At 42.3% G+C, this 72,089-nt stretch overlaps 2 protein-coding genes across 2 annotated transcripts in view; both read right to left on the bottom strand.

Moving 5' to 3' along the window:
* The window catches only part of slc66a3 (solute carrier family 66 member 3), a 33,368-nt gene extending 8,645 nt beyond the window's left edge, over positions 1-24,723 (bottom strand). Inside the window, exons 1-4 of the mRNA XM_080192160.1 lie at positions 24,512-24,723; positions 8,069-8,151; positions 6,892-6,961; positions 6-63 (exon numbers count right to left, since the gene is read on the bottom strand). Of these exons, the coding sequence (XP_080048286.1) occupies positions 6-63; positions 6,892-6,961; positions 8,069-8,151; positions 24,512-24,657 (357 nt within the window). The 5' untranslated portion in view covers positions 24,658-24,723. The remainder of the gene's footprint in view (positions 1-5; positions 64-6,891; positions 6,962-8,068; positions 8,152-24,511) is intronic.
* Positions 24,724-38,977: 14,254 nt separating this feature from the next.
* cimip5 (ciliary microtubule inner protein 5) lies at positions 38,978-48,051 on the bottom strand. Its single transcript, XM_080193254.1, has 3 exons — positions 47,638-48,051; positions 44,065-44,104; positions 38,978-40,968 (listed from the first exon to the last, which is right to left on the bottom strand). The coding sequence occupies exons 1-3, from the start codon at positions 47,841-47,843 to the stop codon at positions 40,777-40,779; spliced, it is 438 nt and encodes a 145-aa protein (XP_080049380.1). The 5' UTR covers positions 47,844-48,051; the 3' UTR covers positions 38,978-40,776.
* Between the last annotated feature and the right edge of the window lie 24,038 nt (positions 48,052-72,089).

Below are 72,089 nucleotides of genomic sequence, written 5' to 3'. Positions count from 1 at the left end.
CTTACCATAGCTAAATCTATAATCAACCTATGGATTGTTATAAGGCGCCAACAAAGGATGAATCTGAATGCTGCTAAGGTAAAAACTGAAAATGGAATGCAAGTCAATTATGTGTTGCATGCAAGAAATATTTTACCAATTGTAAACAACAAAAGCAGTTTATATTGTGGAATGCTTAGGAAAATTTAAAGGCATTATTCATTTCTAATATGTTAAGTTAAATCTTTCAGTTAGGTACTTTTTGTATTTCTTTAATCCTAAATTCTACTGTCCTTATTTTCCATCAGCATTTCACACCAAGATTACATTGTGTTTGCTAAAGTTATTAACTCTTAAACTATCAGCTTAAAAATTGTGGTCTTATGCATTTTCACAGATTTTCTCTTTATTTTGAACTCTTGAATATTTTGATGAACCATCTGTTTTTGTTTGCCTTGGACATCTCTTTTAATGTACATACTTATAAACATGCTACCATTGCAAGCAATCTGATGGATAGATTTTTAAATTGGCTCTCAGGATGTGGGTTTCACTGAGATGGTCATTACCCATCCCCAGGGCCATTTCAGAGGGAATGTTAATGGTGAGTGATTGGATCAGTGGTTTTTCCATGTTTAAAGGGTATTAATGAACCTGTTGAGTTTTTAATGACAGAACAACTGCTTTGTGATGGCACCAGCCTTCGATTTTCAGATTTTTTTAAAACCAAACCCAAACTCTCAAATTGCCAAGGTGGGATATTTCATAATATACGTTAATGATTTGGAAGAAGGAACTGAAGGCACTGTTGCTAAGTTTGCAAATGATACAAAGGTTTGTCGAAGGACAGGTAATATTGAAGGACAGGTAGTATTGAGGGATAGGTAGTACTGAAGAAGCGGGGGTCTGCAGACGAACTTGGACAGATTAGGAGAGTGGGCAAAGAAATGGCTGATGGAATACAATGTGGAAAAGTGTGAGGTTATGGGCTTTGGAAGGAGGAATGGAGGCATAGGCTATTTAAATGGGAAAATGCTTAGGAAATCAGAAACACAAAGGGACTTGGGAGTCATTGTTCAAGATTCTCTTAAGGTTAGCATGCAGGTTCAGTCAGCATTTAGGAAGACAAATGCAATGTTAGCATTCATGTCAAGAGGGCTAGAATACAACAGCAGGGATGTATTTCTGAGGTTGTATAAGGCTCTGATCAAACCCCATTTGGAGTGCTGTGAGCAGTTTTGGGCCCCATATCTAAGAAAGGATGTGCTGGCCTTGGAAAGGGCCCAGAGAAGGTTCACAAAAATGATTCCTGGAATGAACAGCTTGTTGTATGAGAAACGGTCGAGGACTCTGGTTCTATATTTGTTCGAGTTTAGAAGGATGAAAGGGGATCTTATTGAAACTTACAGGATACTACGAGGCCTGGATAAAGTGGACGTGGAGAGGATGTTTCCACTAGTAGGAAAAACTAGAACCAGAGGGCACAACCTCAGGCTAAAGGGACGATCTTTTAAAACAGAGATGAGGAGGAATTTCTTCAGCCAGAGAGTGGTGAATCTGTGGAACTCTTTGCTGCAGAAGGCTGTGGAAGCCAGGTCATTGAGTGTCTTTAAGACAGAGATAGATAGGTTCTTGATTAATAAGGGGATCGGGGTTATGGGGAAAAGGCAGGAGAATGGGGATGAGAAAAATATCAGTCACGATTGAATGGCGGAGCAGGCTCGATGGGCTGAGTGGCCTAATTCTGCTCCTATGTTTTATGGTCTTATGGAGTTAACATTCTTTGAATTGTTCCTACAATTCCAGCAGCACAACCACAATACCACTTATCCCTCTGCCTCCCTACTTGCTAAAGCATAGGGATTCACAGAAACCATCATAGAAACCACAGAATCCATACAGTACATTGAGTCCACACCGACAGCAATCCCACCCAGGCCTTATTCGTGTAACTCCACATATTTACCCTGCTAATCCCTTTAACCTACGCATCTCTGGACACTAAGGGGCAATTTAACATGGCCAATCAACCTAACCTGCACATCTTTGGACTGGAGCACCCGGAAGAAATGCACGCAAGCACACAGATAGTGAATCCAAGCCGGGAATCGAACCTGGAGTTATGAGGCAGCATTGTTAACCACGGTGTCACCTTTATGAAAAACAAAATTTGCAATATTTTTGGTATCAATTACAAGAAAGCCAAACTTCAACCATGAACTGAATACCTCAGTCATGTCTGAGGAGTTGCATGTCTCTTGCATTATGGACAGAGCACAGGGAAAGGTTCAGATCAATGGAAAAGACCGAGGATGCTGGCAATCTGAAATATAAGGGAACTGATCTGAAACCGTTTCTCTCTCTATAGATGCTGAGTATTCCCAACACTTGCTGTTTTTATTGCAAAGTAAGAACTGGTGCCAAATTTTCAAATGTTGTTGGGATCAAACACTGATGTGGGCAGTCCCAGAGGACCCCTCTGGAACCTGATGTCTCCATCACAATCTACAATTTTCAAAGTGGTGGCAGGTGGGAGGGAGCACAGTGTTCACTCTCCTCCAATTAATGTTCCTTCAAGCTCTTCAGGAGCTTGTTAACTTGCCAGGGCCATTAAGAATTAAGGTGATTTTGGGGAACCCAAACAGTCTAAAACATGTTAATGTGCAACTGTTGAATTCCACAAGGTCTTGATCATAAGTAAGGTCTGCAAACAATAAATAAGGTAAATGACAAGTTAATATGTTTCAGTGGTTTGGCAGTACAGAACTTGGGTATTGCTGAAAGAGGTATTGCTGTCAAAGCTATTCATCTTGTACTCATCAAGACAATTCACAAGAAGCTCGTGAAAACAACACAAATTTATACCGTATCAGAGTACTGATTGGTTGGCAAGTGGACCCTGATTGGTAGAATTGGTTACTATGGAAAATGCAGCAGTTGATGGTGACTGACAGTTAACTACCAAGTTTGAAATTTAAAACAGGCAGCTTCACTGACTGGTTGAGTCTTTGCCCTGAGGAACAGTTCTCACATGCTTTGTTTTCCTGAAACAGGTGCGCTTTGTGTATATGTTTTTTCTGTCACCAAAGGGCACTTTGTATCAATATATGTAGCTTCTAGTACATGCAAATATACCACACTGTAAGCTCGAATGACAATTTTAAGTTAGTTATCAGCATAACTCTTAGCACACTGAGGATTATTTCGCAAATATTGTCTGATTATGAACTTGAATCTAATGTTTGACATTGTATTTTGAGTTTTGTGAGCATGGGCTGGTTGGGTAGGGTCTGTATCTTGTCTCCTGTGAACAGCAGGAGGGACATGCTGTTTGGTTTGACCTACCAGTCTTTGGCCTGTATGTCTACAAATATAGCAGTGCATTGGCGCTGAAATTCGTATTCCAGGTTACTTATTAGTGTGATTGGCAGAACGTCATTCTGACTTGATGGCAGCATCTTGTTACTGCTGAATTCCACTTGTATCACTAATGCACAGTTAGCAGAGTGAAACAGCTAGCTTCACCTATTGAAATACCCTTCCAGGATAATCTAAGGCAGACTGAACACCTTTCAGAGCAGAGAGTGGCGGCCTTAGACCCATTGATAGGTTTAAGTGATACACAGTGCAGCAAAATGATGTGATCAGAATAGCCATCATCCCAAAGGGTGTCACTGATGCGTCCTGTTTCAGCATCAATCCTCCTTGGTGAGCAAATGGCCTGAATCCTATTTACAAGGTTGCCAATAAGGCCAATCCTATAGTGTACAGGACTGTAAGAATCGTGTTGTGGGTTTTGACCAGTGAAGGCAGGCGTGTGGTAAACTGTACTGGAGAACTCCCTGGCCGATTTCTCAACTAGAACGTAAAGGGATAGGAGTTCATTTCAGAGGTGAGTTTGAGTGCAGAATGGAGATCATTAAAATGTGTAAGAATATTATTATGTGTTGCTACAGATTTAAATATTACAAATGCACCACCCACATATCATAAAAGGGCAAGGACAGGATATTAGGTGTCATTCCATCAAAGGCATGTTTCGCATGATGTTTGTGAGAGCTGGGCCTAGAGGGGGTCCCATAGCCACACCATCTACTTGGACATATAGGGTATTATTAAAAACTGAACTCAACTGTGCCAGAGCCGAGTTAATAATTTCAATGAATGCAGAATCACGTAATGGTGGCATGTCCGGGTCACCACATGGTGCTTCCTTAACTGGAACATTGGTGAATAGACTTGCAATATCAAATGAGCACATAAACACAGCATCGCTATCGATATGCAGCGTCAGAGTCCACTTGCCAACCAATCAGCTCTCTCTTCTCAAATCGGTATCAATGAATTGTTTTCTCCTGACATTGGTATTCTGACAAACCGGGTGAGTGCAGGAAGAAAAGCTTTGATAAAATGTCTATTTTCTTTCAGCTATAATTAATATGTTCTGGTAGTTTTGATCAAATACAAATTAATCTGGTTGGTCAGCACAGTGAGAGACTTCTTTGAATTGTGGGAACGTTAGTATCAGCCTGTATTAGCGAACTGATGACATCTTGATCAATATGGCACTCTCAGTGCTCCACTGAACAATCAGCCTGAATCATGGACTCAAATCCTGGCGTGGTGTTTAAATCCATGGCTCCGCACTCACCTTCAGGCAACACAGAGCACACAACCAGCGAGGGACGCGCTCCACCGGGACACCGAGGGGTGCGCTCCACCAGGATGTTGGATTGGGGGGGGGGGGGGTGGGCTGCGGTGGGGCACTGGCTGGTGAATGAAGAGGAAAGAAAGAGCAGTAGTGATAGGGGATTCTTTGTTCAGGGGCGGGTAGACAGACATTTCTATGACAGTAGCTGTGACTCCAGGATGGTGTGCTGCCTCCCGGGTGTCAGGGTCAGAGATGTCACTGAACGATTGCAGGGCATCCTGAAGACAGAGGTTGATGATTTAGAGGTTGTGGTACATGTTGATACAATATTAAGTGTGGACTGAAGAATGCAGTTTTGCATCAAAAATTCAAGGAGGTAGGCAGTTGATTAAAAAACAGGATCTCTAAGGTTGTAATCTCTGAATTACTCCTGGTGTTGTGCGAGAATAGAAATAAGTGAGCAAATGAAAGAATAGCTCAAGAATTGGTGCAAGAGTGGGCATTTTAGATTCCTGGATCACTGGGACTGTTTCTGGGTAAGGTGGGGCTTGAACAAGTCGGACAATCTGCATTTGCACCACACTGGCGCCAACATTTTCGTGGGCAGGTTTGCTCACGCTCTTGGGAGGAGTTTAAACCAGCTTGGCAACAGGAAGAGACACAGAGCATTAATTAAAACAGAGATATGTTATGCTATAGTAAAGCAAGCAAGGCAGAGTGAGTACAGCTATTTGAGTGTCAAGAGAGTAAGGCAAGGCTTTAATACTATGAGTGTAATAGGTAAGTCTAATGAGTTTAAGGGCCTGAATTGACACATAGAACTGTAATATTGCTGTACCAGTCTATGATTCTACATGTGCGGCACAAAAGATCTTTATTCTCCAAATCAACTTCCAAACAGCAATGACTTGTTATGACTGAACAGCTATTCGAGTCTGGAAGGTTCAAAACATCCCCTCCTCTTCACATTCTCCAAATATAATTTCCAGTCCCTTCAGCTAAGGCTTAATTCCCTGGTGTTGGGGGTGATGCTGTCACTTGATTTGTTGTAATAACTAACTGAATGCGAAGGGAAAGGATGTTGTCACAAACCACAGCTGCATCTCAGTCATCCCCAGTTGCTGATGTTATTCATCATAATATCTTAATCCTGGACATAGGACACATTATGAACATGGCAATGCAGTCTGCTGCAACGCCATTTCAGAGCCAGGGTTTAAATATCAAAGTGTACAATTAAACCGTCAAATGGTGAGTAAATACTCACTCAAAACCTAAGACATGCAACAATCTATTCCCGTTGATGTGATGCTAACGTTACTTTCTCTTTAACCCCAGCTCACTTCTCTTGCAATTAATACAATTATAGCCACAGGCATTCAGATTCATCTCATAGAGTCACAGAATCCCTACAATGCAGAAGGAAGCCATTCGGCCCATTGAGCCTGCACCGACAACAATCCCACCCCATAACCCCACATATTTACCTTGCTAATCCCCCTGACACTAAGGGGCAATTTAGCATGGCCAATCCACCTATCCTACACATCTTTGGACTGTGGGAAGAAACCAGAGCACCCAGAGGAAGCCTATGCAGACATGGCGAGAACATACAGAATCTACACAGTCACTTGAGGCTGCAATTGAACCTGTACGCTATAGGATTGGCCTTATTGGCAACCTTGTAAATAGGACTCAGGCCATTTGCTCACCAAGGAAGATTGATGCTGAAACAGGACGCATCAGTGACATCCTTTGGGATGATGGCTATTCTGATCACATCATTTTGCTGCACTGTGTATCACTTAAACCTATCAATGGGTCTAAGGCCACCAGTCTCTGCTTTGAAAGGTGTTCAGTCTGGAGCTGTGAAACAGCAGCGCTAACCACTGTGCTACCGTCACTTTACAATTAGCCATAGCTGAACTCACTATCTTGCTTGCTTCATGATAGTATGATGTGTCTCTATTTTAACTAATGCTATGTGTCCCCTCACCCTGCTAAACTTGTTTAAACTCCTCCCAACAGCACGAGCAAACCTACCTACAAGAAGAAGAGTAGTCAAGGGAGATATTTACTTTGATTTTTTATAGGCCTCTGCTCACTGCAGAATTGTTTGAGGTCAGAATTAGATATATGATCAATTACAGACAAGTCTCACCTTACCATAGCACCAAATTTCAGATGGAACAGAGCAATACTACACTGAAATAAAAGAACTGCAAATGGATTCCTTATTCAGAATTAAACTGCAAGGATACAGTACTGTGTATGGTAAAGCTGTCCCAATGTTTCCATTATAAAAGAGAACACACATCAAGAGAATAGCATCTGCAAAACAAAGAATAGTGCTGTAAGTGATATATGCTACAAACATAAGATACACAATTCATGTAGGTTAATCTTAATTCAACTTTTAATTTCCATGAAACAAACCAATTAAAGAAAATAATCTCATTTCTGATCAAAGCACCCCACCTGAAACATAGAAGGTAGGAGCTGGAGGAGGCCATTTGACTCTTCAAACCTGCTCTGCCATCCATTACGATCATGGCTGATCATTCAACTCAATAGCCTACTCCTGCTTTCTCCCCATAACCTTTGATCCCATTTACCCCAAGTGCTGTATCTAGCCACTTCTTGAGTAACATTAAACATGTGTTTTCTCTTGGAGATTGCTGACGGGCCTTGAGGCATTTTCTCTTATGTCAGATTTCAAGCGTGAACATTCTTTACTTCATGTACACCAGATAAAAGTCATCTGTTGCAGTTTTTGTCAGGTTGCAGGTTGATAAACCTTGGTAACTTGCTATCACAAAGGGTTAAAGTATGAACTCAGTTGTACCAGATTTCTCCGGTTGTGTACATTTTGGATCAAAACTTGAAAATTGTAAGAGTTTATGTACCACATTTGCCTATTTCTTCTCTACTCCCAAACTGCTAGCTCCTTTTACAGGCTGCCCAGGTGCCGGCAGGCATTGAGAGACCCACCGATTGAACGAGTCAGAACTATGCCAAAGCCTGCAGCGACTTACATGTATACTTTCCAGCAGAGATCACCAGTTAATGGTCAATTGAAGGAAGTTGGGGGATTTGCTTTTATTTCTCTAGCCCATTTGATTAAAGCTAATCAAACTGCCCAAATTCCGCGTTTTTAACTCTGATTAGGCCAGGAGCCAAATTTGTCAATTTATAGCTTGCAGTTTCACTATTTAGTACAATTTTTGTATGCTAATTATAGATATTAGAGTAGGCAAGGCTGCCATTTAGCCCACTGGATGACTGAGGGCATGAGCTTTTCAGCTGGAGTTATCCTTCCTTACATCTTAATGCACTGTGAATGTTCTGTTTAACTTTGACACAAAGACAACAGTAAGGTAGCTTTCCCTCTCCCCACGCCCAGCCATTGTTCTAGTAGCATGCTAAATAATGAGTTACCTTGTACAATTAGGACTGGATACTCCAGGTACGTTATCAGTGGGTATTCATAGTAAGTCTGGTATGTCAGGAAGACCAAAAACCTAAAATAGATGAAATCATTTGTCTGAAATTTGTACTGCTGAAACCAGTTTGAAAATCTGAAATTGTTTCCATATAGAGACTGGAACATTCAAGTTACGTGAATAGGTTAACCACAGCTAGCAGCACACACATCTGACCCAAAGGAGGATCCTTACTACAGTACCATCGCCAGAGTGACTTTGAATGAATTTGACGAACTCTTTGCTTCAGAAGCCAAAGCTGATGATTATGAGGGGTTGTAAAATGCTTTGATTGAGGTTCTTTGTACAATTAATTGATTCAGTAAAGCATGCAACATTAATTTCAAATGTACTACAAGTGTTAAGTTTATTTTTTCACAAATCAATTCACACCACATGATATCAAAAAATGGTTGCAGTCATTACAAAGGCTACAAGCCCGATCAACTGAGCTGAAGACAACTATATTCCAGAGCCACGTCCCAACGCAGGCTGTTCCTGTACAACTACAATACTGCATCCACCCTGTAGTGTAGAAAATTGCTCAGGTCTGACCTATTCAAAAAATACAAGGCAAATCCAACCCGACCAATTACTGCTCATCAGTCTACCCTCGACCATCAGCAAATTGATGGAAGGGGTCATTGAGCAGCATTTACTCAGTGATAACTTGCTCACTGATGTTCAGTTTGGGTTTTGCCAGGGCCAATAAGCTCCTGATCTCTTTAACCCTTAGTCCAAACATGGACAAAGGACTTGTGGTGAGGTGAGAGTGACTGCCCTTAAGGCAGCATTTGACGGAGTGTGGCATCAAGAAGCCCTAGCAAAACTGGAGCCAAATGGGAATCGGGGAAAGACTCTCCTCTGGTTGGAATCATAACTATCACAAATGAAGATGGTTGTGGTGGTTGCAAGTCAGTCCCAGACCTCACTGCAAAAATTCCTCAGGGTAGTGTGTCCTAGACCCAACTATTTTCAGTTGATTCATCAATGACCTTCCTTCCAATCATAAGGTCAGAAGTGGGAATGTTCACTAATGACTGCACAATGCTCAGCACCATTTGCTCCTCAAGATACTGAAGCAGTCAGTGTCCATGTGCAGCAAGGCCTGGACAACATTCAAGATTGGGCTGTCAAGTGGTAAGTAATACTCACACCACACAAGTGCCACACAAAGACCAACTCCAACAAAAGGGAATTTAATCATCTCCATGGACATTCAATGGCATTGTCTTCACTTAGGAGTGGCACGATGGCACAGTGGGTAGCAGTGCTGCTTCACAGCTCCAGGAACCTGGGTTCGATGCTCGGGTCATTGTCTGTGTGGAATCTGCACATTCTCCTCGTGTCTGCGTGGGTTCCCTCTGGGTGCTCCGGTTTCCTCCCAGAGTCCAAAGATGTGCGGGTTAGATTGATTGGCCATGCTAAAAATTGCCCCTTAGTGTCTTTGCGATGCACAGGTTAGAGGGATTAGTGGGTAAACATGTAGGGATATGGGAGTAGGGCTTGGGTGGGATTTTGGTCAGTGCAGACTCGATGGGCTGAATGGCTTCTTTCTATTCTGTAGGGTTTCTATGAATCCCCTACTGTCAACATCCTGGGGTTACCATTGACCAGAAACTAAACTGGACCAGCCATATAAATACTGTGCCTGCAAGGGCAGATCAGAGGCTAGGAATTCTGCAATGGTAACTCACCTCCTGACACCCTAAAGCCTGTCATCATCTAAAGAGCACCAAGCCCAGAATGTGATAGAGTACAACCACTTGCCTTATTGAGTGCAGCTCCAACGCTCAAGAGTTTAACACAATTCTGGAGAAAGCAACTAGTTGATTAGCCCCTCCTCCACCCACAAATATTCACTCCCTCCTCCACCAACGCACAAGGACAGATAGGGATTGGGAAACTCGCACATTATGCAGTTAGACAGTTCACGGTATGTCATGATGTATAAGTCAACCACTGTTTTTGGAAGCTTCAAAGGTTGACTTATACCCCATGTTCTACGGTAAGCCAATGCTCTATGTACCAATATCCCATTTTCCCCTGAGATCACAGCGTTCCTCCCATTCTGGACTTGTGTGCACAAGCAATCTTAATTGCTCAGTAATTGGTGAGTGTGCCTTCAGCTGCCAAGACCTTGAGTTCTAGAATCCCCTCTCAAAACTTTTCCATCTCTCAAAATGTCTTTCCTCCTTTAAGATGCTCCTTAAAACTCAACCTCTTTGCCCACTCCTGTGAAGCATCTTGGGAGGTTTTACTTCCTTAAAGTTGTTGTTGTTAATAAATACGAACCAGTTACAAAAAATTCTCACCTCTGATGCACAAAATTAATTGTTAAAATGCATCAGATTACTCAGTTTTGATCCTGGACCCTAACTATTTTGTTGGCTTTTTTTCAATTCTGATCTGAGTCTTCATGATGACTACCTCAGCAGTATTTGTCCCACAAATAGTATACATACAGCAATATTGATATACATCAATTCACACCAGTTTCAAAAGTTTCCTGTATCCGCTTTAATAAATGAATTCAGCAGTACATAATGGCATAATTTACTTTGTCACCATTATTCACTACAAAGGAATAATAACCAATTAGAGAATTTCAATGCCAAGCACCTAGTTAACCAGTTACAACTGCGTGCACAGTAGATGCATTGACACATGTCACTAAATCTTTCAGCAACAGTGCAGTTTATTCTGCACTAACATAAAACATTACCCCTCCAACTCTGTAATCTTTGTGTTGTTACCCTTGATCGAGACCAGGCTGTTCATTAGGGACTTGATCACCACTTTGGCAAAGGTTTCTGCATGATCTCCTTACACTGATAATTCCAGCCCTACTTAAACTAATGCCCTTAATTTAAATACCTTACCTCAAGGCCTTAACATTATTTAATGCTATACACATTAAGAAAAGAACTGGCTAAATTGCTTAAGGTTGACTAGTAAATAGCAGATATCAACCTTAATACGCAACTAGTGAACAAGTCTCAACAAGTAATAAGTAAAATCGTTGATAACCACTTGCTGAACTTACATAAAATATTGTTTGGGTCAAACTAATGGATTTAAATCTGATAACTAAATGAAATAACCAATTGTCTTTATCTGATAATTTACTGACTGCAGATAAGTGACTTCTGACCAACCAATAAGTAGACTCATCAGCCTATTAACTGTAGAGTCAGTGTTAAATTGACAAGACCATCTAAGAAATGAAGGATTAAGGTAAAGGAATGGGTAAAGTGTCAAAATGGGTGAAATGTCGAACCGTCTCAATTAATCGCTGTCACAATGCAAGTTACCCCAAAATAAATTACAGAGCAGATCACTAGAGAAAACAACTTCTGGTTGTCTGAATGGACTATATATTAAATCAGAGCTAGATTGGTATTTAAGCAAATTAATTTGTAAACTAAGCACCCTAGTAATAAATCAAAATTAAATAGACGGCTCCAAAAATTAATAACTAAATAAACTGGATCCTAACGGGGAGAGAGGAGACTGGCAAGCAGGTTTTACTGTATTGCTGCATTAAAGCTAAGTGTATTCCAGACTGAAATATCAGATGAAATCGTTGTGAAGCTGACATAGGTAAGCAAAACATTCTCAGGCAGAAAGAAAATCAAGTGTGACGTTCATCCTCTAAAAATATCTTAACTCGCCTGCAAAATAACTTTGAAGAATTTTAAACCCCAACATTAATGGTCACACTCTGTAAACAGTGCAATTCTGTCACAAAGAAAGGTTTCATGATGGCTCACTCCATATAACACAGTCTATGAAAAGTTTGTTCTCATGATCTTAAAAGGCTGGAGATTCACACACTACAAAAGTTAGACAGGTACAGGGCAAAACAGGTTTCCTAGTTCCCACCTGTTTTGCAGATATTTCCAAAATTTCATAAAATATACCGAATAATGTTATGCATTTTCGTCTTGGGGAATTCTAATCAGTATAAAATGTATGAAAAATTTTCTTCTCTGAGAAGAAGGCATAAATTAAAATACAGTACAATTAACATTTGTAGAATTTAAATATTCCCTGTCTTTATCGTGAGGGGTTAGAGTTCTGTGCAATAATATCTGCCCTTTTTAGTTCCTGATTATCAATGCTAGCATTTCAGCACCAGCAGAGGAATTGTTGTCCATTCACATAATGCATCTGACCTAAAACAGGTATGAAGCCAAAATTCCTCCTGGGTAGATGATGCCATTGTACACCTTCTAAATTACTAGTGAGCTTGTAGAAATAGAAGCCTGAAGCATCTCAATATTACATGCACAAGTGCAGCACTAAATGTGTATCTGGCTTTCATTTCCCACTTGTCCTGAAGTTGTATCCTTATACTTTATCTGAATCATTGCCAACACATTGGGAAACCTATGCAGGACCTAGCTAAAATTGGTTCCCTCAAAATGTCACGCCATTCACTTCAGTTCTTTGGCTGCCCAGACTGCAGTTTTATGTTAAGGCACATTATATTATTTCAATTTAATTTTATTAGCTGTTACATTTCCCATATTGGACAGGCACATGCTCATCAACGTGACAGCAATCAAACCCCAAGTTGCTCAGTTATTCTAGTAATGTTTTATGTCAAAGTTTTAACTTTAATAGCAAATTTCATTATTTATTTTGGGGTAACCCAATTATTATTTTGTCTGTTCTCAGCCCTACCTCACTCAATGAATGCTCATAAAGACAGGACAATTAAAACTCCCTCTCAGTACTTTCTCCGAATCAACCAGGAGAATGCTTTTTGTTACTAAGAGAAGGAAAATGATCCATTTATCTGCAGATGGATACACCTCTAACAGCAGAAAGTCCAATCTGACAAAGCTCATTATCCAAGTGGAAGCCAAGTTATTCACTCACTGGCTCCCCATTGGGTGGCACGGTGGCACAGTGGTTAGCACTGCTGCCAAAGTCCAGGGTTCAATTCCAGTCTCAGGTGACGGTGTAGAGTCTGCATGTTCTCCCTGTGTCTTCGTGGGTTTCCTCCAGGTACTCTGGTTTCCTCCCACAGTCCAAAAGACGTGCTGGTTAGGGGAGTTGGCCATGCTAAATTCTCCCTCATGGTGCCTGAGCAGGTGCTGAAGCTAGGGGATTTTCACAGTAACTTCACTGCGTGTTAATATAAGTCTATTTGTGACAATAAAAAAGCTATTATAGTTTAAATTTCTTAGTGTCACATTTCTATCAACTTACATGTGCACCAGCCACAACCACCACAATTATTTCAGGAAATTCTCAAATTTCAGTGCAACTATCAGAAAATTAATTCATTTGGAAAATTCCTCTACGTATGTCTTGTCACAATTCTGTTCAAAAACTAATATTCACTGCGCCAACCACAATGTGTGGTTAGTGCAGTAAATATTGCAACAATAAGTTTATTTTTTAAAGAAGGATTGCCTTGAATTTTAGGTTGCATATAGTCTATCTAATTCTTTGTATCACACAGGAAACCAATTTGAAGTCCCTACCAATTCAGTGGAAAGTTTTAACTGCATGGTGCAACTTTGAAATTGCAGATAACACAAAATTTGCGATTATAGCAAACAGCGGAGAAGATAAATTTCAAGAGGACATAAACCGGCAGGCAAAATGGGTAAATCTGTGACAAATGAAACTTAACACAGTGTGAAGTGATGCATTTTAGGGAGAAGAAATTGTATAACGTTAGAGGGAGTAGAAGGTCAGAGAAACTCAAGGTCTTTGTGCCCATGTTTCTGAAGGTTGCCACCTTCAGACAAGTTAGCAGGGCAGTTAATAAGGTAAATGGGATGCTGAGATAGACAAATATAGGCATAATCTACAAAAATCAGGAAGTTACGCCAAACCAATTCTAGTTTGGTCCCAGTTGGAATTGTGTTCAATACAGAATATCTGTTACACTTTAGGAAGGACAGGAAAGCTTTGGACACAGTAAAGAAAATGATTACTAAATGGTTCAGAGGATAAGGGGTAAACTTGAACAGAATGGAGAAGTTGGTGTTGTTCATTTTTCCCCCATTCATTCATGGGATGAGGGTGTCAGTGGCCAGGCCACTATTGCCAATTTCTAACTTCCCTTGAGAAGATGGTGGTGAAATTGCTTCCACAATGTATTTATGCAGGGAGGTTGAGACTTCTGAATAAGCAACAGTGAAGTATTAGTGATGTACTTCCAAGTCAGGATGACGTGTGACTTGGAGGGAAATCTGAAGGTGGTGGTGTTCCATGTGCCTACTGCCCTCGTCCTTCTCAGTTTGAAAGGTACTGGTGGAGGAGGAGCCTTCAGTGAATTGCTGCAATGAATCTTGCAGATGACACAGAATGTCCCACTGTGCGCTGGTAGTGGAGGGAATGAATGTTTAAGGTGATGGAGAGGTATTAATATACTCCAGGATGACATCAAGCTTCTTGAATGTTGTTGGAGTTTCATTCACCTATACAGGTGCGCAGTATTGCGTCAAACTCCCGACTTGTGCTTTGCCTTGGGGAATCAGGAGGTTGGTTATTTTTGCTACAAATTTCCCAGCCTCTGACCTGCTCTTATAGCTACAGTGTTTACATGGCTTGTCTGGTTCAGATTCTGGTCAATGATGACCCCAGGATATTGATGGTGGAAATTGAAAAATGGTAATACCATTGAATGTCAAGGAGAGATGGTTAGACTCTCTTATGTTGGAGATGGTCATTGCCTGGCACTCTGTGTTGTGAATGTTACTGGCCACCTGGAATATTTCTGTGCTGTTGCAACCCTCAGCGCTTCTCCCAAATAGTGCTCGACATGAAGGGGTACTGATTCATCAGCTGAGACGGTGCCATATGCAGTAATCAGCAGGAGATTTCTGTGCTTACTTTTGGTTTGATGCTGTGACTCTCTCTGTCTCTCTCTCTCAACTGCTTGCTGTTTCTCTCTCAAACCACTGGCTCTCTTTCTCTCTCAAATCTCATCCCCATTCTCTGTCCCTCTCTCTCTACCCAACAATTATGACTCATCGACTCACTCACTATTGAATCTTCACCCCAAGTATAGAAAGTTGTAATGGGAAAATGTTGACACATACACTTTGTCAAGGATATGTTAGCAGAAGTTAAATTGCAGACCTAAGTGATACGGACATAGTAATTTTTACTGAGAAAATAGATGTATTGGGGATGAGAAAAAGCCGAAGGCTTATAGGTACTTGACTCCATTTACCAATGTTTACATTCCAGGTCTCTTGGGGTGTGCTACAGAGAGGTGTGTATCACCAGTAGTCTATGCCCCCTGAGCCAAGCTGTCTTTCCATTTTGGTTCCAGCCTCCCACCTCACTTCCACACACATTACAAAACCTTATTTTGAACATATTCTGAATTACATCATCCTATCAAAAGGTTTTTGGGGATCTAAGTAGGCGATATTTGCTGGCCTATTCGACCAACCATGCCAGGCATCTTGTCAACAAAACTGGATCAGGTGAGCATTGATAACCACCGATTTCTATAGTGCATCCCTAATGCTCCTTTTACATAGCTCATGATATTTGCCATTAACTTCCCCATCACAGAGGATAGACTCACAGATCTATGATTCCCAGATTTGGATAAGAAGACTCCTATGCTTTTCCCTCATTCTCTGGCACCACCCGAGATCTCGATATGGTATTGAAATTCTTTACCAGACTACCCCATAACCCACAAAAAATTCATTTGTATAGCTAAATATAAATATTAGCCAGGACCCTGGAATAACTCTTGTAATCTTCTTCAAAACAATGTCATGGGATCTCTTATATCCATCTGATATGGTGGGCAATTTGCTGTTTCCTTTGAAAGACAGCATATCTGGCAATGTGGCACTACCTCAGTTCTGCACTGGAGTATCAGCCTAGATTTTTGTGCTCATGTTTCTGGAGTGAGACATGAACCCTACAAACCACTTACACAACCAGCAGCATCATCTGCGGCTGCTGTTTCTACCCTGAGCTTTTCTAAATTTATCCAGCACCTTTTCCCTTGTGATCTGCCAACCATCTTTCTATAAAGAAACTTCCAGGTTCATAAGCACATTTTTAAATTAGCATGATTAATATCAGATTAAACTGAAGAACGTAAGATTGCGAGGAATGAGGAAATTCACTGAGCCCATGAATGTTCCCCTTCTTTCACCGAAGAACCTGCCATGGACTCTACTTAATAGTGAGGAAATGTTCTGCATCAATACTCTCCAATCCTGTATGTCATACAGAGGCTTACTGTGATTACTTCATTATTTAAAATTTAACCCAGTTCTGTATAGAACACTATAACCACACAACAAGCAAGTCTGATTATGAAACACTCATTACCAGAGAGACCACAGTTCTCAGACCACTCTGTTTGACATGTTTGCACTGTCCATCACTTTTAAATCAAATTCATCTTTGTAAATGTTCCCACATATGCAAAAATTGCACCAATGATTGCCTGTGCTACCATTATTATTTTTAACAAAAAAAATCAAAATAAGTTTATTTAATAGTGTCACAAGTAAGGCTTACATTAACACTGCAATGAAGTTACAGTGAAAATCCCCTAGTCGCCACACTCCGGTGCCTGTTCGGATACACTGAGGAAGAATGTAGCCTGGCCAATGGACCTAACCAGCATACCTTTCAGGTTGTAGGAGGAAACGGGAGCACTCAGAGGAAACCCATGCAAACTCTACACAGCCAGTGACCCAAGCCAGAAATCGAACCCGTGTCCTTGGCAACGGTGCTAACCACTGTGCTATCCAACAGGGAGCCAGTGAGTGAATAACTTGGCTTTCACTTGGACATATTGGGTTTGTCATATTGGGTTTTCTGCTGTTATAGGCGTATCCACCTGGAGATAAATGGATCATTTTCCTTCTCTTAATGACAAAACACATTCTCCTGATTGATTCAGAGCAAGAACTGTGAGGAAAATGCAAAAGATTAATCAGGTATAATTTTTTAGAAAATCTTTCTCACCAGGTAGAAAAGAACCAGCCATTTGATCTAATTTAGTATTCTATTCATGCAATCAAGTCATTGTCCTAAAATTTCAAAACCTTTCAACACTCAGGGCCTGAGGTTATATCCATCCCTGACTTTGGGCTTGCAATGGCAGTTTAACGATAGAATTTTTATTTAACTCTATGCAACGACAAATTTGTCCCACAAGCCGAGAAAATAAGGCAACCCCAAAATAAACTGATCAACATTTAGGCGTGCTGTTACTTTTAGAAATCTTTCACAGGATGTGAGCCTGCTGGCAATGCCAGAACTTGTTGCTGATCCCTTGAGATGGTGGTGAGCTTCTTGAATTTCTGCAAACCATCTGATGCAAGTACATCCACAGCGCTGTCAGGGAGGGAGGTCCACAATTTTGACCTAGTGATAGTGAAGGAATAGCAATATAGTTCCAAGTCAGGATGGTGAGTGACATGGAGGGGAATGTTCAGGCGGTGGTATTCCCATGTGCCTGCTGCTCTTGTTTGTCTAGATGCTAGAGATTACAAGTGTGGGTGCTGCTGGAGGAGCCTTGGCGAGTGCATTCAGTACAGTGTGTCAGTGGTAAAAGCAGTGAGTGTTTAAGGTGCTGGCCTGGAATGCCAATCAAGTTTCTTGAGCTGCACTCATCCAGACAAGTGGAGAGTATGCCATCATCTGACTTGTGCCTCGTGGATGGTGGACAGGCACTGGGGAGGCAGGAAGTGAGTTACTTGCAGCGCAATTCCCAACTAAAAAAACAACTCATTTTGTCCAACACTGTGCAACTTATGTTAAATCTGTAATAATGCTGCTAATTAAAGCGAGATAAGATATTTTAGGATCCGGTCTAAGTTGCGTCTATTTCAATGTATCCACATCATTCCAATTTGGATCCTCTGGGACTTTTGATAAGCTAGACAGATAAGTCTTATGTACAGTAAATGGGGATTCAGATTTTTGAATACCTCTGATTTTCAGAAGTAGATATTTCAAGTTACAGTTTTATAGGGGGAGCAGTATATCATAAATGGTTCTGTTAATAGCAGAATCATAAATTTCATTTTGCCAATCACTATTACTTTCACATTTTTTTTACAACACGAAACAATCTATTCTAGATATCGCAATGTCATTTTTGCACTAAAATTCCAAATAATTCAAGTTTTAAATAACTTTGATTTAAGAGCAGAGTCTCATATTTCTACTGTTATTCTGAGATCTGAGCCTCAGCTTGACCCCATTACCAGAACAGCATGTGGGAAGCTCACTTTCAAATCTGTAAATTCAATTTCACTGGACCAGAGTACAGTATGTTCCAAAGTGATGAAAATGGGCTAAGCTCATTACAAAAAGGCATAATTTCAAAGATTAAACATACTGCGGCTTTACAATGGGCAGCAGAGTGGTACAGTGGTTAGCACTGCTGCCTCACAGAGCAAGGGACCTGGGTTCAATTCCTGGCTTGGGTCGCTGTCTGTGTGGAGTTTGCACATTCTCCCTGTGTCAGTGTGGATTTTCTCTGGGTGCTTCCTCTCAGTCCGAAAGACATGCAGGTTAGATGCATTGGCCATACTAAATTCTCCCTCAGTGTACCCGAACAGGTGCAAGAGTGTGGCAACTAGAAGAGTTCCACAGTAACTTCATTATAGTGTTAATGTAAGCCCCCTGGTGACACTAATAAATAAACATTAAAAAAAACTTTAACAGCTTCTCAAACTTTCTGTAACAAAAGCACAATGTGCTTTTAAATACTATTTTTAAAAATCTTTCTAAAGCTGGAAATAATGAAAACATGTTGACCTTTCCTCTTGTGATGAAAATGCCATTTTTACATCAATTCTGCTTTTTGAGTAGAATAAAAGAATAGACACAAAGCCTCAATCAACACTTAAAGAACAAAGAGAACAAAGAACAAAGAAAATTACAGCACAGGAACAGGCCCTACAGCCCTCCAAGCCTGCACCAACTATGCTGCCCGACTGAAATAAAACTCCCTACCCTTCCGGGGATCATATCTCTCTATTCCCATCCTATTCATGTATTTGACCACTATTGTATCTGCCTCCACTACCTCCTCCGGCAGTGAGTTCCAGGCACTCACCACCCTCTGTGAAAAACTTGTCTTGTACATCTTCTTAAAACCTTGCGCCTCGCACCTTAAACCTGTGCCTCCTAGTAATTGACTCTTCCATCCTGGGAAAAAGCTTTTGACTATTCACTATGTCCATGCCCCTCAATCTTGTAGACTTCTATCAGCTCATCCCTCAACCTCTGTCGTTCCAGTCAGAACAAACCAAGTTTCTCCAACCTCTCTTCATAGCTAATGCCCTCCATATCAGGCAACTTCCAGGTAAATCTTTTCTGTACCCTCTTCAAAGCCTCCACATCTTTCTGATAGTGTGGCGACCAGAACTGAACACTACATTCCAAGTGCGGCCATCTAAGGTTCTATAAAACTACACCCTGACTTGCCAATTGTTAAACTCAATGTCCCAGCCTATGAAGGCAAGCATGTCATATGCCTTCTTGACTATCTTCTCCACCTGTTTTGCCATTTTCAGTGATCTGTGTACCTGTACACACAGATCCCTCTGCCTATCAATACTCTTAAGGGTTTTGCCATTTACTATATATTTCCTATCTGTAGTAGATCTTCTAAAATGCATTACTTCACATTTGTCTGGATTAAACTCCATGTGCCATCTCTCTGCCCAAGCTTCCAACCGATCTATATCCTGATGTATCCTCTGATAGTCCTCATTGCTATCTGCAAATCCACCAACCTTTGTGTTGTCTGCAAACTTACTGATCAAACCAGTTACATTTTCCTCCAAATCATTTATATATATTACAAACAGCAAAGGTCCCAGCACTGATCCCTGAGGAATGCCACTTGTCACAGTGCTCCATTCAGAAATGCACCCTTCCATTACTACCCTCTGTCCTCTTTGACTGAGCCAGTTTTATATCTACCTTGCCAGCTCACCTCTGATCCTGAGCGACTTCACCTTCTGCACCAGTCTGTCATGAAGGGCCTTGTCAAAGGCCTTACTGAAGTCCATGTAGACAGCATCCACTGCCCTACCCTCATCAATCATCTGTCACTTCCTCGAAAAACTCAATCAAGTTAGTGAGACGTGACATCTCCTCCACAAAATCATGTTGTCTCTCACTAATACGTCCACTTATTTCCAAGCGGGAGTAAAGACTGTCTCGAAGAATCCTCTCTAATAATCTCTGTACCACTGATGTAGGACTCACTGTCCTGTAATTAACTGGATTATTCTTGCTGTCCTTCTTAAACATTACGTTACAACTGATGGAGGCAGGAGCACTGAGTTCATTTGTAACTTGTATTAAATTAAGAATTGGCACAATTGTAGCTTTAATTAGGAACCAGGCAATTTAAAAGTATAAATGCAAAGTAACAAAGAATATTCAGGCAAATGTGTGCAGATTTGGAACGGAGAACAGAGGCAGATAGTCAATATCTTTTCCCAAAGGTAGGGGAGTCTAGAGGGCATAGGTTTAAAGTGAGAGGGGAGAGATACAAAAGGGTTCAGTGGGGCAAATTTTTTCACACAGAGGGTGTTGAGTGTCTGGAACAAGCTGCCAGAGGTAGTAGTAGAGGTGGGTACAATTTTGTCTTTTAAAAAGCATTTAGACAGTTACATGGGTAAGATTGGTATAGAGGGATGTGGGACTAGCTTAGTGGTTAAAAACTGGGCGGCACGGACAAGTTGGGCCAAAGGGCCTGTTTCCATGCTGTAAACCTCTACGACTCTATGAGTGCATACTTTGGAATTTGGTGAGTGGGGGAGTAAGTGTTCATTTCCTTTCTCTTTTTCTAATTTTTCATCTTGACCAACTGGTTCCTACCCTACTACAGGGAAAGAAGCTAGCTTTTTGGTAAGGATCTGCTAAGTGGTTAAGATTTATTCCATTCCTATGGTTTAACATATTACAGGAACAGATGATAAGTTTAATAAAATGTACAAAAAAGGGAAATAACCAGTGAATAATATATTTAAGTTTTTTTTAATGCATTAAGGATGGTAGGTCAAGTGATATGTTAAGGTTGCAGTATGTGGGAGTTCCTGTAAACCAGTGTGATCCAGAGCAAACAAGTCTACAGTAAGTGTTTGTGGCTTGAGGAGTTTCGGCCCAGAGTCATTGAGATGGAGGTTGAGCTGCAGACAATGTGAAACATCACAGAGAGGAAAAACCACCTGGATGCTTTGTAGCAGGAGGTAGACACACCCTTTAGGATACGGGTTTCTGATTTGGTCAATGGTCAGGGACAGGAGAGTATGGCTGTGAGTGGCACAAGTAAGGGGAACAAGAGGGCAAGAGTACAGGAGCCTCAGCTGTTCAACTGACAGTAGGTTTGAGTTTCTCTCAGCATGTTGTGATAGGAGTGGGGGCTGCAGGGTGAATTGACCATCGCACTTCAGTACAGGAAGCCATTCAAATGGGGGAGCACAAATAAAGAAATAAGTCAGAAATAACTGGGCTCATACAGCTAGTAAGAGACATGGCTGTCAATGACATGAGATTCGGACCTGAATATTGAAGGGAATACTTGCGATGGACTGAATTCTAGGAAAAGATGTTGACTCTGTTAATTAATGATGGTACTGGCACATTAGAGAGGAATAACCTAAGTTCAGGAAACCAGATTGTTGAAACTATTTGGATAGAGATGAGAAATGATAAAGACAAGAAGTCACTTGTGGGAGTGGTATAGAGGCCCCCTCACAGTAACTGTATGGTTATGTTGAGGTATAAAGACATATCAGCTGGGAAATCAGGTAAAGGTAGTCTAGATGAGGAATTCAAAGCATGTTTTCAGGATAGTTTCTTAGAACAGCAAATTCAGGCACCAACCAGACAGCAGGCCATATCAGACCTGGTACTGTGCAATGAGATAGGATTTATTAATGACCTCACAGTGAAGGTAGTAGAGAGCATAACATGATTGAATTTTACATTCAGTTTGAGGGAAAGAAGAGCGGGTCCGAAACTAGTATTTCAAACTTCAATAAGGTCAAGAGTGAGAGCGTGAAAGCACAGCTAGCTAAAGTGAACTGGTAAATTAAGGTTAAGGGATAGGTCAGTAGAGATGCAGCAATGGACATTTAAAGGATATTTCAGAATACATAGAATAGATGCATTCCAACGAGAAAAAAAAATCCAAAAGGGGGGGGACATGCCATCTGTGGTAAACTAAAAAAAATTAAAGCGAGCAAACTTAAAGAAAAATCGTTTAATTGTGCAAAGTTGAGTGGCAGGTTAGAAGATTGGACAGATTATGAAACAGCAATGAATGACTAAAAGGTTGATAAGGAAGGATGCGAGAGAAGGCTACTTTGAAATATAAAAGGCAGATATAAGAGTTTCTATAGTTATTTTAGAAAGAAGAATTAATAAAGTGAGCATTTGTCCTATAGAAATGTGTTTGGTGAACTAACAATGGAAAATATTAAGATGGCAGACTAACTGAACTGGTATTTTGCATTGGTCTTCACGAGAGCAGATACAAGTAATGAATAGTTGTAAATGAGAAAATAGAAAGAAGGGAAGGGCCACGTGACCTACCCCTGCTCCCAATCCATATGTGTGTTCATATATTGGTTTAAAGGGAGCTATATTTGGGAGGGTGGATAAGTCTGAAATATTCAAGATCAGGATGGTTATTCTACAATGATGCACCAAATGCAAAATGATAGTCTGCTTTAAATCCTGTCCTCTGGGTATTAAACAGGGATGGCTAGGAACTGTCATGGTAAATAATGTTCCTGCAAACTTTTAACCAAGAATTTTGGTAAAGAAGCTTTAGAATAGAGCGTAAATAAACATTAACAAAACAGTCACCAGACTTAAGATATCGGACTCAGAATTAAATTTAAAACATGATGTTCAGTAAAATTAATCAGCTAGTTTTTAAGTTTGGAGTAATATCACTGGCATTAATTACTTTTGAATATTCACTAGAATTCAGGAGTAAAATGCATGTTTTTTTAATACATTTCAGTTCTTAAGTAGTAAGCTAGTTAATTTATTGTGGAAAGGATGCTTATGTCACCTCCTCCCCATGGAGTCACTACAGCCACCTATCAATCACCCACTGCTGATACCTGTCAATCACGTGCTGCCTGTTATTCACCTGCCACCTGAGAATATGAAAATATAGGAGGCATGGTTAGTAAGTTTGCAGATGACACCAAGATTGGTGGCATAGTGGACAGAGAAGAAAGTTATCTTGGATTGCAACGGCATCTTGATCAATTGGGCCAGTGGCCTGACGAATGGCAGATGGCGTTTAATTTAGAAAAAGGCTAGGTGATGTATTTTGGTAGATTAACCAGGACAGGGCTTACTCAGTTAATGGCAGGGTATTGAGGAGTTACAGGACAAAGAGATCTAGAAATACATGTTCATGGCTCCTTGAAAGTGGAGTTACAGGTGAACAGGGTGGTGAAGAAGACATTCAGCATACTTGGTTTCTTTGGTTAGAACACTGAATACAGGAAATGAGACGTCTTGTTGAAGTTGTACAAGGCATTGGTAAGGCCACATTTGGAATACTGTACGTTGTTCTGGCCACCCTATTATAGAAAGGATATTATTAAACTAGAAAGAGTACAGAAAAGATTTACTAGGATGCTACTGGGATTTGATGGTTTGAGTTATAAGCAGAGGCTGGATAGACTGGTACTTTTCTCTGGAATGTAGGAGGCTGAGGGATGAACTTTTAGAGGTCTATAGAATAATGAGGAGCATCGATCAGCTAGATAGTCAATATCTTTTCTCAAACGTAGGGGAGTCTAAAACTAGAGGGCACAGGTTTAAGGTGAGAGAGGAGAGATACAAAAGGGTCCAGAGGGGCAATTTCTTCACACAGTGAGTAATGAGTGTTTGGAACAAGCTGCCAGAGGTAGTAGTAAAGTGGGGTACAATTTTGTCTTTTAAAAAGCATTTAGATAGTTACATGGGTAAGATGGGTATGGCGGGATATGGGCCAAATGCAGGCAATTGCGATTAGCTTAGGGGTTTAAAAGAAAAGGGCAGCGTGGACAAGTTGGGCTGAAGGACCTGTTTGCATGTCACAAACTTCTGTAACCTGACCTGTTTCCATCGCATCCCTTTACAGACAATCACCTGGTGCTGCCTCTCAATTACCTGTCACATGTCAACCACATCCACCGCCTGGCAATTGCAAAAATGCTGCCTGTCAATTACCTGCTGCCTGTCAATCACATCCCCTGTCTGACAGTCACCCTAATGTCCACTGCCGCCTGTCAGTCAGCTGGTGCTGCCTGTCAATCACCCCCTTGCTGGTGCCTGTCAATCACCTGCTGCCTGTCAATCACATCCCCTGCCTGGCAGTCAGCCCCCGGCCGGCCTCTCACTCACTCACCCGGTTAGTTCCAGCAGCAGGCTGCGGACGCTGAGACCTCGGGCGTTTTTTGCGGCGATGACTGTGATAATCTGCGGCAGTTTGAGCACCATGCACACAGCCAGAGTGCTAACATTGGCCAGCAGCAGCGCCCAATCTGACTGCATCTTCCCGCCTGCTGCCGCTTTCCTAAGCCCGAGGCCGGAATAAATATTTAAATAAATACAAGCGGCTTTTCCGGATACGCCCAGAAATGAATATTGAGCTGGGCGGCGAGCCGTACCCGGCTGCAGAAACCAGGCGGGACCGGGCTGAGTGCTGGAGGTTCCTCTCCACTTTCCTTACATCCGCCTCCCTGGCTGTACAGCAACTGCACAAGGTCAGGGGAAAGAGATTATAAAATTAGAACAGTGTGTCTGGCAGGCTTTGGGAAGGTGTGCATGCACTGCAGTCTCAACTCAGCTACAGTTTGAGTGTAACATGCCAACATAGTGAGAATGGGGCAGATTTGGAAAGTTAAAGAGGAACTAAGGGCAAGGCAATGCTGATGTGGGTAAATGTGAAGCAGGAAGGACCAAAGTGCACAAACATTGGAGTGCACCAGCAAGTAAGGTCAGAGTGGGGAAAAATTGCTCTTGAAAAAAGAGAGGCCGAAATGTTACCACCATTCACGCCAGCAGGATTGACCCATCCAGCTGCAATGAATGGAGATTTGGCTGGGCACCAAATTCTCCGACCTCGCTGCAGCGTGAGTGTGGTCTGAATGATTGGTAAGATCGCACCCAGAATTTAGAGAGCTCTTTGTCTGAACACACACCTGTCAAGGCGTACATTCAGGCCAATCATTGTAACAAGGTTGAAGAACCGACAGCACAAGCAGATATGGATGAGTGCATGACAGCCAATATAGAGCCACGGGGCTGAATGTTCCAACTCTTTTCTCAAAGTCTCAACTTAGGCAGGAAAAGTGGGTGTGCCACGCACCAGCTGTGATGTTGGCTTTTCCCGCTGCATTTCTAAACACTTTGGAAAAGGAGATGGAAGGCTCCCGAGAGAAACAAGGACCTCTGCCGTCCCCATCCTGGATGTGTCTCACCAGCAATACACCCCCCCCCACCACTGTCCCGGCACAGAACTCTTCCTGCATCCAGCTTCCCCAGGGAACCATCACAGACAGACTTCCTCCCCCAAGCAGTGCCAGGGTATTGTCTGATCTTCTCCCCTGGGGCGGGTGCTTACCTGCACACTCCTGGTGGTTTCTATTCGCCAGTTCCTGTTTTTAAATACCTGCTGTAAAACCTGCTGATGTGACATCATGCCACCCAGAGGTGGGAGGGGGAACTTTAGTAAATGCGGGGGGGGGAATGTTACAGCAGGGAGGCTGCTAATTATGTTAAGATATATTTAAATAGCGTTCCTATCATTGTATCATTGCATGCCAGGAACCCTGTTACATGACTGGCAGAGAGCAGGGACAATCAAGTGGGGAAATCTCACTGTTTTTGTTTGCAAAGTGATCGCCGCTGAGGCCTGAATGTTTTAGGGTATTTGACATTTCGAAAGGAAAAGGATGGGAAGTAACTTTGTTAATAAAGTTTGAAATCAGTACAGTGATGAGAAATGATCTTGGTTCAGAGGACCAAAAGTCGAATCATTTTGCATGGAATAAGAAATAGCGAAAGAAAGAAGCCACTGATGGAAGTGGTTTCTTATAGGCCTACTGACAGAAATTACACTGCAGCGCAGAATATAAAAGAAATAGTGGGTGCTTGTAGGAAAGCTACTGCAATAATTGTGGGACATTTTAATCTTCATATAGATTGGGCAAATCAAATTGACAAGAAAATCTAAAGCATGAGTTCGTAAGTGTAATGGGGGGGGGGGCGGGGGGGCTCTTTTAAGGCACCAAACAAGTAAACAAACTCAAATTAACTTCGGGACAAATTAAAAGAGGCAGCCCCCCAACAAGGAAGAGGGTGGACGGCCCGAAAAGAAACCAAAGTCCAAAGGAAACTTAAAACGTTAAATCAAAAGGTGATTATCGGGATCTATAATATACCCAGCCCCTGTGGTGCCCAGTGGGTGCGGAAGGTGTCAACTGTGCCTGTGGACACCACATGCTCCCTCTCCAGGGACACCTGGCCGCGAACGTAGCCGCGGTAGAGGGGCAGACAGTCGGGATGGACAGCTCCATCACTGCCTAGATCTATTGATGGCGCGTCTAGCCAGGCCCAGGAGCAGGTTCATGAGGAGATCGGCATCCCAATCCGCCCCTCTCCGCACCAGGTGCCTGTAGACCAGGAGCATGGGACTGAAGTGCAAACAAAACATCAGTAAAAGGTGTTTCAAAAAACCAAAAAGGGTGTGCAATTTATAACACGAAATGCAAACGTGGTCCATGGAATCCACGAGGTTGCAGAAGGGGCAGTCTCGGGAGCCTGTGTACCAGAGAAACCTATGGTTGTACGGCACTGCTGCGTGCAGCAACCTCCACCCCAGGTCCCCAAGGTAACTGGGGGAGATCCCTCCGTACAGGGACCTCCATTCGGGACTTCCGCCGCCCGGCAGCAACAAGGCCTGCCAAGGAAGTGTAATTAGGGCAGTTACTTAGAACAATGCATTCTTGAACCAAGCATGTGACAGGATATTTTAGACCCAGTAATATATAAGGCGGCAGGATTAATTAATGACTTTATAGTAAATGATTCTCTGGGTAAGAGTGGTCGTAACATAGTGAAATTTCACATTCTGTTAGAGGGAGAGAAATCTCGGTCTGAAATGAATGTCTTAAACGCAAATAAGGAGAATTACAGGAGTTTAAGGATGATTGACTAAAATGGAATGGAAAATAATTCGAAGGATAAGACAATACAGAGGTATTTCTGGAGATATTTTGTAACTCTCAGCAGATATATTCAATGATAAAGGAACAACTCTACAAGAAAGATGCACCATCTGTGGCTAAGGAAGTTACAGATGGTATCAAATTGAAAGAAAAGACATAAAATGTTGCCAAGATTAGTGGTAGAGCAGCAGATTGAGAACATTTTAGAAAACAGCAAAGGATGACTAAAACAAAGGGAAAATAAAACTGGCGTGAAATATAATCGCGTATTGTAAAAACATTACAATTAAATAAAAAGGAAAAGAGTCATAAAAGTGAGCATTTGTACCTTAGACGATGAGACTGGGGAATTAATCAAATTTTCTGTCCCGCCCATGATGATTCCCACTGTGGGCAGGACTGGAAAATCCTAGCCCAAGTTTAACACATGATCACCTTATCATTAGTACTCAATGTCCACTTCATTTCAGCTGGACTCTGGTAATTTCAGATATTTCTGATCTCAGCTTTGGACACTTTGTCCTCACATTTGATGCTCTGAATGGATTTGATGTGGAACCTGTCTGACTAGGTGATCCCAGGCATATGTGATGTCAGGTATTGCCATAGCTTTGTACACAGCAAGTTTTGTCGTAAGTTTGATATCTCGTTTCATCTTACCAGCTGTTACCAGCTGTCACAAGTAGTGAGATTCCTCTCTGGTTGTTGTGTACAGATTTTCATCCTTGTCTTTTATTCCTTTATACCTGGGAACAATCATGGCACACTTTAACCCATGAGGAAAGGTTTATTGATCCCATACACTGTGATATAATTGTACGAATTGACCGGCTAACCAGGGCCCTCCCCCTAGATTTTCAATCTCTTCTAGGATTTTGTCTGAGCCTGGAGCTTTCCTTGAGGGTTGGGATCTGATGGATTTGTTAATTTCCACAACACAGTGGATGGTTTTCACAATTGCGCCAGTCTAAAAGTTTTTCTACAGCTAGCCCATTTACAGTGGATGGGTGATCAAACACAATCCAAAAACAACTAGCCCAGTGCTCTTTGATAACTGCCTTTTCTGTCAGGAGAGAACAGATGAGTAGGGAAGACTATAAGCAGTTTGTAGAAATTCCTCATGTTGATCAGCATAGACGCGAAGCTCTTTGACTTCCTGCCACACATCTTCCACAGCTTCTGTTGCAGGTCGCTTTTACTCTCCAAGTGTGATTTCTGAGAAGCAGATGTGTTTTGGTTTGCCAGTCATGTTGTATTTTTCCCCAGTATAAGTTCCTTAATCCGATCAAACCAGTCTTGGTGGTTTCTTTTCTTTGTTGCTCAGACAGCATTGGCAGGCTCCAGTGCTGTTGACTTGAAGTTTGACTGTGGCCACTTAAACATTATCAGTTGGGTCTTCTGCTGTTCCCTGGATCCAACCCCAAATTGTTTGCAGCATTCTGAAGATGTAGGATTGTGCACAGCTAGCTTTCCTGGGAGTCAAGGGCATGTTGGATTTTGTTTGGGTGAATAGTAGATTTCATCTTGGTGTGTAGAATTCAATGGTCAGTAGAGCACTGCACTCCTCTAACAATGGTGATCATAACATCATTTATGTTGCTCTGCTGGGTGAGGGTAAAATCTATCCAATGTCACTGTTTAGGTCTTGTGTACATCCAAATATTTTTGTCCTTTGCCTTCTTTCTAAACATGGTGTTGGTGATTGACACATTCCAGTGGGTGCGCTGACTCAGGAGAATCATGCCTTTGCTGTTGCGGTTCCCCACACCTTGAGTCCTGAGGACACCATCCCAAACCAGATAGTCAGCTCCTACTCTTGCTTTGAAGCCCCCATCATAATCAGCTTATTCTTCCGTGGAGTATCTGCAACAGCTCTGTACAGGTCCTCAAAGAATTTGTCCTTGGTATCCTCAGGATTGGTCATTGTCAGGGTATAGACAGTGATGCTTGCCCCATAATTGTTGTGGTTGAGAGGTAAACATAGCACCATGAGGCAATTCTTTATGTCCCTAGGGAGAGTATCCAAATATTTTGTGACATCAGATGCGATAGCAAAGTCAATACCTGCCTCTGGTCTCTCTGACTTTGACTTGCCTACCCAGAAGAATATGTCATCTGGGGATACCTCTGTTTGCTGATCCTCTGCTAGATGGGTTTCACTTGAAGCAGCAATATCAATATTGTTTTGTAATAGTTCCTTGCCATCCAAAGCAATTCTGCATCGGGGTGGGGAACTATTGCCTTATCAAGTACAAGTTGTATGAACCAAGAAGTTGAGTAGAGTTCCCATTTCTTCTTGTTGTCTCACCCGTAATATAGTGTAGTTTGTGGGTGAATATTAAAGGAGTTTATTCTGGGATATAAAAGGAGTGTGAGAAGGAGTAGGTAAGGTATGCACACAAGAAATATCTGCATGTGAGTTGATTACAGTGTTGATGGGTTGTACATGAATAGCTTGCTTTGCATTTTGTCCATTAATTAATCCTTGATCCTTAATCAGTGCTAATATATATACGTCAACTCCATCAGCTTAACTCTTATGTAATAGCATCTTGTATGGCACCATATTGAATGCTTTCTGATAAGTATTCAATAAGGTGCCATACATGAGGCCATTACACAAGAGTAAAGTTTAAAAGTTTATTTATTAGTGTCAAACAAGTAGGCTTCCATTAACACTGCAATGAAGTTACTGTGAAAATCCCCTAGTCGCCACACTCTGGCACCTGTTTGGGTACACTGAGGGAGAATTTAGCATGGCCAATGCACCTAACCAGCACGTCTTTCAGACTGTGAGAGGAAACCAGAGCACCCGAAGGAAACCCACACAGCTGTGGGGAGAACTCCGCACAGACAATGACCAAAGCCGGAATTGAACCCTGATCCCTGATGCTGTGAGGCAACAATGCTAACAAATGTGCTACCATGCCCACACACAGCTCATGTACATATATGTACTAACATTGATTAAGGATTAGTTAATGGACAGAAAACACAGTATGAATAAAGAGCTAATTTTCAGTATTGCAGCATATAACTGGTGGAGTGCCAACAGGATTGGTTTTTCAGTCTCAGCTATTTACAATCTGGATCTGTGACTTGAATGATGGGACTAAGTGCAGTATATTCAAATTTGCTGATACAAAGCCAGATGGGAAAGTTAGCTTTGAGGAGGATGCAAAGAAGCTGCAGAGAATTGTTGACCAGTTAAGTGATTAATCAGGCAGCAAGGAGGAATGTAAGTGTAAGTAATGTGGGGAAGTGTAAAATTACCCAGGTCATTAGGAAGAATGGAAAAGCAGAATGTTTTTTAAAAGGTGAGAGACCAGTAAGTGTTAGTAGGAAGAAGGATTTGGGCTGCCTATACAGGAATCACCAAAAGTTAATGTGGCAAGAAATTGAGAAGGAAAATGGTATGTTAGCCTTTACTGCAAAGGGATTGGTGTATAAGAGTAAGGAAGTCTTGCTATAATTATATGAGGCTTTGGTGAGACCCTCTCTATCATCAATATAACCTATTTCCAGCTCCATAACACCCCCAATTTCTGCCCTCTCCCTCAGCCAGTCTGGTGCTGAAACACTTATCGATGGTTTTGTTATCTCCAGACTCAACAATTCCAATGCTCTCCTGGCCCGTTTCTCATTTTCCGCCTTTCATAAACTTGTGCTCTTCAAAAAGCTGAGCTGCCTACATCTTAACTCACACCATATCCCTGTCACCCACCACCGAGGAGCTCGCTCATTGACACTCATTCCTAGTACACAAAACCCTTGATTTTAGAACTCCCATTGTGTTCAAGTCCCTCCATGGCCTCTCCAAGATCTTTGCTTTCCTCCAAGCCTGACCTGTGCGTCCCTCACTTCCTTTGCCTCACTATTGGTGACCGTATTTTAAGCCATTTTAGCTCCGACCAATCACTCACATAATTCAAATCAGATCTTAATGGAAGCTGATGTAATGTAACTGTTCAGGACAGCCTCATACATTGGGATGCATCAAAATAGTGAAACAACAAAAATCAAAACTAGTCTGGTGCATAACCATCTTTACTGCCAGATCTTTGTCTGATATCTTAAAACAAAAGTGAATATGATCTAACATCTTGACTATTGCAACATCTTAAAAACTTGAATATAATGTAACTGCTAAAAATAAAAGGAAAAATGACTCATGGGTGAGGTTTTTTGATGCTGAACGTGATTATTGATGCTGTTTTTTGATGGAAGACAGTAATCCTAAACCTCCATGACTTCTCTTCCAATAATTAAAATTCAAATGTTTGAATCTTTTGACCCAATGAACCGCTGCTAATCTCTAGCTCTGGCATATCTTCATTCATATCCCATGCAGCTTCTGTTTCTGAGTCTTTCAGAGGAGAAACAATTGCAACCATTTCCTCTTGCTTTGCATGCCAAATTCTTTGGCAAGCTCAATAGCTTTAGTTTTTAGTAGGGAGTCAGCATGCAGGACTTTTTGTGCTTTTATGATTAATCAGTGTGTCATCTCGGCCATTTCGCTTAATTTCCTTTCCTACTTTTCATTTATTTCCCTGTTCTTTAAAGCGTTCACTTTTCTGTTCAAATTCTAGGAACCTGAGATTTGAAAATACCATGCTTTTGTGAGACTACCTTTTGAAACTTCAGTTTCTTTGAGCTGTTTATAAAGCAGCCACTTCCTTTGTGCAGCTATGAGCCATGTCATCTGTAAATTCTATGACTTCCTTTCTTCCCCAAATAACACTGACAAAGAGCTGATAACCAGCGGTTAAGCTGGTTCTGAGGTGCATTTATCATCCAGTCCAGTTAGATTGAGAGGTGAAAGCACCAGTTTCAAAGCCAGCAGGTCTCATTAAAGAGAGATTCCAGTTACACGTGCATGAGAATTGCAACAAAATTGACTTTTCACAATTGGAAATGCAGGCTGAACAACAAGAATTCAAAAATGTCTCAGTTAAATTGAAATTGTACTTGAACAATTTACTTTGGCAGATAAGGTAAAGGAGAATCCAAAGAGTTTCTACAAATATATTGAGGGCAAGAGAGTAACTAGGGAGAGAATAGAACCCCATAAAGGTTATTCGTCTATCTGTGGAGCCACCGGAGATGGGTGAGAACCTAAACGAATGCTTCTCGCCAGTATTTACTGTGGAGAAAGGCATAGATGTTAGGGAACTCAGGGAAGAAAATGGTGATGTTTTGTAAAGCATCCACAAAAGAGGAGGTGCTGGAGATCTTAAAACACATAAAAGTAGATAAATCCCTGAGACCTGATCAGCTGTATCCCAGGACATTGTGGGAAGCTAGTAGAGACATTTGTATCACCAGCAACCATGGGTGAGGTGCTGGAGGACTGGAGGGAGGCAAATGTTGTATCATTATTTAAGAAAGGTGGAAGGGAAAAGCCAGGGAACTACAAACTGGTGAGCCTACCATCAGTGGTGGATAAGTTGTTGAGGGGATTCTGAGAGACAGGATCTACATACATTTGGAAAGGCAAGGACTGATTAGGGATAGTCCGCATGGCTCTGTGTCTGGAAAATCATGTCTTATAAATTTGAAAGAGTTTTCTGAAGGGATGACCGAGAAAATAGATGAAGGCAGTGCAGCAGACATTGTCTATGTGGGCTTTAGCAAGGCCTTTGACAAGGTGCCACATGGAAGACTGGTCAGTAAGGTTAGATCACATAGGATCCATGGAGAACTAGGCAATTAGGTACAAAATTGGCTTGCAAGCAGGAGACAGAGGATGGTGGTAGAGGGTTGTTTTTCAGCCTAGAGGCCTGTGACCAGTGGTATGCCACAGGGATCAGTGCTGGGTACATTGTTGTTTGTCATTCATATAAATGATTTGAATGAGAATATAGAAGGCATGGTTAGTAAGTTTGCAGATGACACCAAAATTGGTGGTGTAGTGGATAGTGGAGAAGATTTTCCAAGACTAAAACATGGTGTTAATCAAATGTGCCAGTGGGTCAAGGAATAGCAGACTGAATTTAATTCAGATAAATGTGAGGTGTTGCATTTTGATAAGACAAACCAGAGCAGGATTTACACAGTTAACAGTCCCTGGGAAATGTTGTCAAACAGAGAGACCTGAGGGCGCAGATACATAGTTCCTTAAAAGTGCCATCACATTTTCCCTGGAGCGTAGGAGGATGAGGGGTGATCTGTAGAAGTTTATAAAATCATGAGGGGCATAGATACGCTGAATAGCCAAGCTCTTTTCCCCAGGATAAGGGAGTCCAGAACTAGAAGGTAAAGGTTCAAGGGTGAAAAGGGAAAAATTTAAAAGGAGCTTTTTCACACAGAAGGTGGTGCATGTATGGAATGAGCTGCAGAGAAGCTGATCGAGGTGGATACAATTACGTTTAAAAGACATTTGGACAGGCACATGAATAAGAAAGATTTAGAGGAATGTGGATCAAATGCAGGCAAATGAGACTTGTCCAGTATCGGAAACTGGTTGGCATGGACGAGTTGGGCCGAAGGGCCTGCTTCCATGCTCGGATTTTCACAGTAACTTCATTGCAGTGTTAATGTAAGCCTAATTGTGACACTGATAAATAAACTTCAAATTTTAAACTTTTGAACATGATAACTATTTTAACTTCTATATATATATTGAACTTGCCAATGAAAATAAACACTTATAATTTCCAACATTTTTTTCATTCATGGGATGTAGATGATCACTGGCTAGGCCAGCATTTATTGCCAATCTCTAGTTGCCCTTCAGAAGTTGGTGGTGCAATCCCTTCTTAAACTGCCACGTCCACATGGTGCTGTTAAGGAGGAAATTCCAGGATTTGACCCAGCCACAGTGAAGGAACAGCGATATATTTCCAAGTCAAGATGGTGGCGAATGACTTAGACAGGAACTTCCAGGTGGTGGTGTTCTCAGGTATATACTGCCCTTGTCCCTCTAGATGATAGTGATTGTGGGTTTGGAAGGTGCTATCTAAGGAACATTGGTGAATTCCTGCAATGCATCTGGCAGATTGGATGCTGACAAGCTTTTTGAATGCTGTTGTAGCTGCACCCATCCAGACAAGTAGAGAGTATTCGATCAAACTCCTAACTTGTGCCTTGTAGATGGTGGACAGGGTTTGGGGAATCAGGAGTTGATTACTCACCACAGAATTCCCACCTTCCGACTTGCTCTGGTAGCCACAGTATTTATCTTCCTAATCCAGTTCAGTTTCTGGTCTATGATAACCCTAATGTGTTGATAGTGTGGGATTAAGTGATGGCAATGCTATTGAAAGTCAAGGAGTGATGGTTAGCTTCATTCTTGTTGGAGAAGGTTATTGCCTGGCACTTGTGTGCGTGAAAGTAACTTGCCACTTGCAAGCTAAGCCTGAATATTGTCCAGGTCTTGCTGCATTTGGACACGGACCTTTTCAGTATCTGAGTAGTCACAAATGATACTGAACATTGTGCAATCATCAGCAAACATCCCCACTTCTGACTTTATGATGGAAGGAAAATCACTGAAAATGGTTGGGCCTAGGACACTATCCTGAGGAGCTCCTGCATGATGTGCTGGAACTGAGATGAGTGACCTCAAACCACCACAACCATTTTCCTTTGCGCTAGGAATGATTCCAACCAGCTGAGAGTTTTCCCCCTGATTCCCATTGATTTTAGTTTTGCTAGGGCTTCTTAATGCTACACTTGGTCAAATGCTGCCTGAATGTCAAAGGCAGTCATTCTCACCTCACCTCTGGAATTCAGCTCTTCTGTCTACATTTGAACTCTCTCCTGGCTGTATATTACTGTGCCACCACCTCAGCTGATGCTGACATAGGAAATATCCAGAGATGGTAGTGTCTGGGATATTATCTCTAAAGTATATTTCTGTGAAGATGACTATGTCAGACTATTGTTTGATTGGTCTTTGAGACAGCTCTCTCAATTTCAGCATTAGCCTCCCAGATGCCAGTAAGGTGGACTTCACAGGGCAGACTGGGGTGGGCTGTCATTTCCGGACAGACAGAAAAAAACCCACATCACTATTGAATGAAGATATGGAGAGTGATAAGACCATAACTCTTAGGAGTAGAATTAGGCCACTCGGCCCATCGAGTCTGTTCTGCCATTCAATCATGGCTGATTTTTTTTCTCATCTCCATTCTGCTGCCTTTTCCCCATTACCTCCTATTCCCCTTATTAATCAAGGACCTATCTATCTCTGTCTTAAAGACAGTCAATGACCCAGCCTCCACAGCCTTCTGCGACAAAGAGTTCCACAGATTCACCAATCTCTGGTTGAAGAAATTCCTCCTCATCTCTCTTTTAAAGGAGCATCCCTTTAACCTAAGGTTGTGCCCTCCAAAAGAGAAAATGCTGGAAAATCTCAGCAGGTCTGGCAGCATCTGTAAGGAGAGAAAAGAGCTGACGTTTCATGTCCAGATGACCCTTTGACAAAGTCCATTTGATCCATATGAAAGTTGTCCCAGCCCCCCAGCCAATATTTATCCCTTAAGCAACAGTAATTTGGCCAACATCACAGTGCTGTTTGAGGGACTTTGAACTATGTGAACAAGCTGATGTGTTTTCCTTATATTACAACAGTGTCTATAATTCAGAAACACTTGGTCAGTCAGATACTCTGGGATGGAGTGAAATTGTGAAAGCCTCTGTATAAATAATGAATTTCTTTATTTACTTTTCTACGGTTGTTAGACATTCCAGAGGTTTGTCCCATGTACATCGCAGTTTCCTGGGATTGCAGAAAGTGAATGGGTTAAATCCTCCATGGGCCTCATTTCAGGTTGGAGTGGAGATTGTTGGGCAGTGGACAGTTTGCACCATGACATCGTTGGATATCCCAAACTATCTTGACGGTGTAGCTTAATTGATCTTTGGGCAAGCTGTCAGTGTGAATCTCACTGCTCAGAGGCAGCTCGCTCTTTACAAAGGGATCAGACCCAGTGACCTTCCTGCTTCTCAAAGCCAGCCTTTAAATCTTAAAGGGAAAGTGACATTTTTAGTGGTGATTTCTGGGAAGCACATTTGTATAATGTTTGATCATCAACAGCCTGGTTTTTGGAAGACTGCCATGGAGCTGCTGGTGACAGAGATGACAACCAGGCAGCAGGCTGGTCCTCTCTCTTTCTGATGGGCAGATAGGCCCCATTATAGATCAGCCAGACAGCAGGAGCCTGACACAGCCATGCCTGCAGGTTGTTGATAGTGAGAGTCAGGAGACATTTTGGGTGAATCACATTGCCCAAACTAGGATAATCAGGTTTCTGCTGAAGACTAGGCATTTAGTGGTGGACCTGATCAATTCTGCAGAATCTAGAGATTCTGATTTCTATTGGACTCTTACATGGAGAGTGGTGTCTGGACACAGCCGTCAATATGATTCCATGTAAAATGTAGGATCCAGTGAGCAATATGGAAAGATCCAATGTAAGAATTACTGGAGTCATAGGTGCTATGATTAGTGAACAGTGGAATCTACCTGTTGCAGCTGCAGCCAAACCCTAAGAAGCCCAGGTCACTAGCATTATTTTTAATGGATTCACTGACCAGGCCAGTGTTTATTGCCCATCCCTAAATGCTCTTGAGTGTTTTGATAACTGGAATTTTATTCATTTTTTTTAACTCGATGAGAATAAGATGTTATCACTCCAATGCTATTGAACTGTTCCTGCCTATTTCCTGAGCAAAGCATGCCATCTGCTGGTTTTCTAACTAACTGAACAAAACATCAGGACTCATCTCACATTGTTTATTCTTATTTTTAAATGACGATGTTAGAATTTTTAATCAGAAAGGGCTATATAGCCCACACCCTTTCTCAGACATCAATCTCATCCACATACCTTCTCATCATAACTATGCTATCATGGGATATATTTTGGAATTCCAGGGATGCAGGATTGAGGTCTGCAGAATTTTTCAGGAGCAAGGACCAATTTCTATTCAACTAATGGGAATAGTGAGGAAATAGGGAGGTGAGCTGTTCACCAAACACCCTGGAGGGTCAATAATCATTCTGAAGCCACAGAGTCATTGTGCTGAAACCAGTTCTGCTTTCTCATATTTCATACACCATTGTATCTGTAATGAAGTTTCAGAATCAAAAGCTCCCAAATAAAGTACAACCAGCTGAAGGGTTAGAGTTCCTCTTGTGCTTCTCTGAAACTGGTAATTAATGATTTATTCAGAGCAGTTTTCATTTTGTTGGCCTAATAACTTTGATTAATCGTAGAATCATTGAACCTTACAATGCAGGAGGCCATTCAGCCCATTGAGTCTGCACTGACGACAATCCCACCTGGGTCCTATCCCCACGCATTTACCCTAGCTAGTCTCCCTGACACTAAGGAGCAATTTAACATGGCCAATCCACCTAACCCATACATCTTTGGACTGTGGGAGGAAACTGGAGCACCAGGAGGAAACCCAGTCAGACATGGGTGCACAATCCGCACGCACAGTGACCCAAGCCGAGAATCGAACCCGGGTCCCTTGCACTGTGCGGGAGCAGTGCTAACCACTGTGCCACCAACTCCCTTATATTTAACATAAGCATTGTGATAGGCACAAGAGAGAAAAATAATCTAAATCCCGTCAGTGAAGGCTGAAAAGACAATACTGTGAGCCCGCAGGTTGTTGCTAACATGTTATTTTAATTGCAGATTAACTGATTTGCCAGAAACAATTAAATAAAAAGTACAGCAGTTCGACATTTGTTCTTCTGTTTATTCCAATTAAACTAGATCCAGTACAATTCATTATTCTAATAATCCACAGTAGAAATGTTGCTCCTACTGGAAAGAAAATTTTCTGAGAGAGAGATATCTTTTGATTCTAAACTCACAGAGTGCAGCCGAATGGTAAAAATGCACAGTGCCCAGTTAGTTTGGGGATGTAGGGATAAATGTATGATTTGGTGCGCATCTAGAGCTTTGCACCCAGGCAACATGCCTTGGGAACTGGAGTGTGAGGTCAGCATGTCCAACTTGTGGCACAGATACTTGGACAGACCATGCCACCCAAGGCCGTAACATTTTCTCTGTCTACCAAATCCGACATTCAGTTTTAAAGAAAACATAGTTACATTTATATAATGTAACTACGAAATGTATTTTTATAATGTAAGTATAAGAAAATGTAAACAAACAGGAAAAATAAATAAATCAACAAAATTGGTTAATTCTTTGTTAACTTCTCGCTAGGTTTTCAGCAGATATACTACAGAATGAAGGGAGTTATTTAATGTATTTGAGAGACCGATCATTGTGAGCTTTGGGTTAATTACAGAGAGAGATGTCAGTGCTGGGCAATGGTAGCACCAAGTGCTTACCCCCAAGTGGCGTGACAGGGACACAGAGAGCCTGAAATGGTTAAAAAAAATCGCTATGCTGCATTCAGAAAAAAAAAATTTCCTCCTTCCAAAAAAACATGTAAACTATCAATCTAGATACCCCATCACTCAGTACTGATGAGGTGCTCAGAATGTATTGAACCCAGATCAATCTGACCATTTCCTTCCTGATTTGCAACGATTGGCTTCACTTTGGCTCAGGTCTTTTTAGCAGAGCCGGGCGTGACTTTATGGTGTCGGCCACACATCCTTTGTTAAAGCTTGCAATAGGTAAACGTATCAGGACTCAGGTGTGGGTAATGGATGGGAAGTGTTAGTAGAGATGCTGCTTTATGCTATTCTGGAGCTACAGTTATTTGCAGGGATACAGGTTCTGGCAATTCTTTGCTGTCAAACTGGAGAAAGATAATACTGAGAATCACGTTCCATTTCTTGCAGCTAGTGTTAGAAGAACAAAGAGAACAAAGAAATGTACAGCAGAGGAACAAGCCCTTCGGCCCTCCAAGCCTGTGCCATGATGCCCTTACTGAATGAAAAACAAACCTTCTGCCCTTACTTGGTCTGTACCCTTTTATTCCCTCCCTATTTATGTACCCATCCAGATGACTCTTAAATGTTGTTAATGTGCCTGCTTCCACCACCTTCTCTGGCAGCATGTTCCAGGCACCCAACACTCTCTGTGTGAAAAACGTCCCCCGCACATCTCCCTAAACTTACCCCCTCTCACCTTGAACCTGTACTTCCATGTAATTGGCACTTCCACACTGGGAAAAACCTCTGACTATCCACCCTGTCTATGCCATATCAGGTACTCCCAGGTTCGGTGTAACTTAGTAAAACCCACTCCACTTAACAAACTGTCTCAGTCCTAATCTAAGATGAGCCCCTCTTAATGCACCAATGTGAGATTATTTTATTATTTTGCATATCAACCATCTTCAGAGTCCTGTGACAATCATTATTAATACCAGTTAGCAGCTGTTTAATTCGATAAGACCTCAACCTTTTCAGGCTGGATTGTGCCTGTCAAACAAATGATCAGTTTGCGATGACTTTAAACCCAGGACCCAGAGATGAAGGACACGATTGCCAATGAAATGGTGAATAGAAGGTGGGATGCACACTGGCACAGTGGTTAGCACTGCTGCCTCACAGAACCAGGACCCCAAGTTGGATTCCTGGCTTGGGTCACTGTCTGTGTGGAGTTTGCATGTTCTCCCCATGCCTGCGTGGGTTTCCTCTGGGTGCTCCGGGTTTCCTCCCACATTCTGAAAAATGTGCTGGTTAGGTGCATTGACCCGAACAGGCGCCGGAGTGTGGTGACTAGGCAAATTTCATAGTAACTTAATTGCCGTGTTAATGTAAGCCTTACTTGTGACTGATAAATAAACTTTAACTTTTGCATGAGAGGCTAAAGTCAAAAGGACAGAAAGTTTGGGAGGAGAGATTTATAAAGGTAGCGAGGTTACAGACATAGAGAGGGCGTTACTGTCCAAGGAATTAAATCCAAGAATTAAACCCCCAACCACCAACCTACGTGTCTGATCTCTCCTCCAACCCAACAACCACTGATGCCTCCAACACCTCCAATGTGTCTCCATCTCCAAAATTTACTCTCACCCCCACTACCCTCGATGATTTTGCCAACTCCCTATGGATGTGTCTCTGGCTCTTCTTCACCACCAATTCTCTGGTACCAATGTCTGTGCCAATCACCAGCATGTCTCCAGAATCCCCTCTCCCATTCTACTGTCTCCTCCCAATTGATACATGCATCGCTTCCCCCTCCCTGCACCCCAGCTATGGCCTGGTTCTACAGACTTTCCTAGTAGCTGACAGCCAACCAGCCTTTTAATCTGCAGGAGAGGAAATACAAATATTAATCAGGCACTGCTCTTAATTCCAGCAAGATCTGAAGGAAACCCACTCTTTTGGGTTCCTCAGTCTCTAAAGAGCCCTTCCATGCCAGCCTCTCACCATCCCATGCCCATCAGTGCCACAGCATCCAACTTAATATTAGGGCCTAACTCTCTAATCTAACTATTTCTACAGTAATTCAAGTATTTCCTTGAGCATGTCACCGCTTAATGACATTCTACTTTAATATGGGATAAGCTCCACGTCCAGTTTTCTCTTTCGGTTTTCCTTCTGAAGATGAAAGTCCAGTTGTATTAGTGCCTGACCAAGCTCAGTGTCTATTCTGCTGCCACAGGTCTGGTTTGTGGTATTTGGAACATGGTTAGAGAATTGAGGGATGTACTCAGGGAGCGGTTCATGTATTTTTAGTTGTCCCTGGAAAACAAAAGGTTGGAACAAAATGCATGTAAAGATGTGCAGTCAACACCTTGTTCATTCCTGTAAAATGAGGCCGCAAAGTTAAAATCCCATTGTATTGATTTGTGTTAGAGGATCTGTTAACTGAAGCCTATCCACTCTCTAAAACAAAGCACTCAGCAAACTTTCACATTCAAGACTTTTTGTTAAAACAATACTCATAGGCAGTTTTATAAACACTCTGCAGACCCAAATAAAGTTAATGTCCTCCCAGAAATGATCATTTCCATCAAATCATACATCACCCAAATGGGGTGGCACGATGGCACAGTGACTAGCATTGTTGCCTCACAGCGCCAAGGACCCGGGTTCAATTCTGCCCTCAGGTCACTGTCTGTGTGGAGTTCGCATGTCCTCCCCGTGTCTGCATGGGGTTTCCTCTGGGTGCTCCAGTTTCCTCCCACAGTCCAAAGAAATGCGGGTTAGGTGGATTGGCCATGCTAAATTGCCCCTTAGTGTCAGGGGATTAGCGGGGTAATTGTGTGGGGTTACGGGAATATGGCTTGGGTGGGATTGTGGTTGGTGTAGATTCAATGGGCTGAATGGCTTCCTTCTACACTGCAGGGATTCTATGATGCTATAAAATGTCATCTCGTAATACCTTGCGTAAAATAAAGTTTGCACTGACACTTCTATCAGGATGACACTCTTTGATTTCACCAGAGCTGGTGGTAGCCTGCTACAGATCAGTTCGGGGTTCCTGACATCTCAAAAGGAAATCAAGTCAGACAGCAGCTCCTCAGCAGCCGCCAGGCCAGTCTGGCACAGCCAGGTTTCTGGCACCATCGCAGCTACTGGTTGAGCTGAAGGTGAGAGAGCAGACACATAGCCACCCTGACAGACAGCCACAATTTCCAGTGCTGGACATGGCCCCATCCTCATTAACAGGCTACAGCTCATCACACCCACTGATGTGAAGGGGTGCAAACTGCAGTAAAAGAGCGAGGCCTTAAAAAACCATGTCACTTTTATCCATTCGCTAAGCTATTGCAGTCAATGAACATTCACATTAAGGACTTGTTATGATAACATACTCATGGGCTGTTTTACAAACAGTCTGCAGACCCAATTACTGTTAATAACCTCCCAGAAAACCTCATTTCCATCAAATTGGGGTGGCATGGTTGCACAGTGGTTAACACTGCTGCCTCACAGCGCCAGAGGCCCAGGTTCGATTCCTGGCTTGGGTCGCTGTCTGTGTGAAGTTTGCACATTATTCCTATATCTGTGTAATTCCTGTGGGTGCTCTGGTGTCCTTCCACACTCCAAAGATCTGTGGGTTAGGTGGATTGGCCATGCTAAATTGACCCTTAGTGTCAGGGAGCAGGGTAAAAACATGGGGTTACGGGAATGGGGCCTGGGTGGGATTGTGGTTGGTGCAGGCTCAATGGGCCAAATGGCCTCCTTCTGCACTGTAGGGATTCTATGATTTTATGAAATCATATGTCACCCAAATGTCATCCTATAATAACTATCATAGCAAACAGATTACACTAATACCTCTATGAGGGTGATACTCTGAGAGGTGGATGCAAAAGTCTGGACAGCAAATGTCTGAGTTTCCATCATAGCTGGAAATGTTGGTGATGCAAACAGCTGCTGCCAGGCTGCTGCATGCAGTGATGGTGGAAAAGGCTGCATGCTGCAGGTTTGATGACAGAATGGAAATGCCAGGCAAGAGAACATTGCCCATGTTGGCTGTGGATTCCTCCAGTGTGTCAGACATGGTGCTGAAGGTCTTCAGCAGGTCTGCCAATACCTTATTCAATCACTCAGATACATCAATGATTTTTCTTCATTGGCAGGACACGGGACGTCCACGTCTTTGGTAACTCAGCAGAATTAGAAGAGGACAGATTGTCTCCTGTGTTTGTGCTGTCTCCTGTACCTACTGAATTGTGCAGTGTGCTTCATCAAGTACAGACCCCCTATTATTCACCATCTATTACCCCCGGGTGATAATGTTTGTGATGTTGCTTAAGAGATATGCATTGAAAAGCAGTAAGTCATAGGCATGTGTTCTTTGTTTCAGTGCAGGAGAAAGCTTCAGGAGGGCATGACATGTATATTTAAAACTTGGAAGGGGTAAATTCAGAAAGACACTTGCTATAGGAGAGATGATCATATAAAGAGATGTATATAATTGAGATGTAAAGAGCGAGAGAGAGTGGAAGCTGCAAGATATATTTTTCTTGGAGACTGTGTGACTTTTCTGTTCACAGCAGTGCATCAGAGATGGTAAGTATATGTATTGAGTGCCTCACTTTTTGGGGTAAAACCATTCTATCTCCATTGACCTTCAAACATCTATTACAAATTCAGCCCAGGTCTTTGCATGTAGATGGGAATGTGGAATTTGAAACACAAGCAGATCAGACGCCATCTTCTTTAACTTCTTTAACAAATTCTTTAACTCATCCCACTTTCTCCAAATTAAAGGAGTAGTAATGAGTACCTGCATGGGTCCCAGCTGCGCTTGTCTCTTTATGGGGTATGTGGAACATTCCTTATTCCAGGCCTACACAGCTCCCCTCCCACAACTCCTTTATTGCTACAATGATGACTATTTTGGTGCTCTCATCCAGACCTCAGAAAAAACTTCTTAAAAATTGAGCTTTGACAAAGGCTCATCTGGACTCGAAGCGTCAGTTCTTTTCTCTCCATACAGATGCTGCCAGCCCTGCTGAGAATTCCCAGCATTTTCTCCTTTGGTTTCAACCATCATCTTATTGAGTATAATCCTTCGAACTGAGAGACTGGGATAGAGCTAGAATCAGGAACTGCAGTACTCTATGCTTTCAGTCTCACTTTGACACATTATGAACAGATAATGGTGGGATTAAAAATATATTATTTTACCTTATTAATATATTACACATAATATATTGTTTTTGTATAATTTTATAAATTATTATTTTCATATTTAAAAATCTTAAGACTGAGAATATATCAGCAATACAAATATGCTGCAAGTGTGAAATGCTTCAAAGGCAGACTTAAATATGAGTCACTGATTCCTTTGTGTTACACATATATATTAATTGCAATCCTTACCTTGGCGTCATAATCTTTGAGAAAGCTCCAGTTATTCTCCCTGATAAGACAAAGGACAAAATGTTAATATAGTGGGCACTAACGTGGCAACATGGCAAAGGAAGGTGTCAATGTGATAATTAAAACACAAATATGTTTTCTGGACAAACCAATTTCTTTGAAGATGATGGCTTGGCTTCAGAATTAGAAAGATAATTTGAAGATCAGATCAATCATACCCAAGCAACAGACATGTAACTCCAAAGATATGCCGGTTAGGTGCATTAGCCATGCTAAATTGCCCCTTAGGGACCTGGGGTGGATAGGTCAGAGGGATTAGCGGGGTAAATTTGGATAGGGTCTGGGTGGGATTGTTGTCAGTGCAGACTGGATGGGCTGAATGGTCTCCTTCTGCACTGTAGGGTTTCTATGATTTTAAGTAAACAAAGGTCAGAACTTATTTACAGAAAGCATAATAGTTTGCAATAATCCCAAAGATTATGTATGTTGTTCCAGTCTTGTAATTGCCAAACTATAATAACACATTGTACTAGTACAATTACAGGGGCAGTTTTATTTTGTAATTCCAGGCACAGACTGTGTAAATTCACAATAAGTTACGCAGTTGTATGATATCGTGTAACGACAAGTTAGGACAGACGGATGTTGTTACCTAAGTGAATTAATCCTTCACAAAAACAGTACTTTATACACATTACATCATGAAATGAAGTTATGTATTGAGTGGCTAAGCATCACGTGGTGAAAATGAAACAAAAGAAGTATCTGTGAAAGTGGTGCTGAGACTAACCAATAAAGCTGCATCGATCTGAGAAAGTATCACGAAGTAGCTTGATTGGTGATGAGAAAAGCCCTCTGAGTCAAACCCTCCCTGCATGCTGCGCTTGAGACAGCTGCGCTGGAGCACCGACTGATGCCTGCCTGTTTCTAGAATGTACCTTTACAAAGGAGGTCATGAAAAAGACGCATTGGTTTTTGTTGAGGTTCATCCCAAGCAGCTCTGTGATGCAGGACGTTGTGCTCTGCAGCTGTTCACAGAGGGTGCGTTCTGAGACTGGCATCGATTGCTCCTGGAGTACCATCATAGAATCCTACAGTGCAAAAGGAGGCCATTTGGCCCATAAAGTCTGCACCGACCACTATCCCACCCAGGCCCCATCCCCATGACACCGTGTATTCATGTATTTACCCCAGCTAGTCCCCCTGACACTAATGGGCAATTTAGCATGGCCAATCCATCTAACCTGCACATCTTTCATCTTAGGTGAAAGTCAGCTTCTGGTCTGCCTGAAACTTGTTAGTCTTCCAATGCAAAGATCCATCAATAACAGGGTGTTACAGATTGGCATATTCCAAAGCCCTGGACTACGTGTCAAGGTATTCAATAAAGCAATCACTCCACAAGCTCAATGGGGAAAGGAGACTGTCTAAGGACCTTCTGCCATAGTATACCAAGGGACAGGAAACTATGCAAATGGCCTGAGCGATGACCTAGTGGTACAATCGCTAGACTATTACTCCAGAAACTCAGCTAATATTCTGGGGACTTGGGTTCAAATCCCGCGGCAGGTGGTGGAATTTGAATTCAATAAAAAAAACCTGAAAAAATCTACTGATGACCATGAAACCATTGTCGACTGTTGGAAAAAAAAATCTAGTTCAATTATGTCTTTAGGGAAGGAAATCTGCCACCCTTATCCGGTCTGGCCTACACGTGACTCCAGCCACAGCAATATGTGGTTGACTCTCAACTGCCCTCCGGCAATTAGGGATGGCAATAAATGCTGGCCAGCCAGTGATGCCCATGTCCCAAGAAGGAATGAGAAAAACCCTTTGGGTAGTATCTTTGTTATGAAATGTATATTGTAAATGTTGTAAATATCACAGACAATTTTGTTTTTTATAATTTTATTGAGGCACTTCAGAGTGCCCCATGCTATAAGAAAGGAACCTGAACTATATTGCACTTTTCAGTAATATCCATTCTATTCTGGAATATAGTTTTACCAATTTTTATGAATAAAGTATATTTTGCAGGGTGTGGGGGAAGCAGGCAGAATGGCGTCTGATATTGTTGGACAAAATGCCATGTAGTTTTTTGATGCATCAGGTAGAATGTAAGTTTGTATTCAGAATGGGACATCTCCTCCACATTATCTGGAATTTGCACACTTGCCACAGTTCTCTGGTTTGGGAGGTCACACATCTAAAGCAGAGTTTTACCTGTCAGCAATGTAGATGTGGAATTTGGGCACTCACTCACCATTATGGGAGAGGAGGGGAGCACAGACCAGGGTCATGGTGACATAATCAGACAATGGCATGGGCTTGAAGTACCAGTCGCTCCTATTCTGTCAGTCTTTTTCACACATTTAAAAGTTTTTTTTAATTAGTGTTACAAATAGGCTGAAATTAACAGTGCAATGAAGTTATTGTGAAAATCTCCTAGACACCACACTCTGGCACTGAGGGAGAATTTAACATGGCCAATACACTTAACCTGCACATCCTTTGGACTGTGGGAAGAAACCAGAGCACCTGGATGAAACCCACGCAGACACAGGGAGAACATGCAGACTCCACACAGACAGTAACCTGAGCTGGGAATTGAACCCAGGTCCCTGGCACTATGAGGCAGTAATACTGTGCCATTGTGCATTTCTGCTTAAGGATGGGTAGTGTGTCTGATTTGGAAACTCTAATAGAAGCGCTGTATTTTCAAAAAAGTATGACTACAGGGAAAGGAATTTCCCACGCTGAAGAGGAAAGAGCAGGGGAACGGGAATAATTAGATAGGTACTTTAATGAGCTGACACAGCCACGATGGACCAAACAGCCCCCTTCTGTAAGATTGAAAAGAAGTAAATAAAACATCTATCTCAAGCAAATTGTCCTTCCCTAGTAGGAAACAATGTTTGAAACCTTGGTGATTTCTTTGTTATATATATACGTTTTTATAGGGGATCAAGATGGCAATGGAGCATGGCGACGTTTTGCGAGCTGTGTGCGGCACACCCTGTAATTCTATCTTTTACTCTCATTCTATGCTTTTGAAACTCTAACTCTTATAGATTCTCTAATAATGCTCTAATTCAGCATGGACCTACCTTATATTAAGTTGATCTGTCTCTACACCCTAGATATGACTGATGTGGAGATGCCGGCATTGGACTGGGGTTGACACAGTAAGAAGTCTCACAACACTGGATTAAAGTCCAGCTGGTCTATTTGGAATCACGAGCTTTTGGAGTACAGGGATCTCCAAGAAGATTGCGCATATCGACACTTGATTCACCTGATGAAGGAGCAGCACTCCAAAAGCTCGCAATTCCAAATAAACCAAATTTAACCTGGTGCTGTGAGACTTTTTTTTTGTTGAGACTTCTTACTTAGCTATGACTGTAACATTACATTCTGCACTCTCTCCTATCCTTCTCTAAGAACTGCATGCTATGTCTGTACAGTGCACAAGAAATAATAATTTTCACTGTATACTAATACATGTGACAATAATAAATCAATCAACTCAAATTAAAATGCCATCAGCAGAGAAGTGTATTTAAATGAACTTACCATTCTTTGAGCCCTCGCCATTCTGCACGGATTAACTCTCTCCACACTTGATCTTCCTGGACTGTCCCCAGGTATGTGGGCTTGCCCTGGGTTCTGCTGTTCACCGCTGGTTTGCTGTGGCCGGTGAGGATATCAGCGGTCGGCCTCTCTGCCAGACGATAACCAGCCGAGGTGGTTCTGTTGAAATGCAGCTCCTTACTCCCCATCCTGTTGCACGCACAGCCCAGCTGGCACTGTTATTGCTGATCGAGCAACTCCAAGACAAGGCAATGGGGCAGCTGTGATTTGTTTCTCTCTCTCTTTCTACTTTCTCTGTTTGTTGGAGAAATGCCTCTTCTTTCAATCTAGCAGGGAAGATTTCAGCTGAAGCAAAGTAGTTAAAGAACAACCCTCTCCTCTCCGCCCCAGGCGTGTACCAGGCACTAGCAGCTTGTTTACTGTTGCCAGTGGAAACGGGGCTGTGGAGGGAACAGCCAGGCTATTGATAGTGGTTCCTGGGGCAGACCAAAACCACCAGAGTAAAGCATCCAGAAACCAATCAGTCAGGAAGACAACCCAGAGACAGAGAAGCAGGTACACGTAGCCAGAAGGAACCCCTTACTGGTTCCCTGAAGGGGAAAGAAAAACACAGTTCAACATTTTCAAAAAAATCACTCCATCACTGGAGTTAAATTTTAAGGTTTACTACGTTTTACATAAAGTTTAAAGTGTATTTAGTTATTAGTCACAAGTTGTAGGGAAGTCCAGAATCAGGGCTTACAGCCTGAGGATTTGGGGTAGACTATTTGGGACGGAGGTGAGGAGACAGTTCTTCACCCAAAGAGTGGTGAGCCTGTGGAATTCATTACTACGAGAAGTAGTTGATGCCAAACCATTGAACATATTCAAGAGGTGACTGGATATAGCACTTGGGGGGCGAATGGGATCAAAAGTTATGGGGAGAAAACAGAATTAGGCTATTGAGTTGGACAATCAGCCATGATTGTGATGAACAGCAGAGCAGTCTTAAAGGGCCAAATGGCTCTTCTTGCTCCTATCTTCTATGTTTCTACATTCAATAGGCTTACAGTAACATGCAATTAAGTTACTGTGAAAATCCCCTAATTGCCACATTCCGAAGCCTGTTCAGATACAGTGAAGGAGAATTTAGCACAGCCAATGCACCTAATTAGTCTTTTGGACTGTGGGAGGAAACCGGAGCATCTGGAGGAAACCCACGCAGACGTGGGGAGAATGTGCAAACTCCACACAGACAGTGACCCAAACCAGACCTGGGTCCCTAGCACTGTGAGGCAGCAATGCTAACCACTGTGCCACCATGCTGTAGCTGAACCACACATTTCCAAGTTTTACTGTTTTATTTGCTAGAAGAGTTCCTCAGCTGTGGACTCTGCTGCTTATTGTGGGCAGCAAAAAAAAACTGAAGGATTCACACAAAGACTCAGTTGCCTGATAGGTGAGACGTGGAAGTGGGCATGGGGGTGAGGATTTTGAATTGTGTGTATTGCTGGGGCAGAACGTCGAAGGAGGTTCATTGGGACAGTGTGGAAGAATAGAAGCGATGGGGTTTTAGGTGGCTTGGAAACCCACAAGAAGAATTGGAGGAAGGGAAAGAGTGTGGTGATGAGGAAAGAGCTGAGCCCAGAGTGAAGGAAACAATCTGCAGTGGGTTGAGGCAATTGTGGTAGTCGCTACTGAGGTTGAGGCAGGAATGATGCCTCCAAGTGAGGAAGAGCATTGGAAAATCTTCAGAATATCCATAGCGGCTGGGCAGGAGGCTGGAGAGGAGTGGTATTGACAAGGCTGGAGGGCTGAGGGGAGAATGTTGCAGACAGAGGAGATGGGAGCAAAATACTGAGGATGCTGGAAATCTGAACTAAAAACAGAGAATGCTGGAAAAACTCAGCAAATCTGGCAGTACCAGTGAAGAGAACAGTGACAGTGTTTTGAGTCGGTATGACTTCTTCAGAGCTCTGAAGAGTCATAGAAACTTAGAAACTAGAAGCAGGAGTAGGCCAGTCAGTCCTTCAAGCCTGCTGTGCCACTCATTTTGATCATGGCTGATCATCAGATTCAATATCCTGATCCCCCCTCCCTCCCATATCCCTTGATCTCTTTAGTCCTAAGAGCTATATCTAATACCTTTTTGAAATCAGACAACGTTTTGGTCTCAACTACATTCTGTGGTAGTGAATTCTACACATTCACCACCCTCTGGGTGAAGAAATGTCTCCTCACCTCAGTTCTAAAAGGTTTACCCCTTATCCTCAAACTATGACCCCTAGTTCCCCCAACATTGGGAACATTCTTTCTGAATCTATTCTGTCTAACCCTATTAGAACTTTATAAGTTTCTATGAAATCCTCCCTCACTCTTCTAAACTCCAGTAACCGACATAGTATCTCCTCATATTGACAGAGTGGCCATCCCAGGAACCAACTTGGTAAACCTTCACTGTACTCCCTCTATAGCATGGACATCCATCCTCAGATCAGAACATTAAAACTGCACACAATACTCCAGGTACGGCCTCACCAACACCCTGTACAGTTGCAGCAAAACATCCCTATCCCTATCTCTATCAGTAAGGATAGGCAACAGCACCTTCTCCGCGATCATCCTCAATACCGGTGCCACACAAAGCTGTATTCTCAGCCCCCTACTATATTCCTTATACACCTGTGACTGTGTGGCCAAATTCCCTTGCAACTCGATTTTCAAGTTTGCTGACGATACCACCAAAGTTGATATCAAACAATGGCGAGACAGAGTACAGGAATGAGATAGAGAATCTAGTGAACTGGTGCTGCGATAATAATCTCTCCATCAACTTCAACAAAACCAAGGAGATTGTCATCAATTTCAGGGAGCTTAAAGGAGAACCTGCCCCTGTCTACATCAATGCGGACAAAGTAGAAAAGGTTGAGAGCTTCAGGTTTTTAGGTGACCAGATCACCAACAATTTGTCTTAGTCTTTCCATGCCAACACTATAAAGAAAGCCCACCGATGCCTCTATTTTATCAGAAGACTAAGGAAATTTGGCATGTTAGCTACGACTCTTGCCAACTTTTACAGATACACCATAGGAAGCATTCTTTCTGGTTGTACCACTGCTTGGTATGGCTCCTGCTCTGCGCAAGACCACAAGGAACTACAAAAAAAGCCTTGAATGTAGCCCAATCCATCACGCAAACCATCCATTGATTCTGTCTACACTTCCCACTGCTTCGGCAAAGCAGCCAGCATAATTAAGGACCCCAAGAGCCACAGCCATTCTCTCTTGCACCTTCTTCTGTCGGGAAAAAGATACAAAAGTCTAAGGGTCAAGTACCAACCGACTCAAGAACAGCTTCTTCCTTGCTGCCATCAGACTTCTGAATGGACATATCTTGATTTAAGTTGATCTTCCTCTACACCCTGGCTATGTCTGTAATGCTACATTCTGCACTCTCTCGCTTCCTTCTCTATGAATGGTATGCTTTGTACAGCACGCAAGAAACAATACCTTTCACTGTATGCTAATACTTGTGACAATAATAAATCAAATTAAATCCCTATACTCAAATCTTCTCGCTATGAAGGCCAACATACCACTTGCCTCCTTTACTGCCTGCTGTACCTGCATGCTTACTTTCAATGACTGATGCACAAGGACTTTGAGGTCTCATTGAGTCTCCGCCTCTCTCAATTTACACCCGAGTTACCTTGTCTCAAAAAGTTTTACTCTGTTTCTCTCTCCATAGATGCTGCCTGACCTGCTAAGTTTTCCAGCATTTTCTGTTTTAATTTTACATTAGAGGTGATGGGTGTGGGAGTGACTGACCCTGGAGAAGGCAGGAGACAAAGGGGCAGCAGATATAGGTGCATGGGGCCTTTAAAGGCTTTATATGGAATTAGTAGCGGCCTAAGCTTGATGTCTCTATGACCATTCACAGATCTGTCTTGTTTCAAATCACTAAAAGGAAGGTAAACTCATTGATCCTGTTCTCCCAATGGGCAGTCAGACAGAACAGTTCAGTTCTCGAACTTATACTGTTGGACTTTGTCTCATTATTGTCTGCATGGGGCTGGTGAATTTACTGAGTTCATAGCATGGCAGAAATGTGGCATATTAAAATGTCTTCTTTCTGAAAGGTCTGTCTGTGTCTCTGTTTTGGATAGGCCTTCCTTGGCTTGTATTTCAGACCATTGTCAGTAATAATTCTGGTTAGCTCAGCAGCAGTAGATGTCCTCATGGTATCAGCATTGCCTTTTGGCAGGAGTTCCGCAGAAACACCAGGAAAAAAACATGTCTATATGTTTCTTTCAGGGACTTCTGTGGCCCCTCCACTGAAGTTAAGACCAAATGAGAAGCCCCCTTTCCTTCCGAGATTCAATTTCTATGGAGGGTAGTTCTGGAATTTGTGAATGACAGTTTTAATCAATGGCACAATATGATTATGAAACATATCTTTTGATGTTCCTTTGTCTTAGTTTTCATTTCAAAGCAATTTCACTTTACCCTGGTTCTTCAGTAAATTTCTAATTCACCTGACAGCTGATAAACTGGGTCAATGGAATAGCCAGTGACATATCTGCATGATTCTATGTCTAAAGTTTACGTCATATATACAGGTCAATTTGATGAGTTTGACCTCTAAGAGCCATGAGAGCCTCAAGGTATTTTACTATTCGGCCGCAGAGACAATACCAATTTAGTTCATGTTTTGTGCAGCTGCTTTGCTTTTGAAATATGTTCAGCAGGTCTGGTAGCACCTGCGGAGAGAGAAACAGAGTTAACATCTCAGGTCAATGACTGTTTTGACAGAACTGGAAGAGGTATGTGACAGGTTTGAAGCTGAGGCAGTGAAAGGTGGCAGGAGAAGAACAAAAAGGAAGTCCAGTGATAGGGTGCAAGGCAAGAAAGATTAAATGACAAAAGAGATGATGGTATAAGACAGTTCGTGATTGTTCTGAGGACGGGTAAAGAAAGAAAAGGTGAGTGTAGAGCAGTGGCTCCCAACCTTCGGGACGATCCTATTTTCTTGTCTTGCCGGTCGATGGCTGGCAGGCTGGTAAGATCATGAGAGAGACAAAAAGGTTTGCACCTGGTTTTTTTGCCTCTCACAATCTTACTGGGCCCAGATTTTCAGCGAGATCAGCCTTGCACTGTTCCTGGGTGTTAATTTTGATTTAAATATCATTAGTGAGCCCGGGATGCAATTGTCTGGCCTCATTTGCCTAAATGGCCTAGCTGGTGAAGGTCCTTACCAGCGAGGATCACATATGATTGCATTTTCGAACTCACCCAAAAAGCGGATCTGAAATTCTTCTGTTTTCATGTTGGTTCGGCACTTGGGATTGCTTTGGTAAGATCTCCCCCTCTGTTTTTAACTTCTCCCTGTCCTCTCACCTGTTTTTTTTTGAACCTCTCTCTATCTCTCGCGCTTCTTGCAGGGCTTTTGCACCCTTTTTGAGTTTTCGCTTCTTGTGCAGGCACATGGGAGCTTTGTCTTCAGCTCCAAATCCCGTTGGTCATGCACATGGGCCTGACCAACATGGAAAATCTAAACCACGCATCTGCAGCTCATTCCAGCCAGTGCATACACGGGAGGGGCCCAAGATTGGTCAGGTCTTCAAGATGTCAAACGCAGAGCTAAAGATGAAGGTTAATTTTAATTTAATTACATGAAGTTTGAATCATTTGAATCTTTTTTCTCAGCACACTTTGGGAGCGGGGGATGAGGGAATAGGGGGATGGTCTTCACAGCAAACTAGTGTTTTATGGCACAGAGGCTGGGAACCACTGGTCTAGTAGGGACATGCTTGGGAACACTAGAATCATTACTGACAGCTGTAGACCAAAAAAAAGAGGCATTTCTGAAAATGTTAAATTCAACATTAAGTCTGGAAGATTGTCAAGTGTCGAATGAGGTGGTGTTCTTCGAACTTGTGTTGAGCTTTATTGGGACAAGGTAGGAGGCTAAAGACAAAGAGTAAGAGCAAGGTAGAGAATTAAAAGGATAGGTGACTGGAAATTCTGATACAATTGTGGGTTGATTGGGAATGTTTTGCAAAGTAATTGCCCAGTGTAAGGGACCACATAGTAAGCAATAAATGCAGCACGCTAAATCGAAGAAGTATAAGTAAATTCCTGTTTTGCCTGGAAGGGGTGTTAAGAGTCTTGGATGATGAGAAGGAGAAGGTTAAACAGCTTTTGCACCAAGATCAGAAATTCCTGCCCGAGGTCAATGCACCTTTACGTTGATGGTCTGCTGGATTTTCTGTCCATCCGCTGCTATTCCCATGGTGAGTGGGTGGGAAAATTCACCCCCTAGTGTGTCTATTTCTCCCTCACAACCCACAGCATTGCCTTGTTTGCGAGATGCTCCATTATTCTCTCGCTTTACAACTAGATTTAAAAGCATTAAAAGATCAAACGATTTCTGGCAAAGCAGAAATAAACCTATTTTGTCGAGTGGCAAGGACAACTTTTTAACCGATGATTTATTTACAGCTTAAATGTCATAAAAAAATGGAGAAATGTTTTGATGTATGCTTTCATCCAGCACTCTAAGTATCTGCAGCAAGTTTTCAAATGTCAGTCAAAGTGAGGTTCCCAGTTAAAACGCTCACTGGCTACCTTCTTGCATAATTTGAAGTGTTGCAGGTCTAGGCTACATTTTAAATGCATTTGTGGGATTATAGACTGGAGCAGTGTGTGGCCTGCTGTGCCCATGTTGGCTTGATGCAAGAACAACTCAGCTTAGCACTGATTAAATCATAACACATTAATAAAATAGTAACTAATTTACTGTGGTCATAAAATCCCTATAAATCTCCCAGCAGATCGCCAAAGCTATTTACTCGGAAAATAATTAATTGAATTGATGCAAATCTTTAATTCCTTTAAATTATACCACTGCAAGACAATCCAGGGATATTATTTTACTGTCTTTGTGGCAGTCACAATCATTAGCGCAGGACATTTGAGATTGCTATTGAATTTAATGGGCCATGGTGTTCTGGAAGTTAACCTCTCACTGTTTTGCAAGGATAATGCCGGAGTGGCACTAAAGTCATGGATGCCATAATTTCCTTCCTCTTATATTGGATGTGGAATGTGCTCTCCATTGTAGATATACCATTACAATGGCGTAAGTCCATAGGAAAATCTGGGGCATTTATCAAACTAAACTATGTACTATAATCTCAGAATAAAATGTATACCTGGTGTAATCCTGATTTTGCTTTGTTGAAGTATGAGGAATTCTTTTTTATTCTGTTCTTAAATTTACAAAGCTAATGCTCAGAATGGATCAGGCAAACCCAAACCTATTCCTCATTTGCCCCAAAAAACAAATTCAAAATCTAATTCTGGGCCCCCACAAGAGAAACATACCCAAGACCCAAATTGACAAGGCATTGCACCACATCTTGGTCTTGATCTGACGCTTGATCTTAGTCAAAAGGCTGAGAAGTGATGCTTTGTTGAAATAGGAGGATGTAAAGCCAAGGCAATTAACAGAAAAGACTTGGGTTACCTGAAAGGCTGTGATTGTTTTCACAAGTATCACAGAGGACACACTCACTGCACATTGCAATTGTAGTGCCTGCATCAAAGATAGCACAAACCAAACAGAGCTGGAAAAGAATTACACTTTGAGCTGGAAACAACTAACAATGCTCTCTCCTCTCAAAAAAAAACTGCCTTTTTTAAATGTAAGATTGTAATGCCTGATATCAGATAACTATTGTGTTAGATTGAGGCAGTCCCTCAGAAAACCATTTCGAGGAAGGGTGGTGGCAGTGGATGGAGGAAGGGGGCATGAGGGGAGTCAGTGAGGGAAAAGTGTGATAAGATCTCAGGAGAGGTTGAGGTGCAGGCAGCAAGTATGTGGCATTCAGCCAGGGCAGAACAATGGCATCAGTGGTGGGAGGATCAGGGGCAATGGATGCCAAGAGGGCAAACGCAAAATTGTTCCTGTTCAACATCAGGAGTTGTAATGTAACTGAAAAAATTAGTGCAAACATGTCAAACTTTACAATTCCCACTTGTTTGTTTAAGGCACTGCAATCAAATGTTGGTACCATAGCAACACAGGCTTTTGTGTGCAGTTCAAGCAGAAAAAATCTCTCTACAAGTGCAGGCTAATGCTGAAAACATTTAACTGAGGTCTAAGTATAATTTACATTTAATTAGGAGCAAGAACATATTGAAGAATATGCTTTTAATAATAAATCCCCAAATTTACGATGAGTTGATTATTAGTGGGAATTTAATTTTGTTCAGGATTTGGCCTGAAAGGACAAAAATTCAAGTAGTTATACAAAAAAAAAACAGCTTTCTGTCCCCCTGTGACATCTGTTATTCCACAGGGGTTGGTGTAGCTCAATTGGCTGCATGGCTAGCTAGTGATGCAGGACAACATCAACAGTGTGGGTTCGATTCCCATACTGGCTGAGGTTATTTATTGAAGGCCCTACTTCATCAACCTTGTCCCTCACCTGAGATGTGGTAACCCTCAGATTAAAAAATAATAATGTTTATTTATCAGTCACAAGTAAGGCTTACATTAACACTCCAATGAAATTACTGTGAAATTCCCCTAGTCGCCACACTTCAACGCCTGTTAGGGTCAATACACCTAACCAGCACGTCTTTCAGACTGTGGGAGGAAACTGGAGTACCCGGAGAAAACTCATGCAGACACGGGGAGAATGTGCAAACTCCACACAGACCGTGACCAAAACCAGGTCTCTGGCGCTGTGAGGTAGCAGTGCCAACCACTGTGCCATCATGCCATCCTTAATTAAATCAGCTTTCCCTCTCAAAGAGGAAAGATATCTGGAATTAAAATCTACTGATGACCATGAAACCATTGTTGATTGTCGGTAAAACCCATCTGGTTCACTGATGTCCTTTAGAGAAGGAAATCTGCCATCCTTACCTGGCCTGGCCTACATGTGACTCCTGAGCCACAGCAATCTCTCATCTGCCCTTGGGCAACGAGGGACTGTCTTTGGGCAATAAATGCTGGCCAACCAGTGATGCTTACGTCCCATGAATGAATAAAAAAAAGGAGAGCAGCCGATGGTCATCAGTGACGACTTTCCCTTTTACCCATCCTGATTTAATTACAACAGTTGATGTTGTACAAATCTAATTGTCCATAGTTCCTTGCTGATTATTTATCCTTGCACCATTTTATGAAGGTTTCTGAATATATAAATATTCTGACAAGAGAGAATGAAATGTACTTAGCTCCTAAGGAATAAGGTGTGTCAGTGACCTCCTTTATGCAACTGTCAACAGCAAACGGAGAAAAATTGCAAATATTTCCAGCTCTGGCCTGAACAAAGTAGGCGCAGAAGCAGTCATTGTCATGGGTGTCATGATTTTCCAATTCCTATTCTCAATGCCCCAACTGATAAAGGCCAGCATGCCACACACCTTCTTAACCACCTTGTCCACCTGAGTTGCCACCTTCAGGGAACTGTGGATCTGCACACCTAGATCCCTCTGTATGCTAATATTTCAAAGGGCTTTACCATTTACTGTATCCATTCCTTCTGCAGGAGACCTTCCAAATTGCATCATCTCACATTTGTCCAGGTAAAATTCCATCTGCCATCTTTTGGCCCAGGTCTCCAGCCAATTTAATTCCTGCTGTTTTCTCTGTATCCTCTGACAGTCCTTCTCACTATCTGTTAGACCCCCAATTTTTACATCAGCTGCAAATTTACTAATCAGACTACCTATGTTTTCCGCCAACTCATTGAAATATACTACAAACAACAAAGGTCCCAGCACTGATCCTTGTGGTACACTGCTTGTCACAGACCTCCAGTTAGAAAAGTACCCTTCCACTGCTACTCTCTGCTTTCTATGCCCAAGCAAGTTTTGCATCCATCTTACCAGGTCACCTTGGATCCTATATGACTTCTGCTGCGATTTGAGTTTTCGTCCCCTCTTTTAGCAGCTTGTCCTGCTCTGCATGGTTTATTCTCTAATACATGCTGTAATTCAAAGGGAAAACCTATTGGTGTACCCAATTCTGGGAGCAGTTCTGTTTTGCAGAAGCCTTGAAGTCAGCAAAATGGCTTGAGCACCTGTTAACTATAGTATTGAATCAGCCCAAACCCCATGGGACTCTCCCAACTACCTCAACCCACCAACCAACCCTTGCTGGGACCCCACAACTACTTCCCCACAAGTCCCCATGAGACCTCACGACTGCCCGCTCCGAGTTCCCTAGGGTGGGGGGGGGGAATCGGTGGTGTTTGCACAAAGCACTTGTAGAATTGAAGCAACAGTCAGAACAAATAAAAGAGCAAGTAACATGTAAGTAGTTGATAATCTCTTTAAATAACACGACCCTTCCTGTTGCTGTGTTCAACCATGTGAGAATACAACAGCAACATGAAATCTGTGTGGTACGCTGGCTGACATCATGAGCTATCTGCTCTGCATACATTTGATGGCCAGTCACTATATCCCAGTTATTGCTATCACCAAGGTGCCAGGGCAGTTTGTGCCAGTAGTATGGCTGCATGCCACAACATCACTTCAAACATCAAATAGCAGCACGGTGGCACAGTTGTTAGCACTGCTGCCTCAGGTTCAATTCCCGGCTTGGGACACTGTCTGTGTGGAGTCTGCACATTTGTCCTGTGTCTGCGTGGGTTTTCTCTGGGTGTCCTGGTTTCCTCTTACAGTCCAGAAGACGCGCTGGTTAGGTGCATTGACCATTCTAAATTCTCCCTCTGTGTACCCAAACAGGCACCAGAGAGTGGCGACTAAGGGATTTTCACAGTAACTTCATTGCAGTGTTAATGTAAGCCTACTTGTGACACTAATAAATAAACTTTAAACTTTAAATAGTATGCGTACAGATATGCTGAAAATGTTTTTTCTAGTGAGCAGGCAGAGTTAACAGGCAGCTGCCACAAGAGGGCTCTTCCTACCTTTCGTTCAGTTACAAGTGTAGCACTGTTCTGAGTGCTGACAATTTACTGCACAAAATGATGTACAGAACCAACATGCATTTGGGTGCCGTTAGGAAACAATGATTCTTGCTATGTGGATTTAACTCAGTGGTATTGTTTACTGCTTATTATAAGAAATAGCAGCAGGAGGCATTATAAACCATTCAGCTTAATGGGTTTGCTCCACTATTCAATGACATCAGGAATGAGATAGAGAATCTGGTGAACTGGTGCAGCAAAAATAATCTCTCCCTCAATGTCAACAAAACGAAGGAGATTGTCATCAACTTCAGGAAGCGTAAAGGAGAACACGCCTCTGTCTACATCAATGGGGATGAAATAGAAAGGGTCGAGGGCTTCAAGTTTTTAGGTGTCTAGATCATCAACAACCTGTCCTGATCCCTCCATGCTGATATTGTAGTTAAGAAAGCCCACCGACACTTCTACTTTCTCAGAAGACTAAGGAAATTTGGCATGTCAGCTATGACTCCCACCAACTTTTACAGATGCACCATAGAAAGCATTCTTTCTGGTTGTATCACAACTTGGTATGGCTCCTGCTGTGCTCGAGACTGCAAGGAACTACAAAACGTTGTGAATGTAGCCCAATCCATCACGCAAACCAGCCTCCCATCCATTGACTCTGTCTACTCTTCCCGCTGCCTCGGCTAAGCAGCCAGCATAATTAAGGACCCCATGCACCCCGGACATTCTCTTTTCTACTTTCTTCCATTGGATAAAAGATATAGAAGTCCGAGGTTACATACCAACTGACTGAAGAACAACTTCTTCTTCAGACTTTTAAATGGATTTACCTTGCATTAAATTAATATTTCTCTAGCTATGACTGTAACACTACATTCTGCACGCTCTCATTTCCTTCTCTATGAATGGTATGTATGTTTTGTCTGTGTAGCACGCAGGAATCAATACTTTTCATTGTATGTTAATACACGTGACAATAATAAATCGATCAATCAATCAATCATATCATGGCTATGGATTTAGCTCCACTTTCCTGCCTGTCCCCTATAATCCTTAGCTCTCTTTAGCTCTGAGCCTTGAATATAATGAATGACCCAGCCTCCACTGCTTTCTTCTAGAGAAGACTAATGACCCTCTGAGAGAAGAAATTCCTCCTCATCTCCACCCTAAATGGGAGTCCCCTTATTTTCAAACTCTGTGCCCTACTTCTGGATTGCTCCATGAGAGGAATCATCCCAGTATCCACCCTGTCAAGCTCCCTCAGAATCTTATATATTTCAATAAGATCATCTCTAATTCTTCTAAACTCCAATGAATATAGGCTCAACCTGCTGAACTCTTTCTTCAAAAGACAACACCTTCATCCCAGCAATCAACCTGGTGAAATTTGTCTGAACTGCTTCCAATGCAGTTATGTCCCTCCTTAGGTAGGATGACCAAAACTACACATTGTACTCCAGTTGTGGTCTCACTTTTGCTTTGCTGACCAGTACCCACATGCTACAGCTGCAACACATCACCTATCCCACCATCTTTTTGAACTGAATTTAATTCATTAGGTTTCGAGCTTAGAAATATCTGTAGTTGTGCCAGTAGTTAACTAGTTCAGCAGTAACTAGAATGTAATATTTAATGAGGCACAGTGGTGGCACGGTGGCTAGCATTGCTGCCTCACAGCGCCAAGGATTTGAGTTTGATTGCAGCCTTGGGTGACTGGAGTTTGTACATCCTTCCTGGTTCTCCGGTTTCCTCCCACAGTCCAAAGCTGCACAGGTTAGGGGGATTGGCCATGCTAAAATATCCCTTAGTGTCCAAAAATGGATAGGTTAGATGGATTAGCCATGGTAAATGCACAGGGGTTAGAGGTATAGGATGGAGGGATGGTCCGTTAAGTGCTCTTTTGGAGAGTTGGTACAGACTTGATGGACTGAATGGCCTCCTGCTGCACTATAGAGATTCTATGGTTCTACTTACATCTCCCCAATATTGAAACAAACTGAAGACAACAAAGGCTCCTACTATGGGTGCTTAACGTTCTATCTTTCAATACTTGTAAACTATTTCTTTCACTGGCACTATCATTTAACACTTCCATATTGACAAACAGATATCAGTTATGAAAATATAAACCTTAAAGTATCTTCAATAAATTGGTAGTGTCAGATGAGGAGATTGATAAAAGGATAATAAGGCTGAAGAGAAAGCATAACTAGTGTTTATCTTGCGTGGAAAGATGTTTGGAAGCCTGAAGGGTTCTGCAGGATAGCCATCTCTGAATAAATGTCCAGTGGTGGAAATTAAATCATGTAAAGCAAACAGCATCCTAGCTTTTCACTAGGACATAGAGTACTAAAACAAGAAAGTTGTATTGAACCTACATAAAAGACTAATTCATCCTTAACTGGAGTATAGTGACCAATTCTGGGCAGCACACTTTAGGAATGATGTGAAAGTGTTGGAGAGAATGCAGAAAAGATTCACAGGAATGGTTCCAGGGAAGAAAAATTTCACTTACATGGATATATTGGCAAAATTGGGACTGTTACGTTTGGAGAACAGAAGGTTGAGAGGAGATTTGATAGAAGTGTCCAGAATCACAAGGAATCTGCAGTAGATTGGGACAAATTGTACCCAAAGGATCAAGAACAAGAGGGAACAGATTTAAGATAATTGGCAGAAGCAGCAATGGAGCAATGAGGAAAAACATTCAAGCAGTGAGCAGTAAGGATCTGGACTGCACAGCCTGAGAGTGTTGCAGGCAGATTCAATCAACATAAGAACATAAGAACATAAGAACATAAGAAATAGGAGCAGGAGTAGGCCATCTAGCCCTTCGAGCCTGCCCCGCCATTCAATAAGATCATGGCTGATCTGTCGTGGCTCAGTTCCACTTTCCCGCCCTCTCCCCATAACCCTTAATCCCCTCTCTTATCAAGAACCCATCAACCCGCTTCTTAAAAATATTTAGCGAGGCAGCCTCCACCACTTCAACGGGCAGAGAATTCCAGAGATTCACCACCCTTTGAGTGAAGAAGTTCCTCCTCAACTCCGTTCTAAACCGCCTCCCCCTTATCTTGAGGCTGTGCCCCCTAGTCCTACTGTCTTTTTTGAGCGGGAAGAGTCTCTCCACCTCTATCCTATCCATCCCATTCATCATCTTATACGTCTCAATGAGATCTCCCCTCATTCTTCTAAACTCCAACGAGTACAAGCCTAGTTTATTCAGCCTCTCCTCATAGCTCAATCCGCTCAACTCCGGTATCAGCCTAGTAAACCTCCTCTGCACTCCCTCCAGGGCCAAAATATCCTTGCGCAGGTGCGGCGCCCAAAACTGCACACAGTACTCCAGCTGCGGCCTCACCAATGCCCTATACAGCAAGGATATTATTGGGAGTGTTGAGAGTGTTGGAGGCAGATTCAATCAAGGATATTATTGGGAGTGTTGAGAGTGTTGGAGGCAGATTTAATCAAGGATATTATTGGGAGTGTTGAGAGTGTTGGAGGCAGATTTAATCAAGGATATTATTGGAAAGGGAAGAACGTACAAAGTTGTGAGGAAAAGGCGGGAGACTGGCAGCAGGTGAACTGCTGTTTCAGAAACTCAGCATAGAAATAATGGGCTGAATGGCCTTCTTCTGTACTGTAACAATTGTGTGATTTTGTAGAAGTTCATTAATGAATGAACTATGTTAAATGGTGACAACTGATCTGGAAAATTTTTCAATTGTCTCCAAGCATATGACCGTTAAATCGAGAAGAAAGAGTGAATTTTATAGGGTGGTGAGGGGAGGCATGTTGCTCAACTCCTGTGAGAAAAGTCAATCTCATAGATTCATAGATGTTATAGCACAGAAGGAGGCCATTCAGCCCATCATATCCATGCCTGACTCCACTAATCCCACTTTCTAGCACTTGGCCACAGCCCTGGATGTTATGTCAGTCCATGTGAATATCTAAATACTTATTAAATGTTATGGCAGTTTCTGACCTTTCAGGCAGTGAGTTCCGGACTCCTACCAGCCTCTAAATGAAAAAGTTGCCCCTCACTCCCCTCTTAGCCATAAGACCATAAGATATAGAAGCAGAATTAAGTCATTCGGCCCATCAAGTATGCTGTGCCATTCAATCATGGCTGATATGATTCTCATCCACGTTCTCCTGCCTTCTCCTCATAACCCTTGACCCCTTATTGATCAAGAGCCTATCTATCTCTCAAAGACCTGGTCTTCACAGCCCCTCTACCTCTTACCTTAAATCTACGCCCTTGGATATTGACCCCTTCACTAATGGAACAAATGCCTTCCTCTCCAACCTATCTTTGTCCCACCTAGTCTTATAAACCTCCATCTGGCCCCCTCTCAATGTTCCAAGGAACATGGATTGAGACTATCCAGTCTCTCCTTGTTGCCCCCACCCTCTAACCTAGGCTGCGTCCTGGTAAAATCCCTCTGCACCCTCTCCAGTGTCATCACATCCTTCCTATAATGTGGTGAGTGGAACTGCATGCAGCACTCCATTTGCGACCCAACCAGCATATTGTACAATTCCAGCATGATCTTCAGGCTTTTGTACTCTATAATATGAACCTAATAATGGCAACTATCCCATATATCTTTGAAACCACCTTATCTACCTGCCCAGCCACCTTCAGGGACCTGTGGGTATGCACTCAACAATCCTAAAGTAAGTGATGTTGATAGAAAGGCCACTTTGCAATGAAAGTACACTGCGGGTGGCCCTAACAAGCTCAGAGTGGGATTTCCACTTCTTAATGGAAGGAAGTCCTGCTCTCCAGTGCTGCCAGCAGCATTCAGGGAAACCTGCCAGCAGCTTTTACATTGCTAGCAGCACTGTAAGTCAGTGGTGGGCAGTCTCACAGAGAAAATAACATGAACTTAGGCCTGCTCCCACAACTTTTTCCATTACATCAATGACTGTATTGATGCTGCTTCCTGCTCTTGTCTGGACTTGGAAAGATTGATCAATTTTGCTTCCAATTTCCACCCTTCTCTCACTTTCACATAGTTTATCTCCAACACTTCCTTTCTCTTCTCTTCCTTGACGTCTCTGTCTCCATTTACTGCGACAAACTGACCACCAATATTCATTACAAACCCACCGGCTCCCATACCTACCTCGACTACAGCTTCTCACATCCCACTTCCCGTGAGGATTCCATCCCATTCTCTCAGTTTCTCTGCCTCCGTCGCATCTGTGTGTCATCTTCGAAAATGCTTTTTTTCCTTAACCGATGTCTCTCCCTTCCCTCCCCTCACCTGTGGTTAACAGGGTTCTCAACCAGGTTCCACCCATCTCCTGCCTGTCTGAACTCACCCCTTCCCCTCCCTCTCAGGAACATGACACGGTCCCCCTTGTCCTTACTTTTTCATCCCACCGGCTTTTGCATTCAAAGGATCATCTTCCGCCATTTTCCCCAACTCCAGCACGATGCCACCACAAAACGTACATTCCTCTCGTTCCCCTGTCAGCATTCTGCAGCACCTGTTCCCTCCGTGATACCCTGGACCATTCCACTCCTTCACCATGCCAAACTCCTCATTCCAATCCCATAGCAGCTTCCTTTGCAATCGCAGAAGGTGAAACACTGGTCCCTTTACGTCCTCCATCCTCAACATTCAAGAGCCCAAATACTCCTTTTGGATTAAGCAGCGCTCCCCTTGCATTTCCTTCATTTTGGTTTATTGTATTCGTTGCTTTCCGTGTGATCTCCTCTACATTGGGGAGACTAAACGCAGACTGAGTGGCTGCTTTGTGGAACACCTTCACTAAGGCCGCAATCATAACTCCACCCTTCTTGTTGTGTGCCATTTTAATTCAGCACCTTACTCTCATGCCCACATATCCATCCTTGGCCTGCTGCAATGCTTCAGTGAAGCCCGGCGCAAGCTGAAGGAGCAAAATCTCATCTTCCTGTTGGGCACTCAACATTGAGTTTGGGAACTTCAGATTTTGATCTCTCTCTCCACCTTAAACCCCCTTTTCTTATTTTTAAAATATCCCATACATGTATTGCCTCAATTTAAAACACCTGCACCCTTTCTCACACCAGATCATCTAACCTTTGTTCTTAAAGTTGCCACTTTTTTTGCAGTGTCTACATTCTCCTTCCTTTCTGATGCAGAGTCTATAGGCTCAAAATGTTGGCTCTGTTTCTGTCCTGATAGATGCTGGTTGACCTGTTGAGTTTTTCCAGTGTCCTCTGTTTTTGCTCTCTTCCATGTAGAGTCTACTATAGCCAAGTGGATTATGGGCACAGTTGATTCATCCAATGATACGTAATGATATGTACAATGATACGTGCACTATACAGAAAAGGTTCTTCCAGATGTTTTCCTATGCATAGCCCAACATCCATTTCAAATGCCTTAAACCAGTTCCTTAATTAATCGAATTATCCAAACGCTGACTTGGTGAAATATATGTGGGGATTTTTGGGCCTCCTTGCAGCCTCCCTGTTGTGTGTTTCTCACAGTGGGAGGTGACATACCATTCACTGGTGGCAGGGTCTTCTGGTCCTGCCGCTGTCAATGGGATTTTTAATTGAGTGCACCCCCGTGCTGCCGGAAAATCTGTGCTGGGGGTGCACCATTGGCAGGACTAGAAGGTCCCGCCGGCATGAAGAGATGGTAAAATTCCAGCTAATATTTACATAATTTGATACTTTTCTAAAATAAAGGCAAATAATATTGGAGATTTCTTATCCTCAACAATCAATATTGAAATCATTATGTATGAGGACTGAGGAATGAAGAAATAGTAAATCAATTTCAATATTTCAGTGTAGGTAGAGCTATGGATTCAGTGCTAACCTGTTACTGAATCAATTCTAGATGGCGGAGTTAAGAAAATCAGGAATCAGCACCTCACCTACACTCAGCATTGTGTTGGACAATCTGAGACTGAGATGGTGACAAATTGCCTTCAAAGAAGCATACATTTTGAAAAATTGAAAATAATGCTGAGGGGACAAAACTTATTGTGCAGCTTGTAATGTGGATGGTTTTGGATGATCAGCTGGTGGAGTCCCCTGGCCAGTTTTCTGTACCCAGGGTGAAGAGGTGGTTGTGATTGTGAGAGCTCAGATTCAGTTGTGTTGGGCCAGCAAACATCATGAGGCTAAATGGATATCCCAAAGCTCGCTAGATTGGGATCAATGCCAACACTGGGACATCGCACATTGGGAATGGCAAGTCCACTGGTATGTGAGGGAGGGAGGGAGGCTGTTATGATCACAGAGTGATCATCTAAAGGCAGTTGCAGACCAGGTTTTTTTGTGGGACCTCAAGGATTACCCCACATCAAACTTGGCTGAGTTTTTTTCTGTTGAGTTCTCCTGGAAATAATCGTAGTGTCCACAGTGCACACTCTGACCATTTCCAACTGAGGAGCATATTGATATTTTCCGTACGCTGTGGTAGACAATGGTGTATTCACTAGGTGTTCCTCAATTTGCTGGGTTTCCGTGGAGACGATGGTGAAAATATTTGCTCTAGTGATGGTGTGGAGAGTCTGTGGATGTTGAAAGCAAGAGATGACAGGTGACTGTGAATATCTGCAGATTAGGATATGAATAGCTTACATTTGTTTGAGTTGGAGTGTCACTGAAGTGCACTCAGAAGACTGGTGAGGAAGGTGTTGAAAGTGTCTGTGCCTGGCAGAGAAATGAATGAGGGTTTCATTCAGTGTAGCTTGGAATGGATGTGGGTGATAGTTTATCAATGAAATAGGCTGGTTATAAGGTTTGAAACTGTGATCAAAATTAACTCTGACAGTCATTTTTCGTTTTCAATATCAACAGACCAGAGAGACTGTAACCAGCTCATTAAACATAGTGTTGCTTTGAGATGAGGAATGATGAAATCAGTGAACAGGAAGTTTCTGTTACAAATGTCAATGGTTTCATTAATGTCTTCATTATTAATGAACTTTGATGCAATTGTTCAAGTGTCTGCCAGTTTGCAAACTGCAGGGCACCACATTTTTCATGAGATTGTGCCTATGCAATTTCTGTACTCACCTTACGGTCACCATTAAAGTTGCACAATTTGATGAAACCGGAGCACTGACCATTCAATTATGAAGCTGTGAGTGGGATAGCAGCTAAAACAGCAACTCCATATCAATACATACCGCTGCTTACTTTCACCTCCCCCAGAATTGTGCTCCAATTCATCACCTCTCCTGAATTTGGCAGCTCGTTCTGAGATACCGTGAATGTCTGTCACCCTCCCATACCAGCCCATGTGACCTTTTTCCATAGTTCACATTGGACAGTCTGCGTACTATTTTAATCCCTCACTCACCCTCTGGTCAGGAGAAGATCAGTGTGGTTTTAAAATATGAGGGCAATATTACTTTTTTTACATAATGTACATCTGTAATTTTATTAGATATTAATTTTTATTCATTTAATTGAAATGTATATATTCTTCTAGCTTGATTCTATGGCTGTGATTCTGAAATTCTAGCTCTAGTTGGCAACACGACCCTATTCGCACCGCTTTAAAATTTTATAAATTCATATCAAGCTGCTGATGAGGGTTCTACCAAAGGAAGATGGTTTTGTTCAAAAGCCATAGCCCATTATCATCTTTGACACTAGAACTACACTGGACTGTAACCTCCCCACCTCCCCATTAGTACTGAGGGTAAGATGATCCCTCTAAGTCCCCTCCTCCTCATTAATGTCAGGGTCTTCGCATTGGCTATTTCATATCGTAGACCATCAAAACCATATTGCATTTTGCCTTAGTCAGTCACTGTACGTGTGCAGTTCCAGCAATTGTCACTAGATAGCAATCATAAGCAGCAATCTGAGCTGACAGCTTCTCTCCCTGGCTTGAAGATTTGGAGAAGACTATGTCAGGTATATCAAAATTGCAAACATGTCCTTTATAAAGTACTGCACTGGTTGAAATCAACCAAGTCAGCACAAGAAATGGATCAAATCTGTGACATTACAACTCCCATTCTTATATCCTCATAACTAGACAGAGGAAATCGCAAGAGCAGCAGTGTACTGAAATAAACATTATGGAGGGAAATTTTCTGAATTTTCCTCTCTGAGCAGCAACTGGTAAGAGGCTGTTAAAATGCAATATCCACTTTATAGCCCGTTCTGGCTGGAATCCCATTAGTTATCAAGTAAACTGTTCATTGTAGTTTGTTGACTCAAGCACCTGCGAATCACAAACACCAGTCTCATATATTTATCCAATCTGGGTCCCACTGGCTCATCAAAAGTTAACTTAGGTCAGAGAGAAGAACGGACCACAGCCTTCACACAAGGTAAGGAAGGTTAGTGGCTGTCACTAGGACAAAGAGGCCATCCTACACCCATGGAGTCTTCCATTTGCATGGCCAGAGGAGAGAGAGTTCCCTCGGTGGCCATGGGACAAGTTGTATTCTCCTCTGTCCTGAACTCTGCCCTTCACTTCAGCAGGCTCTTTGTAAATGCCTTTCCCCACTTCGGGTATTGGTCAATTCTGCCTCCTAGCCAGTTGCTGTTTTCCAACTGATGGGCAGCTGATTGGCAACATGCAGATACTAGGGGATGAAAATAATCAATACCTGAAATATGGATCTACAAGAAAGGCTTGTATTCTCTGTTATATATTGGGGAATTGACGCTAGGAAGCACGGAGGGTTAAAAATTCACTACAGGCTGGCAGTGCGAGCAAACTGTGACATCACATCTGGTGCTGACATGCATATATTAACCTTACTTACTGCAGCTACTAACACTCAATATAAATACATAATGTTTCCTCCTCCTTTTAATTGAACATCCCCAACAGTTTCAAACAAGTGTAGCAGAAACAATAATTAATGAACAATAATCAATAAGCCAAACAGCCTGGGGGTCCGATGTTCTTGGAACGGTTGACAGTGAATCTCTAGCGTCGTCTTCTTTGCACCAGTTAGAAACTCTGGTATTTTCATATTTGCACAGACACATCTGTGGTTGGTTTGACCGGTGTTGACTTTTTGGTCTGAAGGTGAGGTGTTGCTTTCCTCAACAGCCAACAGTCTCTGTCAGTGTCAGGATTGCAGAAAGGTTCAGGTGAGGATTTTGTACAGTTGAATCCAGATTTTCAGCAGGGTTCCATTTTCGGCACATGTGTTCTTCCCACGAACTGCTAGCCCACATGTCTCCTCCGGATGACATTAGCTCTGGTTTGGAATGTATACAGGACAGGTCCAGTCTGTGCAAGGATCATGGCAGGAACTCATTTCTTTCCTGTGGAGCAATTCCTGACCAGTACTCCTTGTTCTTGGTGGAAGACACAATGTTTTGCTTTATTTTTCAGCTGTTATATCTGTCTTTGTTGTTCCTGTTGAACCATTTCTTTTATTTTTGGAGTTTTCAACAAGCTGAGTGCCGAACATAGTTGTCTCTTTATCATTAATAATGCAGGAGAGATTTTGGCTGTAGAATAAGCAGTAGGAATTGATTGAGACGTTTGATCAGTGAACCTTATTCCCTGTTAGGTCTAAATGTATGTTTCATGGTTTAAACAAAACGTTCTGCTAGTCTGTTTATAGCAGGATGGTGTGGTACAGCCCTAATATGTTGAATAACAATCTCTTTCGAGAAACTTTTGAATTCATGGCAGACAAATTGAGGGCCACTGTTGCTTACGAATTGCTCAGGGAATCCAAACCTACTAAAGATTTCTCTTAACCTCTTGATTATCCTTTCTGATAAAGTTGACTTCATTATGGCGATTTCTGGCCACTTTGAATGAGCATTGACAGTTAGTAAGAACATATGTCTTTAAAATAGTCCTGATGACTTAACGTGCACCAATTGCCAAGTTTCTTCCAGCCATTCCCATGGATGCAGTCGCACTAACATTGGAAGATTTTGAGCCTTCACACATGAAGAACAATTCCGGCTTTCTCTTCAATCTCCACATCCAATTCAGGCCACCAGGTCCTCTCTACTTCTTTCATGTGCACAATTCTGCAATAGTCCTGCAATTTGTCTAACACTCATCTTCTCAACAGTGGTGAAATTATCACTCTGAATCCCCAAAAAGACATCCTGACTGCAAAAACAACTCTAACCTTCGAGTGGAGTATGGGTTCAAGTCAGGTTTTAGTTCTGAGGCCTTGCCTTATAGTATCATGTCCATTACTTTGGAGAGTATTGGATCACTCTGAGTGTACTACTTTACTTCTCCTGAAATGACAGGTATATTATGTATCTATTCAAAATAGAAGGTACTTCTGCTTGAGTAGTTAGACAAGCTACTTGCTAGTGGTAATCATGAAAGTTCATCTGCATTACAATGGAGACTTGATTGTTGATATTTGATAGTATAAGTATGTGCAAAAAATGCACATCCTACTTGCTGCCAATGAAGGAATTCCTGTGTATGGTCCAAAAGTTCTCATTTATGGGCGATGGTCCATCAATGGTATGAACTCTCTTCACTCCAAAGATAATCCCTAAAGCTTCCTTTTCTATTTGTGTTTAATTTTTTCCGCTTTGCTCAATGTTCGAGATGCAAAGGCAATGGGTCTGTCTTCACCCGACTGGTATGATGTGGGATACCATTGTTTCAGCGCCAGCAGGAGATGTGACAGACACCAACTGTAGGGGGAGAGTAGGATCGAAATGAGTAAGAACTTCAGATTTGAGTAATGCTTCACAAAATTGCATTCACCCCACCATTTCCACTTCTTGTCCTGACGTGAAGTTGATCCCCCCTCTTCTTGACATCTTTTGTGGAATCTGAAGCACTCTGCAATCACCAGAGGCTTCAGCCAATAGCGCGTTTGCAGAATCTCCAGGATTTGTTTCTTTTTTTCACTGCCTGGCTTCTCCAGGAGCAGTAAACTTCTGAGAAGATTGAATGTTTTCCCCTCCATCAGGCTGAGGAATGTGAGAACCCTAATATAGGAGCCCCATCACTCCACATTTCATCAAAGATCCCATGGTGCCAATTTCTTCCTAATGGAATTTCCCCATATTCACCCTTTGGAATGTGTTTTCAGCAGCTATCTTGCTTTTCCCATTTAAACAAGGTAACACCACCAGCTTCTGCCTCTTCTTTTTAAGCACCTCCAGCTCTATAATTGCCCTCCAGATGGTCATTACTCATGTCCACCTCGTGTCCATGACACCCAGAGCACACGCAAGAGCTTTCTTCTAAGTCTTCTTTTCCCACTTTTGGTTAATTTTTTTTTGCTCCTGGGTGATGAGTAAAAGCTATTCGAAATTCTCGTCACCACTTTCTGTGTTGCGTATTGTGGCACTGATGCTAGGAAACATGGAGGGTTAAACAAATTGAGCTTTATTTACAATTCACTATGGGCTGCTTCCTCATGCAAGCAATATCCCTGTGCTAGCCAACTGTGACACCGCTTCTTCTGATATATTAACAGTACTTACTGTAGCTACTAAAACTCAATATAAATACATTTCCTCATCACCTTTCCAAAACACACTGAGTTAACATCCACACTTTCTATTATAAAACAATATTTGCTTTAGAGAGAAATGTTGAATTTCAACTCTTTTTACTCAAGATATTTTGAAGCCAATGAAATGAACACGTTTCAGTTCCATCCTTTTGTTAAATTATTTCCATTTCCCCAATCACCATGTTAAGTCAGTCACCAAGGTATTGAAAAGATGCTGCCTTTATTTACCTGAGTAGCTGTCTAAAACATCCTACATTGAACCTTTTGTCCAACTGTTGCATACGGAAAACCTAATGCTTATCTTGTTTCCCCAGTCTCTTCTTAGACAAAAAATACACACACATTCAAGGTCACCTGCACCTTTTTTCAGGTACAGATAAGGAATGGATTCTATTACAATACCAAATGCTGTTTGTGATAAGTCAGCTGCTAAGTAATATGTAATTTCCTTCGTCAGGTAGTAGTTGATAATTTAGTGGTACAGTATTCACTGTTCACATAGCAATCTCCTCTACATTACTCCATTCACTCTGCAAGCATGACCCTGAACTACTGCTCATTTGGTACTTTAATTCTCATCCCTGATCCCACTCTTCCTGCTCTGTCCCTGGCTTTCTGCACTGCTGCATTCTAATGAAGCTCAATGCAAGCGTAATCATTTTTTGATTACGCTCTTTAAAGCCTCCTTGCCTCAACATTTGATTTCAATAACTCCAGTTCCTAACCACTGTTCTATTATTGGTGCCATCATGGGTGGTATGGTGGCACAGTGGTTAGCACTGCTGTCTCACAGCGTCAGGGTTCGGTTTGGGTCACTCTCTGTGTGGAGTTTGCACATTCTCCCCATGTCTGAGTGGGTTTCCTCCAGGTGCTCCCATAGTCCAAAGATGCGCTGGTTGGGTGCATCAGCTATGCTTAATTCTCCCTCAGTGTACCTGAATGGGCTGGAGTGTGGCGACTAAGGGATTTTTACAGTAACTTCATTGCGGTGTTAATGTAAACTTTCTTGTGATGCTAATAAGTAAATAAACTTAAAAATAAATAA

The sequence above is a fragment of the Carcharhinus amblyrhynchos genome, chromosome 7 (assembly GCF_965287045.1).
Source record: "Carcharhinus amblyrhynchos chromosome 7, sCarAmb.v2.hapA, whole genome shotgun sequence".
In the NCBI taxonomy this organism is placed as follows: domain Eukaryota; kingdom Metazoa; phylum Chordata; class Chondrichthyes; order Carcharhiniformes; family Carcharhinidae; genus Carcharhinus; species Carcharhinus amblyrhynchos.
The sequence above is the reverse complement of the archived record's forward strand: the minus strand, read 5'-3'. Positions and strand labels throughout refer to the sequence as shown.

Coding starts and splice junctions, on each gene's coding strand:
- cimip5 (XM_080193254.1), bottom strand. CDS start 47,843: ATGGGGAGTAAGGAGCTGCATTTCAACAGAACCACCTCGGCTGGTTAT. Junction 44,105..47,637: donor TGGCGAGGGCTCAAAGAATG/GTAAGTTCATTT, acceptor TTGTCTTATCAG/GGAGAATAACTGGAGCTTTC. Junction 40,969..44,064: donor TCAAAGATTATGACGCCAAG/GTAAGGATTGCA, acceptor TTTGTTTTCCAG/GGACAACTAAAAATACATGA.